This window comes from Rhododendron vialii, chromosome 9a (genome assembly GCF_030253575.1).
Source record: "Rhododendron vialii isolate Sample 1 chromosome 9a, ASM3025357v1".
Classification (NCBI taxonomy): domain Eukaryota; kingdom Viridiplantae; phylum Streptophyta; class Magnoliopsida; order Ericales; family Ericaceae; genus Rhododendron; species Rhododendron vialii.
The window spans coordinates 12,769,202-12,840,298 of record NC_080565.1 but is presented as its reverse complement, the minus strand read 5'-3'; the positions used below and the strand labels follow the sequence as shown (position 1 = coordinate 12,840,298).

The 71,097-nt window shown below is 38.0% G+C and overlaps 4 protein-coding genes, 1 long non-coding RNA gene and 1 pseudogene across 23 annotated transcripts; 5 read left to right on the top strand and 1 right to left on the bottom strand.

The window, feature by feature from the left end:
* The first annotated feature begins 13,829 nt into the window (after nucleotides 1-13,829).
* Nucleotides 13,830-18,130, top strand: LOC131300560 (LRR receptor-like serine/threonine-protein kinase ERL1). 12 transcript variants are annotated; one of them, XR_009190993.1, is made up of 8 exons: nucleotides 13,830-14,980; nucleotides 15,063-15,334; nucleotides 15,627-15,698; nucleotides 15,844-15,914; nucleotides 16,005-16,076; nucleotides 16,334-16,447; nucleotides 17,026-17,094; nucleotides 17,784-18,130. XR_009190993.1 is itself a non-coding variant. In XM_058326464.1 (5 exons), the coding sequence occupies exons 2-5, from the start codon at nucleotides 15,290-15,292 to the stop codon at nucleotides 16,425-16,427; spliced, it is 282 nt and encodes a 93-aa protein (XP_058182447.1). In that variant the 5' UTR covers nucleotides 14,721-14,980; nucleotides 15,063-15,289; the 3' UTR covers nucleotides 16,428-16,972. The 12 variants fall into 12 exon arrangements, 4 of the variants coding, with proteins under 4 accessions (XP_058182447.1, XP_058182445.1, XP_058182446.1 ...); XR_009190994.1 differs by lacking the exon at nucleotides 15,627-15,698 and having other exon boundaries at nucleotides 14,724-14,980; XR_009190990.1 differs by having other exon boundaries at nucleotides 14,731-14,980; nucleotides 15,627-15,914.
* Nucleotides 18,131-18,396: 266 nt separating this feature from the next.
* On the top strand, nucleotides 18,397-28,573 carry LOC131300559 (F-box/FBD/LRR-repeat protein At1g13570-like). Of its 5 annotated transcripts, none has more exons than XR_009190987.1 (4): nucleotides 18,397-18,498; nucleotides 25,897-26,781; nucleotides 28,039-28,420; nucleotides 28,504-28,573. XR_009190987.1 is itself a non-coding variant. In XM_058326459.1 (4 exons), exons 2-4 carry the CDS (start codon nucleotides 26,335-26,337, stop codon nucleotides 28,345-28,347), a joined length of 636 nt encoding a protein of 211 aa, XP_058182442.1. In that variant the 5' UTR covers nucleotides 18,397-18,498; nucleotides 25,897-26,334; the 3' UTR covers nucleotides 28,348-28,567. The 5 variants fall into 5 exon arrangements, 2 of the variants coding, with proteins under 2 accessions (XP_058182442.1, XP_058182441.1); XR_009190988.1 differs by having other exon boundaries at nucleotides 28,495-28,573; XR_009190989.1 differs by lacking the exons at nucleotides 28,039-28,420; nucleotides 28,504-28,573 and adding an exon at nucleotides 27,351-27,449 and having other exon boundaries at nucleotides 25,897-26,428; nucleotides 26,563-26,781.
* Nucleotides 28,574-35,482: 6,909 nt separating this feature from the next.
* Nucleotides 35,483-60,319, bottom strand: LOC131300557 (ABC transporter G family member 7). 3 transcript variants are annotated; one of them, XM_058326455.1, is made up of 12 exons: nucleotides 59,984-60,319; nucleotides 58,966-59,156; nucleotides 58,722-58,872; nucleotides 58,231-58,363; nucleotides 54,419-54,620; nucleotides 44,809-45,085; nucleotides 44,268-44,399; nucleotides 43,446-43,666; nucleotides 38,709-38,921; nucleotides 38,510-38,594; nucleotides 36,005-36,311; nucleotides 35,483-35,932 (listed from the first exon to the last, which is right to left on the bottom strand). In XM_058326455.1, exons 1-12 carry the CDS (start codon nucleotides 60,248-60,250, stop codon nucleotides 35,910-35,912), a joined length of 2,202 nt encoding a protein of 733 aa, XP_058182438.1. In that variant the 5' UTR covers nucleotides 60,251-60,319; the 3' UTR covers nucleotides 35,483-35,909. The 3 variants fall into 3 exon arrangements, with proteins under 3 accessions (XP_058182438.1, XP_058182439.1, XP_058182440.1); XM_058326456.1 differs by having other exon boundaries at nucleotides 36,059-36,311; XM_058326457.1 differs by having other exon boundaries at nucleotides 36,068-36,311.
* Nucleotides 60,320-62,606: 2,287 nt separating this feature from the next.
* LOC131300556 (pentatricopeptide repeat-containing protein At1g71060, mitochondrial) lies at nucleotides 62,607-65,085 on the top strand. Its single transcript, XM_058326454.1, has one exon. The coding sequence runs from the start codon at nucleotides 62,735-62,737 to the stop codon at nucleotides 64,391-64,393; it is 1,659 nt and encodes a 552-aa protein (XP_058182437.1). The 5' UTR covers nucleotides 62,607-62,734; the 3' UTR covers nucleotides 64,394-65,085.
* Nucleotides 65,086-65,856: 771 nt separating this feature from the next.
* Nucleotides 65,857-70,892, top strand: LOC131300555 (uncharacterized). Of its 2 annotated transcripts, XR_009190986.1 has the most exons (4): nucleotides 65,857-66,083; nucleotides 66,169-66,304; nucleotides 67,101-67,311; nucleotides 69,284-70,892. It is a non-coding gene; the product is annotated as an uncharacterized LOC131300555 (long non-coding RNA). The 2 variants fall into 2 exon arrangements; XR_009190985.1 differs by having other exon boundaries at nucleotides 66,169-67,311.
* Nucleotides 70,893-71,077: 185 nt separating this feature from the next.
* LOC131299623 (transmembrane 9 superfamily member 1-like) overlaps nucleotides 71,078-71,097 on the top strand; it is a 5,369-nt pseudogene continuing 5,349 nt past the window's right edge.

The window sequence follows — 71,097 nt, the reverse complement described above, 5'->3', positions numbered from 1 at the left end:
TCGGATCTTTAAAACCCAAGTGGCGACTCTGTATTTTGCGAGCACTCGTCGTCCACACACGCGCTCCCTCGATTCCGAGCCCTCGCGTTTGGAAATCCAAAAATTTCCAAGGGCATGCTGCCCACAAGTGAGTTGGTGTATGTCTCTTTCTGTGTGTATGCATGCGTGTGTGTGTTTGTGTGTTTGCTTGCTTGTGCGTCTCCTCCTTGTCTCTCTATTTCCCATCGTCTATTGCTCGTTCGATTTGTGATGTTAGGGTTTTTTTTTCCTTCAGTTATATTGTTTTCTGATGATGAATACTATTGGTTTGGAATTTTTGGGTGTTGTAGTCATCTAGGTGTTTGATCAAATGTCAAAAATATGTCCAATTTGGTGAAAGCTACGGTCTAAGGGAGAAAAGTGATGCAAAATAAGAAGCAAGAAGATTTTTGATCAGTTTGATGCTAGTATAGACACCCCAATTTGGGTCTCCCAATTGATTTACTTTGCTTTTCGGTTTCTTATTTTCGCGATGATGAATCAGATCAAAAACAGTCTTGAGAATGGAAAAGTTTGAGCTTGGAGTGATTGGAACCCCTTTTGAACCTTGAAACCCTAAGTCAAAATCCTAACCTTAGGTTTGACCAACATGCGTTGAACTGGCTATCACGCGCGTGTGTCAGCTTGCCAAGTATTGGTCAAAGGTCAAAGCTTTGACTGTTGACCAGCGCGCGGGTAGGTAGCACATACGCGCGCTAATGTCACTCCCGCGCGTGTAGGTCAACACCCGTCCTTATCACTGTTTTCCAACTGGATTTTATAATCATCAGGGGGTCTACAGGCCTGTGGAACCCTGTTTTTGTCGTCTAAATAGCGTTTGCAGGTGCATGGGGTGCTCCACCCTCACAACCTCTCCCATCACCTTGTTGGAACCCTTCTCCACCAAGCTTCCTTCAACCAGCCTTGTTGGCTTGTTTTCCACCAAGTTAGCCACCCACTACTCTCTTTCCAATCTCCTAAATATATCCCTTGGGTCTTCCATTACAAGGGTTACCAAAAATCAAGCAAAAAAAGGACACACAAACCGTAATACACTCGATATTTCATTATTCAAGTCATCTTCATACACTCATTTTACAAGCTCTACCTTCTTGTTCAAGCCATTTCCAAAACCACTCAAGCAAAGGTATAAACACCTTCTTCTGCTTACTGTTATGATCCCTGAGGGGGGCTGACAGGGCTAGGACCGGTAATCAATACCAGTTCTGCCCCTAAAGTCAGCAGGGTTACAAGAACTGAGAATTAGTTGTCCCACGCGCTTTGGACTCATATACGCGCGCGCCTGTCTCAGGTTGCACGCGACGGTCCATGTGGGGATGGGATGCTGGTTATTTTTCGTTTGTATTGTATTATGAATCACTATGGTGCATATTAGCCAAGCATGCTTAACTATTTATTTTGGAATGCCCCTGGTTTGCTTCTGAGTATGTTTCAGAGCCCAGGCATGCAAAGTCAATTCCCGAAAGTCCAATCAGAACAAGGGCGCGCTTGTCCATGACTCGCGTGCGTTGGTAAGCTTATTTTCATTGATTGATTCCTGCATGAGCAGCTTGGTCTCTGGTCCCTGTTTAAATACCCCCACTGTTTTGGGGTTCTCTTCTTGTTTTATTCATTCTGCTTGTAATTATTATTTCTTGTCCGTACATATAAACTGTTTGGTTTGCCCCCTAGGGGTGCACTGGTCCTTTTAGAGCCAAAAAGGGGATAAAATACAACCTGTGATGGAGTATCAATACGCGTGCGTTTGTATGGCTTTGGCGCGCGCCTGTCAACGTGCATGCATGTAGATCCATGCATGCAAGTCAGCCTTTGTGCATGTTGAATTCATATAAGGCACGATTCTGATAATTAATCACGGTGTTGGATTTTATCCTATTTTATTTTTCAATATTTCATCCATCCATGCCATTTTGATCACATCCTACAAATTGTTACAATTTTAATCACCCATTAACTGTCCTCCCGCCCTAATTGGCTAAAATTCGATTAATAAAAGAAGAATCACAAACATTTTCGCAAAATGCTTAAGTAGAGACCGATCTCCGGATTGGACGAGAGGGGTGCCTTAAAACCCTTCCCCTCTCGTAACCTGACTCTCGAACCCAGATATGGTTATGACGGACTGATTCCTTCACTTTTTTTCAAATCAAATAGTGTGGCAGGTGTCGAAATACGATTCCTTGGGTGTCGGACTTTCAAACCCGAGTGGCGACTCTATATTCAGAGCGCTTGCCATCCGCGCTCGCGCTCCCTCGATTATGGGCCTTGTTTTGGGAAGGAACGGAATCCTTTCTAAGGGTATGTTGCCCACAGCTATTGTAGCATTAGATGTAGTTAGTTTAAAACTCTCTTGAAAGTGGATTTGTTTTCAAACAGTTTTGTTCGTCGCTGTTTGTTGATTTACATATCTGTTTCGTTGGGATTCTAGAAAAAGGCTTTTTGAAATTTCATGGTTATTTCTGTTGTTTTTCTTACTTTCTAGCTTTGTGAAGACATACCATGTAGCAATGAGAATATTGCTAATGCTTCAAAATCTTTTAGAATTTCATATAAGAATTTAAATTTTTTGTCTTATATCTGATGGAATATGCAATGTTTGATTGGGATTGGAGGATAAGATAGTTTTTTGCATTAGTTCAAGCAAAATGAAAAGCTAGCCACTTCTAATTCATAATGCACCATAGGAAAAAAGGCTTCAACAAAAACAATTTAGTAAATATGATTTCTAATTTTACTTTGCAATCTCATATGTGTTATCCCCATTCCCACAAAAGCTATGCAACACCCATCAGATATGGAATGGCAACTGGCAAGTAATGCAATTATGTTGTGACTGTTGTCTTATTTTGGCAAGCTATACACTTCCTATTCATTATACGCATTCTTTTACCTTGGCTAGTGTACCTCACGAAAAATTGAAAATCACCTTAAATTGAGTAGGCGCAAAACCCCTTGTTCAAGTCTTTATAAATTTGCCTATATTTTATTTAGCAATGTGGATAATATGTTGAAATTGACAATTAATCTAAAATATAGGTTATACTATGGATCTCAACCTTGATGCGCTCGGTAGTCCTAACCCGGGGCCCAGAGATGGATCGATTCTACGTTTACAGCAGCAGCACCGCTCTCAAGAAGTTTGGGAAGCTGATGTAAGTGACATTTGGATAATGTACGTACTTCATAAATTTTAGTGTAAATTTGTCAATCGAACCCATGAGTTACCAATTTATTTTAGCACAAAAGGCTTGTGGATTCAAAAAAAGTCAGTGTTCGTAGTGCCAAGAAAGGTATACGTGCATTGCCATGCCCGTCACCCCCTGTTTTAGAGTTGATATGGCGTGCCCGTTTAGAGTAATGCTACAGGTACTGACGAAACCCGTAGGAAAATCGTACCGACGGCCGCGCAGGGCCGTCTCTGGCCACCGGACGACTAATCCAAGCCGTCCAAAAATTCTAAAAAAGAAAAACCAAAGGGGCCTACGCGGGAATCAATGGCATCAGATGTGTGTAGGGTACTTGATCTAAACACCCTATTTTTCTTGTATATACATATAGAGTGTTTAAATCAAGCACCCTACATATATCGGATGTCGTTGATTCTCGCGAAAGCCCCCTCGATTTTTTTTTATAGAATTTTTTGACGGTTCGGATCGACCGTCCGGTGGCCTGAGATTGCCCGGTGCGGCCGTCGGTATGATTTCAAAAAATAGGAATGAAAATATGTTTCGTACACTACTTCCATTTCCAAATAATGGTAACAGCTCCCACAATTTTGAAATTTTGAGGAAGCATCAAAATGCTTCTTTCACTTCCTTTGAAAATGAAAAATTGGTTGCCAAAACCTTCCACTACAGTACCAGAGAATTAAAACCAGAAGAGACACGGGTTCGAGTCCTTGGGCCCCGTTTGATAACTGGACTATGCCTTAGGATTGGACTACCAACCAATCCCAAGGGCTTCCCAAACCCTTGTTTGATAACCGGATTATTACTCCGTTGGGATGAGCAATGAGCTCCATAGGGGGTATTAGCAATACCCCGTGGGACTTGGTATTCGTAGTTTAATCGCAACCTCTTCTCATTACCAATCCCTTCTCATTACCAATTTCTTCTATTAATCCAATCCCATCATCTAATTTCATCTCAAACAAACATGATATTAATAATCCCATCATATAATCTCATCCAAACAAACATACTTATTATCAATCCCTTCTCATTAACAATCTCTTCTCATTACCAATTCCAATCATAATCTCATCTCTTTACGAATCTCATCCATCTATTACTGTTATCAAACGGGGCCTTAGAGTACTCTTTGTTCTTATCCCTCCCCCCTACAATTTTTTTTCAGATCCAGACAACATTCAAGCGGCCCTTGAAGGTTCTCTCTCTCTCGATACTTTGCAATTCGGCTCTGCTTTGTTTCCCTCCCCGGCTCGCTGGTAATCTCTTTCTCTCTAGTAATCTGCTTTGTTCCCTTCATTGTTAATCGATTTTAATCCTTTGAAGAAGACTCAATTTTGGCTTTGTGACTTGTCACAATCAGTCACATGATTAGCAGGGGGAGCAAATATCTTTGTCCATGGTAGATATCCAAAGTTATTGGCTTTCTTTGGACTGTTGATCAATGTGAATAGATATCCATAAGCTATTGGAATAATTTGGAAGTGTTGCTTCACCTTTTCAAAGGGGAGTTTTACCAGTCAATTGGGTTTGTTCCTGTGGAGGCTTCGGTTATGGCCTCGGTAAACATACTACCGATAACCGAGGTCCCATAGTTGGTACAATCCGTAGTCCTGTACAGGCGAGTCCATGGAATTATACTTATACTCACCGGCTCGGTATCAATCCTCCTATTAGCGCTTCGGTTCGTTACTGAGGCATACATTCCGTTAAAGATCTCTGGAAGGAATGAAGCCTCCCAGGAGGGGACAAGGAGCAGTACGTGGCAGGTAGGATCACCTAGGCCATGTCTGGCCATGTGCTTCGTAACCGCCTTATCCGGTGAGTCATCTGTGATGTCACCCGAGGCGGTTACCCGAGCGTATCCTTCACGCGCTACCTTGGAGGACAAGTAAACCTAGGTCTATAAATACAAAGGGACTCGAACCTAAAGAGGTATGTCATTCATCCCTAACCCTAGACCTAGACTTCTCTCCTTACATCTAACAGGATCGTCGGAGGGTCACTGGGCGATTCCAGCCCTAGTGACTTGTTGCAGGTTCAGGAGCAGGTGAGCGGAGCAACGGAAGAGGAATACCAACTCAGGTCAAAGTCCCTCCTAAATCGAACCTTTACAGTTCCCAAAGAAAAACTTTTTCATCCGAGTTTCCGTGAAAAGTTATTTACCGAGGTGAATCTCCAACGTCCAAATGTTTTGGACGGTTTATATTTTAATGAAACTTTTTCGGTGAAGAGTTAAACTCTTCACTGAAAAAGCTTCATTTAAATCCGGACCGTCTAAAGCCGAAACAGACAGCTGAGATCGCGCGACTCTGTGAACAACCTATTTACCACGGTTCTATGAATATGAATTCCATCTCTTGTTCCCATTCTTTTCAGCTTTTTAATCTTTATAATTCTGATTTGTTGGGTTTCGAAAGTTAATGACAAGTTTCAGCTGCTAAAAAAAAAATTTAGTATACGAATTTTTTTTTTTTGAAACAGGTTGACACAAACATATTTTCCGCTTTCAATTTTTTTTAGAAAAAGTAGTAACTGATTTCACCAAAGTAGATTGATTTTAGCACTCCAACTTTGTCCAATGGCACTCCAACTTTTGTCCTCATTGTGTAAAATTACAAAAGTATCCTTCTTTCTTTAATCTTTCAATGGCCAAATACCTTAACTACCCTCACAATAAATTAATGAAGAAAATCATTCCTTCTTTCTTTAATCTTTCTTGTACCGTTTGGCTTTCATTGGCCTGGCCCTTTCTCGTGATACCAGAATTTCACTACAAAACCATACCCATAATTTCACTTCAAAAAAAACTGTATGATTCCAGTTCAGAAAAAAAAAAAAGAAAAGAAAAAGGAATAAACAACTATACCCAAAATTTAAACAATCTTAAAATCCTACAAATCTTAAAACAACCTTGGCTAAATTAGATGCTTGAATTTTTTTGAAATCCAAGACCATTCCCAGATTAAGTTCAAAAAACACAAGAAGTTCACACAATGTTACTCCAAAAACCCATACAAATATTCATCACCTATACCGGTAGAGATCTAAATCTTCATAAAGTCCAACAAAAACACTGCAGATGACTACCACATGTTACATTTTCTATTTTACCATTTCCATAGTATACAAATAAATCCTAGATTTAGAATCTCAAGCATATTAGGAAAGAAAATTACCAGAATCTTTTGTAGAAAATAAACCCTAGATTTAGTATCTCAGGCATATTAGGAAAGGAAACTACCAGAATCATTTGCAAAGTAGAATGATCTGTAGAACTCCGACATTTCTTCAATTTTGTTTGTGGCTGTGAGATTTATGATGTTATTTAGCTCTGAAAAATCTTCATCCATAAATCCCATAGTTTCTTGAAAGCCACCAATATCTTGATTCTCACCCTCCATTGTTGAAAAATCTTCATCCGTAAATCTCATAGTTGCTTGAAACGACCGAACCTTTCCCTCGCCGGAATGGATGGAAGTGTGTAGACGAAGAAGATGGGTTTCACTTTTTCACCCGAAAAGTCACGCCCAAAAGATAATGTTCTAGGGTTGGGAGTAAATAAATCAAAAAGGGTAATTTGGACATTATGTAAAGAACCCCAAAAGAAAGTACAAGGATAGTTTTGAAATTTTACCTAATAAGGCCAAAAAGAGGAGCGCCGTTGTTGAAAACGGGAGCGCCGAAATCAGTGGCCTTCACGAAATAGAAAACATGAAACAGAAAAGTGAGTATTACCAAATATAGCCCGGCCAATTGTTTAAAAAAGAGATTACTTTGATAAAGAAAAACTCTCCATTTCCACTGGCTACAAGCCAGCCCTCACAGAAAGCCCGCCAAAGAGAAAAAGCGCTCTCTCTCTCTCTCTCTCTCTCTCTCTCTCTACAACTTCGATTCTGTTAACCTCGTGCGGTAACCTATATCGTTTGAAAACAAAGAAGAGATCAGGCATTTTCTGCGGAGTTGAAAAGAAGAAGGGAGCAGCTTCAACTCTACTTGATCCGATTGTCATCGCTCGCTTTGTGGGTTTCAGAGTATGTTCTTAATCCACAATCCTAGTCTAATTTATGAAATAAGTAGGATCGCACTATGACCAGTGAAGGGTTGCATAGTTATATACTCTTCTTGAATTTCATTCCTTCATTCAGCTCAATATTGTCTTTATTATTTTGTTAATTTTATGAGAAATCTAGGGTTTGCTTTTACTAGAGATGTTATTTGGAGTGATTGTTTTGCTCTGTTTGGAGTGGTGTTTTTAGCTTCAACCACAAATATATTTCCTAGTTTGCTCGATATGAAGGCAAACCCGTCACAGATTGATGGGGATTAATCTAAGTTTATTGATAAAGTTGAACAAACTAGAGCATAAACCATGAGAGGTCTAAAACCTCTGAACAAACTCAGGGCCGGCCCTATGCATTTGTAGGGCCCTAGGTGAACTAGGAACACGGGGCCCAATCTTTCTTTTTTTTTTTTTTATAAAATTTAAAACCCAATTGTTAGAATATATATACATATTAGGGATTGTCCGTGCCTAAAGGCACGAAGCAATTCATTTTGAACACAAAAAATAATACTCCCTCCGTCCCTTTTTAAATGTCCTACTTCGTAACTCCAACTTATTAAAAAAACATCATCATTGTACCTTTCACATCAATTTTTTCTTCTTCTTTCCCTACTTACCAATCATCATTACACTTTTTAGTCACTAACTTTTCAAAATAGAATCTACTTTTAGGGACAAAATAGACAATGTACCAACTTTTACCCACTAACTTTACCAAATGGACACTTATTAAGGGACAGCCCAAAATGGAATACTGGACTATAATAAAGGGACGGAGGGAGTATATATATATATATATTTGTTTTTGATCCGTCATCACTATTTTCAATTTTCTAATAAGAAGAGTAACATCTAACCTGTGCGTACGACACTACCAATGATCATTCAAATCACATAAATTTGAGCCAACAAATTCAAACTCAATACCATGTTGCATTCGTAAGATTTAAGTTCAAACATGATATAAAATCTACTAAATAATAGAGTCAAATCCATAAACAAATATAGCTAAAAAAAAGTGCTCTCCATAGGAGGTCGTATTTTGCAAAAGGATCATAGTCCAAAAAGTTTGGTTTTAACTGACTTCATCACTCTTGAACACGTACCTACTTCTTCAAAGAGCAGAATTAAGAACATGAACAACAACACGAAAACATAAGAAAAATAATAACTAAATGAGTAAGGATTCTCTAAAGTAAAAACGGTGATAGAAATAAGTTACCGAATTTTCAAAGGATCTCGTCTATTTGCGTTTAGCATAGATTATGAACCTCTCTCTTTTACCAATAAAGGTATGAAGCAAAACTGATTTCTCCTCTTCTTGGAGAGGCTAATGAAATAGAAGAATTGTGTGTATGCTTATAAAAGGAAAACTTAAGTTTAGCATAGATTATTAAGGAAAAAACTTAAAAGCAATCAATTGAAAAAATTTACTAGTCATAAGGTTTTGAGATTTATATTAGGAAGTATGCTCTCGAACGGACGGATATAATCTTTTGAAAATTCAACCCAACCGTTGCAGAGGACGCTAGGTTTGTATGCCTAGACAAAAACCGCATTGTTTTATAATATAGATAAATGACATTATTTTTCTTGTTGGTTTTATCTAATTCGAGCTTGCAAAGAAATTTAAGTGAAACATATGGTAAAATTTTGAAAAATGAACTGTGCAACAAGTATTGTTGCAGTTCTTCATAGAAAGTATAGTTTATAATTTGTTTTTTGGAAAATAGCAAGTTGCGTAATGTTGGGGTTTTGGTACCATTGGAAAATAAATTTATTTTGGCCGGGGTTCGAACCTTTTAGAGGTAAAATCCTGTGAACAATAGACTTTTTCAACCATTTAACCTTTAAAAAGAAAGAATAAACAAGCCCAAGACTCGAACTCACGACCCTCCCCATATGGGGCCAATTCCGCTCACACCCATTTTGACACCCGATTTTGTTTCGGGTCTCACTATGATGTTCCGAACCATTGATCTTGTTTAAATTAGTAAGCCGCGCAAAAATTCAGCTCATTTTGATATTCGTAAGTGCTTGATCCGAACAATTTTACAGAAACAGTGACAGGAACTGGTGTTTGCAAAACTGTTTGGATCAAGCCCTTTTCGATATCAAAATTAGCTAAATTTTTTGCAGGGCCCCCTATTCTACTCATTTAAACAAGATCAATGGTTCGGAATAGCACAATGAGACCTGGGTGAAATGTCAAAATGGGTGTCCAAAATAGGTGTGAGTGAACCAGCACAATGGGTTTGGCCCGTAAGGGATCCCTTACGGGTCAAATCTTGCGGACCTCCCTTTTTCCGATCGAATTGTGACGATTCGAGCGGCTCAATGTGTTCAGAATGTAATTTTACAAGTTCCTACGAGAAATCGCCAAAAAAATGACCGGGAAGGGCTTGATCTGAGCAATTTTCATAAAGATAAAGACACGTATATATATATATATATGATCCGAGCTGCTCAATGTGATCAGAACGTGATTTTAAGGGTACCTATGAGAAATCAGCAAAAAAAATGATCGGAAAGGGCTTGATCCAAATAGTTTTTTATCGAACGATTCAGTAAAAAACTCCTCGGATCAAGTCATTTCCGATCATTTTTTTTACTGATTTCACGCGGGTACCCTTAAAATCACGTTCCGAACACATTGAGCGGCTCAGATTATCGCAAATCGATTGTGAAATGAAAGGTGTCGATGGTGTGGACTTGAACATTTGTGCGCGCGCACGCGCGCGCGCACACACACACACACACACATATATATATATATATATATATATATATATATATATATATGTCCCCTTCTCCTAAGAACCACCTTAACTTAATAAAATAAGGACCTCCCTTTTCTGATAGAATTTCGATGATCTAAGCCACGCAATGTGTTTAGAACGTGATTTTAAAGGTACTCGCGAGAAATCAGCCAAAAAAAAAGACTGGAAAGGCTTCATCCGAGCAGTTTTTGTTTATATTTTATCGAACGGTTCAAATAAAAACTGCTCGGATGAAGTCCTTCTCGATCATTTTTTTTCCTAATTCCTTGCGGGTACTCTTAAAATCACGTTCTGAACACATTGAGCGGCTCGGATCATTGAAATTCGAACAGAAATTGGGAGAAATGGAGAGGTCCTTATTTTAATTAAAATAAGGACCTCCTCATTTGAAAATGACTGTATATATATATATATATATATATATATATATATATATATATAAACTAATTAGACACCTAAAAAAATACCTCATAGTTTTCGATTAAATTTTGATGATCCGAGCTGCTCAATGTGATCAGAATGTGATTTTAAGGGTACCTGCGAGAAATTAGCCAAAAAAATGACCTGAAAATGTTTGATCTGAGCAGTTTTTAGCTTAGATTTGATGAACGGTTCAATTAAAAATTGCTTAAAATAAGCATTTTTTGGTCATATTTTTTGGTAATTTCTCGTGAGTACTTTAAAATCACATTTTGCACGCACTAAACGGTTCGGATCATAAAAATTTGATTGGAAACTATGAGATTGAGATTTTGGGTATTTTTTAAAGTATTTTTTTGGGTGTCTCTTGAACCGCTCCAGTAACGCCCCGCATTTTTGGGTACGTTAAATAAGACATTTTATCATAAAAACGAAGTAAGTCTGGCTCATTATTACATCATAAACCTTACAAAAGTACTTTTATTCAAATAACGGAGGGAACTAGGGTTCCTATCTACTGTTCCGCTTCTTCATCCATCTTGGCTAGCTCCGAAGGCCTCCAGGTGTACATCTCACGCTGTTCATCTATGAGGTCTGGCACATTATACCGGCGTCACCACTAATATAATATGTCAGGGTCACCAAAAGGTAACACCGTGAGCTACAACGCTCAATAGGAAATCCTTACCCACCAACCTTACAACAGTAAATCATTTACAACAACACTAGCAATCACACATCCACATTCGTTAATCATCTATCGTTGGTGTCCAAGATTTTCGTGTTTTTCCTATGCGACTCATCGTAGACCGTGTCAATATTTTCGCATACAAATCAACCTTTCAAAATCATTTGTTTAACTCACCTAACCTCGGTTCCGCCGCGCCGGGTTCCCGAGTATCCTCACAATGGTTCCACCGCGCCGGGTTCCCATTGGCACACAATTGCATTGGCTCCGTACCGCAGATAACCTAGCCATTCCTCACCATGGTTCCGCCGCTCCGGGTTCCCATGGGAACGCACACAACCTCACAATGGTTCCGCTATTCTGGATTCCTATTGGAACACATACACATTTCACATAATTCCATCAAAACCGGTCATTATGTCATTTCAAAAACATTCCCGTCCTCGGAATACATTTCCTTTCATTAACCACACCCTAGGTGCCACGTTTTTACTTTCTCGGTTCTCGTGTCTTGTTTACATGCAAAGACTCCGCGGTAGGACAAAGTAAGCATGAATCATTCATTGTAATCTAACAAGATCATCCAACTCCAAACTACTTAGCGTGCTTGAAACACCATGAGCGAACATAAATCATGCATTTCCAACATTTCAACAAAAGATAACCTTATCTATTTTAGAAAGAATGATCAAAGTTTACTTCTTAATGACGTTCTATTCTCCAACATATGATTTTATACAATACATAGAGTTGGTGGACTAGGATTCCTACTTTACTTCTTGGCGGTTGGTCGTTTTCGTCGGTTTTGAGATTTGGAGGCGTAACGACTCCGGATTGCTTCGAAAGGAAGAGAGATGATCTTTTCTCTTCCTAGAAACAACTTACTAAGCTACTTTAGAGATCTAGAGGTGGTTTTGGAAGTGGTTTGGTGGTTTCTCTCAAGAACTCTCAAGAAACACAAGAAAAACTAGAACTTTGAAACAAAGAACTCTTGAAATTTCTAGAGAGAAGTGAAAACAAAGTGATAAGGTGTGAGTTCAAGCTTTGGAATGGCTTCTATTTATAGGCCAAGACTCCCCCTCCCCTCTCAATGGTTGGCCCCCTCTCTCTCTCCCATTCCTCATTTTTTTATTCCAACAAAATCAAGCTTCTAGGAAGATCAAAGGCTAAAATGCAAGGTTTGCATGGCTAGGGTTGTCCTTAGATTTGATTCTTGGAAGGTTTTGCGGTAGAAAAGAGGTTTGTACAAGATTCTTGTGTTAAACAATTTGATACTTGTACAAAAGAGGACAATGGTGGTTATACATGGCTAGGAAGAGTAAACAACCAAGGATTTGGTAGTACATTGGAAGATCAAAGATCAAGGTACACATCAAATCCCCCCTCTCTCTCTCCCTCTCTCTCCTCTCTCGGCTCACTCTCTCCTCTCCCTCTCTCTCGGTCTCTCTCTCCTCCCTCCCTCTCTCTCTCTCTCTTGCATGGTACACACACACACACACACACACACACACACACATATATATATATATATACTAGTGCAAGAACACAAAATAAAATAATGGGTACTTTTGGTACTTGAAATCCAAAATGACTTAAAGGTCAAGATTTCCCAATAAATTGACACATGTGTACCTAAGCAATATTTAAGTCTACCAAGTACACATATTATATATATCTAGGTACCATGTGATCTAGGAAGATCATCTTCCCATTAACTAATCCAATTGGTACCAAAAACCCCAATATAATATAATATAAGAGTACTTAGAGAATCCTAGGGCTATTAAGTCTAATAAGTACTTTTATAATAAAATATATGTACTACAACACATGAGAATTAAGAAAAAGACTAGATTATTCAATCCTTTGTACTAGATGAAAGACTAACCCTTTTACCCATTGGGTAATAAATCCCCTAACTTTTATTGTCCAATGGACAATAGTTACTAGGGAACTTTTATAGTAAAATAATCAAAAAGTACTTTAAAGCAATTATAAAAGTCTATTTTTTTAAGTACTTTGCTCAAATCTTTCATTGAATCCTTTTAATATAAAGAATTGGGTTTCTATTATCCAATGGATAATAGTTCCCTTAATCTTTATCGTCCAAAGGATAAAGAATAAAACCAAAATAATAAAAGAAAATAATTAAACAATTTCTAGTCTAGGATTTGAAAAGGTTCAAAAGGTTCAAGATGGGCAAAATGGTCCATCTATGGTTAGGGAAAAGTAACTAGGTGACTTCCTAATTTGGTTTCTCCAACAAGCCGGTTAGAAGCTAACTAGACTTGTTAAGTAGGGCTTAAAAGTCAAGAAACGATCCTTGAGGGGCTAAAGTGTAATTACGACAAATTATGAGAATTTAAAAGGAAATATTAAAAGCAATCTAAGTAATTAAAAGAAAAATTCAAATATTTAACGAAAATTTTTTATTGACTGAAAATCAGGGCTGTTACAGCCCCGATATACACACACATACTTGGGGGCCCTATTTTGGTCCAAAAAACTGGAGGCCCAAGGCCGTTGCCTCTTGGGAATTGTCCGGCCGTGTTACAAACTGAAAGCAAAACATAAAGCAAACAAGCTACAAGATAATTAAGATTGTTCATGTAGTTTCTAGTTCTGCTTGGAGTTGTGAATGAGTTTCTCTATCTCTAATGCGATCATGAATTCAAAAAGTTTTAGTTGTATGCTTGCGCGACACTAATGGCTCAGGGGAACTTTTATTGGCTGTTTCGTAATAGAAGTCAACTCCATCGAGCTCTCTCTCGTCTTTAGTGATCATGTTGTCTAATATTGTGCACGCCTTGATAATGTCTTCGAGGGTTTTACGTTCCCAAAAAACGAGCAGGTCCACAGAGAATGACAAAATGTGTTTGGAGTACTCCAATGGCTCGCTCCACATCTTCCTTGCCGACTCTTGAGCTTTGGCAAAATCAATTTGCTGATTGCCTCACGGAGATGGGTTTTTTTTTTTTTTGTACGATTGTTGCCCGGGTTGGTATATATCATCGGCAACGATGGTAAGATAAAACCCAAAGTATAATCGTTGCCATTGATGGAGTAATTGCATAGAGTACGGCCTTCAGCATGGAGAGCGGTCGAGAACCTTAATGTCATTACGAGATCCTGGCAACCCAAAAAAGCATATGCCATTTCCATATGCATAAGAAGTCATTTCCTCTAATATAATAGTCAGCCCATGGATACGACTATTGCACACACATTTCGCCGTAGTTGGGCAATTTTTCCACTTCCATTGCATGCTATCAATGCTTCTTATCATCCCAAGAAACCAAGCCTTCCACCCAATGCTAGTAATCTAGCAGTAGCAGTATATCATCAACATTTGGCGAGCTTAAGTACTCAAGTGACAAAATTGCAATTACTGCCTTAACAAACCTTTTTTACACACTCAATTGCTGTGCTTTTGCCAATTCTCAAGGAATCATCGAGGAAATTCATTGCTACTCCATAAGTGAGCATCTTCATGGCAGCTGTCACCTCACTACAAGAAATCAGGGCTTTCCCCGCACTCTCTTTCCAGCATTTCCAATAAACCCTGGTAAAGGTCAATTTTTTTTAAAACAAAGACGTGTGGGGTGCTTTTCAATTTCTCCATCGCTTCTTATCTTCCCTTCGGCGGCCAAGGCAGAGAAAACCCTAACCCCAAAGGATATACCGCTGCACCCCACCCCCACACCTCTCTCTCTCTCTCTCTCTCTCTCTCTCTCTCTCTCCTATTTTCTCTTCGATCGACACTCCACTGGTCTCTGGCCTCCTCGATCTCACTCTACTGGTACTTTTTCTTCTTCTCTCTCTCGCTCATTTTGGCTTGAATTTGTATCACGATTGGACTGATTGTATCTCATTTTGGGCAGAGAAACTTCAGGATCGACGTACCATGTGTTCGGCTGTTCTATCTCTACTGGTATTTTCTCTCTCTCTGTCTCTCTCTCCCTCTCTGCGGTCGGCGGATATGCGGTAGTGAAGGAGTTGCGGGTTCATGGATGGCTGTTACGGATCCGTGGTGTGGAAGCGAAGGACGGCCCAACCGGTTGTTGGTGCTCTCACTACCTAAAGGGTTCTGAATCTATCTCTCGTCCATATGAGCACTCTCTGTCTCTGGGGTTCTACGTTCCCCTCGCCACTGGTACGTCTCTGTGTGTGTTTCTCTCACAATGTCTCTTTATTTTCTCCGGTGGAGTTGGGCTTCGGTGGTCAAGGTTGGGTTTCTAGTTAGGGCAATCTATTCAGGGAGGGAGGGAGTCATGGGGAAGGGGGATTCGGGTTAGGGCGCAAAAAGCTTGGTTTGCTTGTTGGAAATGATAAACCCCTTACTTTGTTGATGGAGTTACACAATCTATTGATGATCTTTTTAGTTTCTACAGAAGTTTTCGAAGGTTATTAGTTTCGATGACTCATGTGTTATTGAAATATTGCAGAGATCTTCAGGGAAACAACTTGACTGGTCAAATTTCAGATGAGATAGGCAACTGTGTTTCTCCGATATTACTGTAATACTTCACTTTCTAGTCTTTTCTTCGTTGTAATATTGTGATGTGTTATCTTCTAGTGAAATGTTTAGTAATCCTGAGAAGTTTGTGTTATCTAATCGATGGAGAGTTGCATGGTTTTAAAGGTTGTGTTTGCATTATGAAGGGACTATCCACTAATTTGTTACATGAAGGCATTCCATTCTCAATATCTAAGCTTAAGCAGCTTGAGCTATTGTGAGTTAATGCTTGAAGTGCAGTCTGATTTGATCACAGTGGAAAGTTTTTAGCTCTCTCAATTGAGGGTTTATGTGCACTTTAATGCAGGAATTTGAAGAACAATCAATTGACTGGCCCTATCCCTTCTACATTGACGCAGATTGCTGACTTGAAAACACCGTGAGTTTCCTTTTTAGAACCTGAAACTGCACATAAGTACTGGAACTGTGATTTAGGTTCTGAAATTTGGTGATTAAACATGGAAAACTGAATTTTATTTGCTGAATAACGTGTTCAATTGCTGAAACTTTAGTCTAGAATGTTGAGAACTTTGTGGGATGATTTGATATTGCTGAAACTTTATTGTAAGTTGAATTTTTAATGAAGCTCTGTGGCAAATAATGTTTATTCATGCTTGAATATCATATTTGATTCAGGTTTAGAAGCAATCCAATGTGGGAATGCATCCCCTGGCATTCAAGTTCCACAAGATGCAGATGGACACTGACGAGATTGGATTCCTTCTTATAGGCTAGTGGAAAACGATTCAGGTATATTGTAAGGAAGTCATCTGATGAGTTCTAATTTTTAGCATGTGGGCGTATAAAATTGGGGTCTTTTTTGCTATTACTAATAATGTGCTTCTTGTCACTATGTATGTATTGTTGCCTCTTACACTTTTCTACTTAAGTTAAGGACTTCGCCTCTTGCTGGGTATATATAAGCTGTTTGTGGTAGAATTAGCCGTTTCAGATTTTCGGTGCCCAAACTTTGGTATGCTTTATTCTTTATAAGCAATGAATTGCTATTGTTAAAAATTAGTTCTAGGGTATTCATGCGATATCAAGCCTCAATATTTGATCATTAGTTCTATTCTTTTGGGTCAATGTTAGATTCTTATTTCCATATTCTTGGAACAAAACAAAACTCATTCTTTGGATATGAAAGGTGATATATGTTTTGGACAGTGACCATTAAGGTGGCCAACGTAACTGTGTAGTTCTGATTTTGTTTGTCGAATTGATTAAGGTGCTAAAAAACGTGACCGATCACTTGTCTCTTGTCTTGGTAGTTGCAGTACTCTTAACCATGAATAAATGTTTTTCCTTGGCAAATCTATTGGTTGCAGGTACGTGCAGAATAATAAGTTATTTGGAAAAGTGCCATCAGGTCTTCTGGATAAGAATCTTGTTTTGAAGTAAGTATCATTTCTTTAATTGTAGAATTGGAACTCATGAGATGGGATGTTATGTTAGTGTCTGGATCATGAATTTGCGGAGGATTTACCAATGATGAACAGAGAGATAGGAAACCACTGAAATCAGTTAGCTTCTTCACTTCGTCATCTTTCCTTTACCTTTGGCTTTCCCTCAATAAATCCCTCCAAGAAGGCTTTCAACTTCTTTCTAATGAACGATTTGAAGACTTGTATAAGAACAACTGATTTAGGATGTAGATCTCAGACTATGAATGGAGATTTTTACTGCAGCTCACTAGGAGAAAAGAAACTGATTTAGACCAAAAAGAAAAAAAAAAAACTTGTACAAAAGTATTAAGTGTCTTAAGCAAATCCTTTTTGTTGATAACCTCAGACCAATCAATTGTATATTGATTAATATGCAAATGCTCGAACACTACTTGAAAATGGATACTCAACTTTAGGAGTTGCTTCTGTTGTCCTTATCCAATATTATGCCTTGGATTGCTGTCCTTGATACTGTTGCTGATTTCATCTTGTTTGATGATATCTTTGTTGCTGCAATGTGGCTGCACTATCTTTATTGATGAAAATAATTCTGATTTCCTTGTTAGCTACTGTAATGCTGAACTCTTGTAAGCTTCTAGTGCTGCTTGATGATATTTTCGATTGGATGTTATGTGTTACAGCTGCTCCTTGATGTTCGCGCTTGGAATATTTTGTTGTTGGGAAGCTGCGTAGGTTTCGTCCGTTGCTGTCTCTGGAGTGCTGATAATGTCTTCACCATGTTGCCTTTATTTGGCTTGGATTTTTATCTTGGATGTACCATTTGTCGAGTTTTAATAAATTTTGTCGATTTGTATGTGTATTTGTTATTTATTACTTATATGTTTGTTACGTTGAACGTGAGCAGATGTTAATGAATTATGAACAGGTGAAAATAATAGTAAATGGGTAAAATGGCATAAGTATTTTTTTTTAATAAAAAAGGGACTATTCCCGGCATTTAATAAATGCTGGGATGCCGGTATTTTTTTTTATAAAAAAGAAGACTATTCCCGGCGTCTCGTAAACGCTGGGAATTCCCTCGCCGGCGGCGGTGTCGATTCTTACTGGAAAACTTTTCCCGGGGTTTCATAAACGCTGGAAAAAACGCGGGGATTATTCCCGGCGTTTTATAAACGCCGGGAAGTATTCCTGACCCCGGCAGTCGCGGCGTTCATGGAAAACGTTGGGATAAACGCCGGGAAGACTTTTACCGGCGTTTAAAAAACGCTGGGAAAGCCGTGATTTCTTGTAGTGCCTTTTGAAGACGAGACAAACTGAGTACCTGAAGACCATCACCTTGTTGGATAAAATACAAATCATAAGCTTCCACCGTTGATACAATTCGAAGAAAAAGAGGTCAGTGCATCCAAGACCTCCTCGTGAAGAAATTAGAGGCATAAATAGAAGGATTGTCAAAATATTGATGATATGGTATCCCGTGGCCTTGAACTTGATCACATTTCGATACTATGTGTCCTCGAACAAAATCACGTGTCTAGATCATCTCTAGTTATTGAGTCGGTCATTATGAGTCGTTCTTCTCGAGAACAACTATCGTCAATATTTCCAACTCATCGTTGGAGTAAGTGTCATATAAGATTTTTTGATTAAGCTATTGTCATCATATTTTGTGAATAGAAGAATGAGAAGTTATCACAAAAGAAATTTGAGACTGGTTAAAATGAGGGAAGAAACAATATTTATAACGGAATATAGCAGTTACAATGTTCCTGTTACAATATAGCCGATTAGCCATTGAAAAATATGGCCGTTCAGAAAATCATATAGTTGTCGCTTTCAAATTATAAGTAAGACCGTTGTGGAATGCCACATCATCACCACGTCATTAATATGTTGTCATCATGTTTGCAACACAAAACTTTCATTTCAAAAGCGTTAAGTTTGTTTGGATGGATAGCACAGATAGAGAGTAGGGTTGGAATACATCGATGAAAAATTTAATAGGCAAAGTGGTGATTGTATTTTTTTTTTTTTTGTACTTTTGACTAGGCAAAAGTAGAGTAGGGTTGGAGATGCTCTAAAAGGATTTTTAAAGCTATTTTGCCTAGTCTGCACACAAAAATCAAGCTTCAAAAGTCTCTACAAAAAGACTAGCTTCTTTAACATTTTTTCAATAACTCAACAAATGTGTCGAGCCTCTTCCCCTAGACAACTATGCTGAACAATGTTCATTTTTAGAAAGAGTACACCTCACTTTTTAAAGTGTTCTCTCCTCCCTTTAATTTTAAAATATAACATGTTTACTTGAAAGAAGATAAGGAAAATAGTATTGTTGAATTATAAATACAAATTGACTTAGTCAAAATAGAAAAAAAGTACAATTTCACTATCAAATTTAAGTGTTGTACATGCTCAAACAATCTAAAAAATAATTTTGACATAATCATTCTGGCTCAAGGGCTGTATTTGGTGTAAGGCCTTTCTGAAATCCTACATGTGTATTGTTCACCCGGTTCTGAGTTCCGGTCCTGACATTTTTGTCCCTCTCATGTCGCTATGAGGCAGCTGAGTGAGATTTACGGCAAAACCCAACAAATGCGATAAACGAAGCTGAGGTTTTCTTTATATCTGACCAATATCAACCAAAACCATGGCATCAAGTAGGAAAACATCTCTTCTATATTAATATGAATGTATATATGTATCACTATATGCCTTATATTGTGTTTTAATGTTTGAGGCAAACTCACTTTGTTATGATTAATTTTTTGTACATTCTTGTTTCGTGAAAGCAAATATTATTGAAGACCCTAGAAAAGGCCTTCGATATGCCGATACCAGGAAATTTATGCACCCAAAGTGAAATTGATGGTCAAGCTTGTGTAGCACCAACACAGACACACAACACTGTCACTCCGACACATCGATTTTAAAAAATAGGACAGAACATGTTGGTGGACACATTTTAGGAAATATGTATGCCTATTCTTATATGATTAGAAAATAACAAATATGGCTCTAAATTCTAATTGTAAAGATGTTACACTATATGTACCTTAGATCATATATCTACCAATCACAAAAGTATTTGAACAAAATACATTTCATACAAAGTTCAACCTCTTTAATTAGAGTTTACTATTTCATTTAACACCCCCATCTTGTTGTGTGAGTGTCTTGAGAGTGTCCAAGGAATTTTTTAAAGTGTCCTTGGAGTGTCCAAAATAAAAACGTTGAAAAAAATAGGTAACTTTGGATTTGAGTATTGAACACGCGTCCGAGAGTGTCCCTGAGTGTCTGTGTCTGGCAACTGTCTGACACTGGTATGTGACCTACAACGAAGTGTCAGTGCTATGTAGAACGAAGCCAACGGTGGCTCTACAAATTTGTAGTAGGATGTTCAAAAATTAACTTTACTAGTTGACTTCACTAACAACATGTACACATAATCACGTATATTAGTATGAATAGTGCAATAAAAAAATGACTAACGTACCTAGTGTTTTACAATTGTCCTCTACGAGTTTTCATATTGTGAGCTAAGCATGATTAAATTGGCTTATTAAGCTACTACCTTTTTGGAATTATCCTCTTCTTATCATGGCTCTCTCATTAGGACAATATGACAAGATTTTTTTGTTGTAGACTTGGATCCAAAGGGAGATTGTTCTAGTCAACAAGGCTTCACTTAGAAGATCTTGTGTGTTGTGCTATTAACACAATACATTTAATAGAACATAGTCGAACTTCTTTTAAAACATTTGTTGATAACTGTATAAACGGGAAAATGAGAAATTAAACATAGCAATTGTTATGAATATTAAATTAGTCCATTCAGACCGTACGTAATGGCCATGGAGTTGATTGTCTAAGAGAGAAGGCATAGCACTATACTGATACCTATGGATCATTTTTTTTCTTTTTAAATTGGGAAATTTTTAAAAATGGTCCCTCTAGTTTGCACGAGTTCTCATTTTCGTCCTTCTACTATTAATTGTATCAATTTTAACCCTATAGTTTTCATTCCATCTCAATTTCGTCCATCTCCCTGACGCCGTCCATGAAACAAACGGAATTGAAGGGCAAAATTGTCATTTTATCTCACAGAGGGACCAAATTGAAATTTTATGCAAACGAGAGGGATTATTTTTAAAATTTTACATTTTACTTTCGTTTTTTGCAAATAAAATAAAAAAGACCATAAGTAATGTATTTGACAATTGAATTATTTTTTATTGGGTAATCAAACTATATTGAAAATTTTATATTTCATTACACATTACAAAAATATTAGAAAATGCACAAATCAACCCCTTAGCTAATGTCTTTGTATCATGTTCTTATAATCTTCTTATTTTTTCACCCAATAAAAAAAATGTTTAAAATCCGTGTTTATTTGTTATATGAGTGATCTTATGAGTAAGTCCCAAAATAAATACACTTATACCCATATTTTAATGTATTTGATCTCTTAATATTTAATAGTGTTTCATTACTTAATTAAACACAATTACAAGATTTCTAAATACTACTGAACAACTTTTTCTTTTTAATCATGTGACAAAAAAAACAACAATAGTGAAAATTCAATTGAAAAAAAAAATGCAAGACCAAGACAATTAACATAAGTGTTGTTTTTCGAATTTTCTCATTTTTTTTGTGATGTATATAATAAAAACTTTACAAAATTTCAACATATTTTTTATTATTCAATATAAAATGAGATGAGAAATATATTATATATGATGTATTTTAAATTTATTTACAAAAACAAAGTAAAAAATAAAATTATAGAAATAGTCCCTCTAGTTTACATGAAATCTCAATTTAGTCCCTCTGTGAGGAGAAATGACAATTTTGTCCTCCAATTCCGTTTGTTTCATTAACGCCGTAAGCGAGAGGGACGAAATTGAGACAGAATGCAAATTATAGGACTAAAAGTAACACAATTGATACTAGAGGGACGAAAATGAAAATTCATGCAAATTAGAAGGATCATTTATAAAAATTTCCCTTTTAAATTTTTGTATTTATGTCAATGTGTGGGGGCTTTGTTTGGACTAATGTAATAAGTGTTCAACTATGTATTATTGTTGTTGGGTGTCCATAATGTATCGAGTTGAGTGTTCAAATAAAATCAAAATAAAATTACTACGAGTAAAATTCTAGAAAGCAATTAGGGTGGTTGGCTGATGTAGGAGTAGGACAATAACGGGGGTTTTAGGGTTTTGGTAACTAATGGAAGGATTTGGGTTAGGGCGTAGCTAAATTGGAGAAACGGAATCAAACAGGGCTGTGTTAGGTACTGCGAACAGTAATAGGGGACTAATAGTAAATAAGAAAATAAGAACAAAAGAGAAAAAAAGAAGAAAGCTCTAGGAATCACTCCTAGAGGGTTTATGTGATTGCATCACACAATCCATAAAGAGGCTTCAAAAGCTCTTAAATTTTTCATAATATTCAACTACGTACCTTAAATTAGAAGCATTATTACCTTGCTTATACAGACTTGAAGACTTCCTAAACCAACTATAACTAGAAAAAAGAAAAGTACTAATTCTTTAGTCTTCCAAATCTACTTGTTACTCAAAATGACCCATAATAAATAATCCAATTACATAACTTGACCCATAAAATAACCCACACGGGCGACCTCTACAGTCCATGTACATGAAACTAAAATTACCAACATACCCCTAGCTGAAAAATTGTCTAGCGACATTCTTATTCAATACTCCCTCCGTCCCATTTTTTTGTCCCATGATGCCACTTTTTGGTGTCCCAAAATATTTGACCATTTAAACTTTTTAATGGGTATCATTGGATTCATTTCCTATTTTGCCCTTCCCCTCAAGTCACAATCAAATTGTAAAGTTGTACGACTGAAAAGTTCCATAACATTGAGAAAGCTTTTGCTTTTGAATTCTGAGTAAAAAGCTTGGAGGAATCTTTTGCCACCAAAATTTTGGAAATTGAAGTACTTTTAATTTGTAATCATGATGTTTCTTAAATGGTTGGAATGCCAAAAAAACCCAAACATTATGGGACGGAGAGAGTGCATAAATAAGACTCTACTGCGATTATTGTTTGACTATCCGTGCTTCTTAGGTCCCATCTTGTTACTATGCGAGTTTCCCTATATTGTCGCTTCCTTAAATTTAGTTTTCCTCGAGCCTCTCATATTCTCCATCATTGGCTGCCACCCATCTTTTGGTGCGATGTCGCCAATGACTGAAAGAACCAGAAGTTACCAAGTGAACCTTAGGGTCCTGTTTGATTGATTGGTCAGACTACTAATGACAAGGGCAGATCCAGCATTTACCTTTAGGGTTGCCAAAACTTGAGAGTCAAGTTTTCTAGGTTTGGAGCTCTCTATATCCAAGGGTGGGGTTTTCAAGTTTTGATCCTGAATACTAATGTTTCATAATGTTTGTTAGAAAAGTGATTTTTAGCACTCCACTTTTATTGTTTTACACTCCACAAATTATCTTTTAACCTCTCACATGGGATGTAAAATGCAAATATAGAGGGCTAAAATCATTTCGCTAACTGTGGTATTTAATTTATTTTATGGGTTTTTTTTATGGTGTATTTAGGGAGTGCCAGCATACATAAGCAATACTTACATATACATTATTCACCATACATATAGAGGATTCCTAGCAAAGTTGCATGTGCCATAGCTCCCCCGGCCAATTCCTTGGTTCTGTCCTTGGCTAATGAGGTATATATAATTTGCTATATGGAATCTTAAGCCTCATTTGTTTGTTCTGATTGATCGGATCGAATTCATAGCTCTGATTGATCGGATCGAATTATGAATTCAAGGTGCCCTAATGTCCTATGTTTGGTTAGAAGTTTACTGTCTATATTAACAATCCCATGAGAATGTGGTTTTATTAATCCATACATGAGCCGATTAGATTGCATATCTAGGAGATTATATGACCATTCAGCCATCACTATAATTAGTCAAACAAAATAGAGTGGGCCATAGTATGATAAATGCTGCCAAGGCTATTAAAGGGAGGGATTACAAATGCCACCACCAATTGTTTCATTCAAATGCCAGATATGCCCCCGGGGATTTATAATCCATCCCCATAAAGTCTAGTGAACCCAGTAGGAACTTATAACTACAAAAAACAAAAAAGAAACTTAAGTATTATGATGTAGGAATGACAGTTGATGAATATAGAATCAAAGTCAATCTACATATCGTATTGTAGATTGATCATCGAGAGACCACACTCGTCACTAGATTGGCACTGGCACCATCCTCATGTCTTCTTTGATAACATTGAATCTGGTAAATTCGTTATCCTGATGCTGAAATTGAACAACCAGTTGCCTTCTTGCTGGCATTTGACTAAAAAAAACAAAATGCTTTAAGCTCACTTGCACGATCTTTAATTTGTAGCAATGGCGGTACACTTTCTCCCAACAATATCGGATGGTCTGGGTAAATTGCACGTTTGTGCCAACCGTGCTCTGTCGTAACCTTGAAAATGGAAACACATATTATGTTGGCCCTAGTGAATTTTGGGATAGGATGCATTTTAATTTACTGGCACCAGCAATATAGATAATACCCCTCCTCTCTGTTGGGCTAATACTTGCTTCCTTTGTCATTGCTTCCTGAAAATGTCTAACTTGTCTACGTGCCCTTTCTAGAGCTTGTAGCTCTTGTTCATGGTTATTCAAAGGCAGTTAGGCAAGTTTGCCCCTGTTGTCGATGAGAAAGGCAGATAGACAAGCAAAAGAAGTGGAACTAAATTTTGAAAAAGTGAGGGAAATCAACAAAACTAATAGTGAAATAGGGCTGAGGGACGGGGAAGGGGAACAAACCAGAGTGGTGCTGGTGGTGATAGCTGGAGGGAGATAGAGAAATCAGATTTTGAGCCAGCCATTCCTAGTTTTGTCTGTATTCAGAAGTAATTTTATGGTGTACTTTTCCAAAATTTTTCCTTCACTTCGAAGAGGACTTACATTTTGAATATTCCAACATGGAAAGAAGGACCAACAATGAGGAACATCTGTAGTATTTTTAACTTCCTCTGGCTTTGATTAGATTAGCATGGAGGAAAATAAACATTGAACTCTAGCAAACCTGCACACTTATGCGGACAGAAATAAGCCGGGCAAATGCCTTAGTAAGACAAAAGCCTACTAGTCAAATTCTCTGAATTTCCTCAGTTGTTCCTCAAGTAAAAGTGTTCTACACTTGTAATATAGTTTCCCTAGTAAATAATACTTATAAAAAAAAATCCGACCTTGTTCCACTCCAGATCAACAGGCTTCGAGACTTACACATTTGACCTCTTAGTGAGGCGAGCTGCCCTAGCTCTGGTTAATTGAGTTATCCCAGTTGGTCTTTTGGATGCTTAATTTTAGTTGAAGTCGTGATTCATTAATTATTGGCTCACCCCATATACTATTTAAATTGCAACTGTGTCCAGTCTTCTGTGTAGCTGCAATTAAACAATCTAAACAAATGTTCGGGGAAGGGCAAAATGGTCAATTGCTTTAAAATGTCTTGCTGTGCAACTAAACCACTCCATTTTCAGGTTCTTAGATCACGTTGTTACTGTTGTCATTGGAATTGTTTGTTTCTAACTTTCTATCAGTGAATCAGTTTCCAGCTGGTGTATTGTGATTTACTATTTCTCTCTTACATTTTTTTTGGTTGTCTCTCTCTTTGTAACATTACTAATGTGGGACTGTAAAATAGTGTTGTGTTGGTATTCTTCTTTGTTTTATAAGCCAAGAATGACATTTATGATTGTTCTTCAGATAAAAAGATAAACTATAGCTTGAGATGAATGAGCTTGACGGGATCAAGATTCGGAGGAAAAAGCTTAAGCGGATTTGCAGTCCAATGCAAGATCGAATAAGTAATTTACCTTGGAACACATTAGATTGCATTCTTTGCCACCTCCCAATACGTGATGCTGTGAGGACAAGCCTATTATCAAAAAGTTGGAGATACAAATGGGTTACCCTTTCCAAGCTTGTATTTAATTATCGCAGTGGAAACTTGGAAGACATTCTTGGGAATATGAGGTAGTGAACTTTGTGTATCGGGTCCTCTTGGCTCATTGTGGCCAAATAGACGAGTTCAAGCTTTCAACTTATAACAGTATAAGTTCCTCTGATCTTGATCATTGGATAAGTCATCTTACAAAGAAGGATATCAGAAGGTTAAGTCTCATTTGTGGCGTTGATCTAGAAATGTACGAGTTACCTCCTTGTATATTCTCTTGTCAGCAAATAACTCACTTGTGCATCAACCACTGTTTGCTGAAGCCTCCTCTCGAATTCAAAGGTTTTAACTGTCTTGTGAGCCTTAATCTCGAGAGCTTTTCCATTGATACCATAGAACTTGAAAGGTTGATTCGCAGCTGCCCAGTTCTTGAGAGATTGGTGCTAACTAATATTCTCTCTCTGCCTCTGTTTAAGGTCTATGGTCCAAATCTCAAGTACTTGTGTCTGGAGGGAAACTTTGGTGATATCCACCTTGAGAATTGTTCACTTCTCACTGGCATCTCCTTCCAGATGACCTCAGACGGGTTGGAAAGTCACCAAGAGTTCGAGGAAGGATCGGCTTATAGATTGATCCAAGCTCTTGGTTGCCTTTGCGGTCTTCGTCGTCTAACTTTTTCTTGTGTATTTCTCAAGGTAATATTTTTAAATGTTTTTCTCTTCTAGAGAAGAAAAACTAAAAGAAGTTAAACCAGAACCGCAAGTTCATGAAAGTTTCAACGGTGTTATCAAGGGATTGTTTAGGTTGTAGAAGAAGAGAAGAAAATGTGGGATATTTCACCTTTTTTTCCAACCAGAACCACAAGATTCTAGACTTTCATTTTCCCGAGAAGTTATTAGTATAAACAAAACATGGCATTTTGTTAGCTTCTGTTTCACGGTCAGTTTTTTGATAAGAACTTCTTATAAAACTGTTTTTGAAAGCATATGCATTAAGCACTCATCGTTTTGTATTGTACGTATTATTTAGCGTGATTAATTCTCTGAATATTTAAAATATCTTTTTTCAGTGTCTTCTTAAAAATGCGTTCTTTTTTAAAATCCTTAAAAACAAGTTTCTAAACGCACCAACCAAATGAGTTTTCTAAACAATATTCTGGAAAACCAGTTTGCTAACAGAGGCCAAATGGCAAACAAGCAGAACAAAGCTTGTATTTTACAAGCTACAAGCTTTTTAACATATCCTGTCTTCGTTACTACTCCAGTATCTGGCTCTGAGCAAAGGACTAGAGAAACTTCATGTTTACAAGCATCTTAAGGCTCTTAAACTGTCGATGAATTCATATGACTTGGATGAGGTGGTTGTTGCTGTTTCGTTATTGAGCGGCTCTGAGCAAAGGACTAGAGAAACTTCATGTTTACAAGCATCTTAAGGCTCTTAAACTGTCGATGAATTCATATGACTTGGATGAGGTGGTTGTTGCTGTTTCGTTATTGAGCGGCTCCTCCAGTTTGCAAGAGCTTTACATCTCAGTGAGTTTCGAATTCTATTTACACTTATGAAGTAAGTGTACTAAAACGAACATGTCCTACCTGCCCTAGCTGTACGGAGTGCGTATGAGTACTCATATTTGGCATGGTTATCTGCATATGTACCAGTACTACGTACGAGGAACACATATTCCTATTCATCTTGTTGGTTTCTTTTCAACTCCATAAGCACCCAATATATACTCAAGTCGTATCTATGTTGGAGGAGTTTTTTCTTTTACACAGAGATCAAGTTAGATTTATGGGACTTTTTCTCTATGCTTTGTTGTAAGGACATATCCCAATGGTTCCATTACCCGTACACTTGCTTTATCGATTTAAAATTTTTTGTGTTTTATTGATAAGTTTAGAATTGAGATTAAATTGCTTGAAATTGATCACGGGTGTCGTTATCTTGTTTAGGCTTGCAATGATGTGCACATAACCCACCGACCTATAAATTTTCTGGACAAACTTCAAGCGAATTGCTATTTCAATGCTCTCCGTGTTGTGGAGATAAAACTACACGGGTACAACAGCGAGCAGAATTCTATCCCTTGCTGGAGATTGGAGTTGGAGGTCATCAAGTTCTTGCTTTCTCGTTCTCCAATACTTGAGAAGATGATAATCCAAATGTTTGGACAAGGAATTCAACTGCATAGACTCTTTATGGGAGAGTTGCTGGAATTTGAAAGGGCCTCACCAAGAGTGGTTATCACATTCTTTCCTTGAAATTTACTCCCCTCGCTTCATCTGTCCTTCTCTGCAGTGTCGGTAGCAATGTTGAAGCAGGGACTCAATTTAGGTAAGAAATTTCTCTCACATCTCCTGATGATATTCCAGTAATCTTTAATATCATAAATGTTGATATACTTTCAGTTGGGATAGGGAATGAAGTTCTCGTGACCCATTAATTGAAAGCTTGGATATATCTTACGCCATTGACGTTCAACATTTCTTTTCTTTTTTTTGGGTCAAGCGGAAGGCCTTCGGTCCCATTTGGTAATATGTAACACAAAACATATGTTCTGGTGTATAGACAATTAGACATATTTATATGATGTGCATGAGCTTGCGTTGTCCTTTTCGTAACTACAGGCTTCTCAAAAATTAGGATTATTCTACATCTTAGTGAGCTTCTGACGGTATTTGCATATGCATTTTGTGATTTGTAGTACCATTGTGAATTGACATAGAATCCATTGGTTGCTAGCTTTTCTCCCCAACCCTGCTTACTCCTCTAAACATTCTCCCATTCACTTAACGCTTTGATTCTACGGAGTGTGGTTTATAATTTATCGCTATTTCTTCCTTTCTCTGGAGAATGTCTTCTTTTTCTCACATACTTCAGGTCAAAAATCTACTGGTGTATCTCGTGCACGTATGAGAAAAGGCCCTCATTCCCTTTGTTATTATCATGTGGGAGACGCAATCAAAGAGAATATAAGACACATGATATATTAGGAAAACATTAGCTTGATTACTCGCTTGGTTTTTACAATGGAGAGAGCCCTCCTTTTTATAGGCGCAAGAAGGGATAGCTTGCGTCATCGCTTACATCACTGAACAGTATTATACATAATTGCCTCGTACTGTTACCACATAAATTTTTACTACTGTACCAATTACTCCCTCCGTCCCTTTTTAAGTGTCCTGCTTCGTAACTCCAACTTATTAAAAAGGCATCATCATTACACCTTTCACATCAACTTTTTCCTCTACTTTCCCTACTTATCCATCATCATTACACTTTTACTCACTATCTTTTCAAAATGAAATCTACTTTTAGGGACAAAATAGACAATTCACTAATTTTTACCCTCCTAACTTTACAAAATGGACACTTATTAAGGGACAGCCCAAAATGAAATACTGGACACAAAATAAGGGACGGAGGGAGTATATGATACAACAACACCAACAACAGCAGTACTACTTCTGCCATATTTACTACTACGTACAACCTAAACAACACACACCAATTATATGATACAACAAGCCAATAATTTCACCACCTCCTGAAAATGAAAGAGACAGCTAGCAAGAGCACATGTTTGTTATTCTGGATTATTTGAACCACTGCTTCTAAAATAGTCTTCAGTTCTGTCAGTCAAGTGATACTGGTCCAAAAGATAGCGAATATTTTGACGTCATTCTTCTGGATAAATATCATTGAATTTCCAGTTTGCGGATTCATAATGGAGGAGAGATGAGGGAACTTTTGCAAGTGTCAATCTTTCGAGTGAACACAGTGTTTGAGTGATGACAAGATAATTTCCACTGTTAATTTAGATTCTCTGAGACTCTGGATGTGCAGAGAAGAATATAGTATGATACTCCTTTCGCCAAGTGATAGAACCATCTGGATTAGGAAGACATTTGTTGTTACGACTTGTCCAAAAAGTAAATTGGAGATTTCCGCCTGCACTGTTAAGGATTTGTCTGATCTTCTGTTGCCAGTAGGATATGCTTCCGAAGAGCAAGAGAAATTTCAAAAAGAAATCTTCTGGAGGATGGACCTGATTGAACGCCGCATGTGCCAGATAAATCAATACTGCTGATTTATTAAAGCAGACACTTATAGTATAAACAACTACTAAGTACCATAAAAGGAGGTAGGCCTCTTTTTTGAAATAAAAGACATTGCAGTCATATATTTCAAACTGGGTGAGAAATGGATAGACTGGATGGAAAGATAGACCTTCTATGAGACTTTCATCAAGACCATACTTGAAAATGCAGAGATGTTGAAGGTTTTGACACATTTGGACACACCTGGAAAGAATGGTTAACTCTAAAATGTGACACTGAAGGTGGACAGGAAGATTAATTGGGTGAAAACAGGAAATCATTGGGAAACAATCAGGAACAAATGAATGTGGTTTTGTTTTTAAAAACTGGTTGATTTCTTTTTTGAGTCTTGACAAAAAATCAGGGAGGACATTTGTTTTTCCTTTTATGTGAACAACATCAAAATTCCAATTGGAAAACCAATTTGCCCATCTGAGTAACTATGTCTTTGGAAGGTGCTTTTGTTTGAATTTGAGCATGCTGAAAAAACTCATCATATCAGTCTCAATTAGAAAATGATGACCGATTAGATGAAATTCAAACTTCTCAATGCTCCTTTTAATTGCCAGAATTTTCTTGTAAGTAGAGTGGTAATGAAGTTCTGCTGGAGAAAATGTACCACTTTTGTATCCACAATTCTGCGCTTTTGTTCTGAATTTTCTTCCAAAAGAACTGCTCCCCAATATAGATCAGAGGCATCTGTCTGAATGACTCTCTTCCCATCTGAGGGTATGGTTAATGGAGGAAGAGTTTTGACTATGGCTTTGAGGTCTTTGACAACTTTGGTATAAAGGGCTGACCAAAGAGGAGGGGTTTTCTTTAGTAGAGCTGAGAGATGAGTACGGTATTGGGCAAGGTTGGGAATAAAATCAGCCATATAGTTAACAATTCCAAGAAACTGTTGAACTTGTTTGACTGTAAGATTTTCATCTGAAAAATGGTCAAGTTGAGAGACTATATAAGGTTGGAGGGCATATTAACCTTTAGAGATATGCATCCCTAAAAAATCAATTTCTGGTTGAGCAAGAAGAATTTTTTTCTCTGAGAGCATGATACCATGGATTTGAATTAAGGAATGAAAAGTTTGTAATAAAACAACATGAGACTCAATATCTGGGGAAAAGAGTATGATATCATCAATGTAGACAAATGTTGAGGACAGAATTGGGGAAAATACCCGAATCATGGCCTTTTGAAATAAAGATAAAGCTATTTTCAATCCAAAATGCATGACTAACCACTGAAAGTGGTGATCTGGAATGCAAAAATCAGTTTTGGGACAATCATCTAGATAGATGCCGAGCTGCCAGAAACTTGCTTTTAAATCAAATTTTGAGAAAATTTGAGTTTTAGGCAAGTTTGCAAAATGAACACTTCTCCAAGGAAGAGGCAATTTGTTATCCTGCAGAAAATGATTAAGAGGCTGGTAATTGATAGCCAGGCGAAGTTTTCCTCTTATCTGCTCTGTCCTTTTATTTACATAAAATGCTTCACATGCTCACTGAGAGGTTGTGGGCTCGATCAAACCTTCTGACTGAAGTTGCTGGAGCTCTTGAAGAACAAACTGGTAGTGTTATGGGTTCATTCCATGATGGGTAGTTTTGGTGGGATTGATGTCTTTATTTTTCTTAAAGGGAAGAGAAATGAAGAAATCTGAATTTTTTCAAAGTGGGTTGGAGCATTTGGTGAGGAATTGGGAATGGGATTCAGCACAGGAAGTTTGGATTATGGCTTCTTTGATGAACGAGAAATTTTCTATGGAAAAGATATTTGGTTGGTTGGTCCAGGGTAACAAGTAGTTTTTGTATTTCAAACCTTTTTTGAGCCAGAAGACTTTGCTGAGATTTTGGAGAATATCAAAACCTAATAATAAATCTTTTCCTGGGAAATCAGAACCATAGACTTGGTGTTTTATGGTGTATCCAGGGAAAAATTGGATGGTAATAGGTTTACTAATCAAAGTGATGACAAAAGTTTCTCCATTGGCTACTGTAAAGGGTCTAAAACACGATTGCCAGTAGGACCTGGGGAGGATTGCTGGGTTAAGAATGGAGGCTACTGCACCAGTATCAAAGAAAGCGATAACTGGTATAGGTTTCTCATATTTTCCAAGCAAGATTTTGACATTGGCTAAGGGTTGAGCTATCATGATGTTTGAGAACTCAAATATTTGGATTTCATAGGGAAATGAGACAGAATCATCAGAAGAATCATTTGATTCTGATGAAGAATCATCAAAGGTAAAGGCAAGGATTGCCTCAGCCGTTGCTTCATCATCAATGAAAAATAATAATTCAACATCGGCATCTTCAAGATCATCATCAATGAGAGCCAAAGAGCCCACCATTTTGTCCACCATTTTGTCCCTTGCTGCTTTATTTGGACACTGTTTAGCATAGTGTCCTTTCTTTCTGCATATGTAGCAGCGATCAGACTTTCGCTGCCCTTTGAATTTTTTCTTCTTGAAAAATTTTCATTTTTTCTGGCGTGAGAACTTGCCAGATTTTGAAAACTTTGGAAACTTGCCAGGAGACTGGAACTTCCACTTTTGAAAGTATTTGGACTTCCAATAGGAAGGACGGCAAGTGCACTTCTTATCTTTGCACTTTATAGATATGTCTGGTCGGTCACATGCTTTGCCATGAAGTTTTCCCTGTTCTACAAGTGTTCTGAGGAATTTTTGGTGATTGCACAGTTTTTCCAAGGCAATCAATGAGTGCTGGTAAATACTGCCAAGAAATGTTGCATTCAGCGTCAATCCTTTTGTTTGAAGTGACCTCGTTGTCTCATTTCTCAATGGTTCAGGAAGGAAATTGAAAAAGGCTTGCTTGCTTTATCAAGTTCTTGATTAAAGTATTTGAGACTCATGATATTTAGCTTAAGCATTATTTAAGATGCACTATCAACTTTATATAACAATATCGGGCCTCACGGCATTTAATTTAGTGACCAATATACAGGAAGAAGGGAAATAAGCCTTAAAAAGATGGTACTAAATTTTTTGCTAAATTTCAATAGCTGATGGGGGTTGCAACCAATGGTATGATGGAATAGATTGGACAGGTTGTTGGACAAAAGAAATATGACAAATTTGATGTTGGCTATCGATACTAATGGACAACATTGACAGCGCTAAACGATAGAAATAGTGCAATTAAAAAAAATGTGCAACGTTTAGCGAAGTTGAGAAAACTGACAATTTAATATGCAAACGTAATTCATATCAACAATATTGTTTTGTTATAAACATAATGTTATTTCGGAAAAATTAATGTCTATGGTGCTTCTTTCAACGATGTAAGTGGGGCATTTAAAGGCGATGTCAAATGTAACTACAAGAAATCTGTCTTCTCTCTTTGACTTGATTGTCAATAATCTTCGCAGTGGTAAAGACAATGGAGTATATGAATTGGCAATTAATATCCGACAACGAGTATATGTCTTAAGTTTAGCATGATTGTGTGTATAATATCTGCTAAGAATTTATTGACGATTGTTTTGAAGTAACTAGATTGATTAGGATTCATATTTACATTGAAGAAAAATTAGTCGATTAGCATAGCTTTGATCATAGATGACTTCCCAGTATATGAAAGAAAGTTGAGGTTCCACGTTTGTTAATGGGTTAGTTGAAATGTTGTGAGAACAATTACCTCCTCTTGTATATATGTATTCCGTTAAGTAGAAATAGAGAATTATTTGCCAACCACAAAGCTAATAGCGATGGTGGAAAGACTTTTCAAAACCTCATTCACAAAGCGTAAATGCGAATCGGTCATAGAGGACAATTATAACGACCCTAATACATATTATATCCCTCAATACCGTGCTTTTCATTAATTTATTTCTATCTTCTGTTCCTCACAATTGTTTTGCTGGTGTTGATGGTCACTTAATCTGAGTTGATGGTGATGTTTGTTGAATCGTCAAGCTGAAGTTTTCAATATGGGTGTTGAATCTTGTTTATTGTTGAGTCTTGTTTATTATTGTTACGTTTCCGTTTGTATCAGTTGTTTGATGGTCGTCTGTCGAGTGATTTTGTGTATGTCTGTACTTTCTTATTCATTATCAATGAAGTTTCCATTTGCTCGAAAAAATTATTGATTGGGAATTGTTTAAATTGGTAATTCATTATATAGGGAAATGCTTCAATACACGCGGTTACTGGTTAATTGCATTGTTTATGCAAATCTTGATATTTTATCTATGGGGCCGGTTCCCCCTACACAAAATTTGACACAAGTTTTGACAAAATACTATTCGGAGTTCCACTCAAATGATCGAAGCCGTTCAATTCATTTAAAATATGCTTTTAAGAGTTCTTATAAAAAATCAATTCAATTCAATCCGATATCGATAAGGATTTGATCAGTTCATTTTATTTTATCTTGTAAAATTTGACAAGAATCAATTGAATGAACCAATTAAGCATTTACCGATATCCGAATGAGCTGATTTTTTATGAAAACCCCTAAAAATACGTTTTAAACAAATTGAACGGCTCTAATCATTTGCATTGGACTCCAAAATGGGTCCTACAAAAAACTTGTGTCAAATTTTGTGTGAGGGGAACCGGCCCCTCTATCTATTGTCTGGCTTTTGTGTAAAAATGTTTTTCATATCTATATTAGGTAAACAAAGAATCTCATCACATAGGGATCACAAAGGAATAAGATCCACTTAAGGAATCAAACAAGAAAGTCTTGTCCAAAAAGTTTCAAAAGTCCAGCTTTGATGATATGTTAAAACATCCAACTCAACCACTGGCAATGAGTGAAAAAACCGTCCAAACTCATACTAGTTTTGAAGGTTATATATTAACCAATGTGGGACAAGCTCAAACACATACAACAGAAGCTTTTTGCTCCAAGTTGCACCTAAGTTATGCAAGCTCCGAGAGGTTCTATTTACTTCTTACAAAATGAGTACTACTACAGAACAAAGTCACTCAAGCTCGAACTTGTATTGATCAGCTTGTTCAAAGCTTGGTTAACATTGGTTTGTTGCGGAAACAAATGAAGTTCGACCATTTTTAAAACTCATTTAAGCTCTCAACCGAGTTTGAACAAGTTACCACTCGGCTCTACAAGCTTATAATGTTTAAAAAATTCAAATAATTGAAATATGCCCGATCAAAGTTCCTTGGATTGACTCTCCATATAAACAAGCCCAGTTGAGTATAGTTTTGAAACTCTTTTAAGCTTTCAAAACAAGCATGAACAATCTACTATTCGGCTCTTTTACTCTCATTTATAAGCCTTAACAATGGGTGTAACCGAGAAACCAATAACAAAGATACTGAAAATCCTTCCTGTATTATTATATTTACTGGAGAAACATCACTTTATGGTGCCTTGGCCAAACATCCATAGCAAGTAGCCCTCGGAAAGGAAACCTACTAGTTTCACAGATACAATCACCATACAAATTTCTCCCTACATATTCTGATCGCCAAATTGACTCAGAAAAGCAAAGGGGCCTGTTTTATTACATATCCATCTCTTCGAGGACAAGTTCTTCAATGGCCTGTGACCACCACGTCATGTTTTGTCCAACAAATACTATTCCAAGACCCTGGACAACACCTCTCGCGACCAACATTGACAAGTGAAAAAGTTGTCTTCAGTAAGATGGGAAAGGGTACCTGATGTTCCATATTGTTTGTGTTGGCCGACCATAAATGAGGACCAAAAGTGACGTGGTGGTCTAGGACCCAAGAATGATTACGACTCCTCCAGATTAGCACCTGTATGAGATAAATCAATAAAAGGTGGCATATCTTATGCCATCAGCATCAACGCCCAAGTTACTCACAAACCTTCTAGGATAAATGGTTTAATTTGGTCAAGGGAAGGAGATTCAAGCTGCTGACCAGGTTTACCTTGGCCTTCTAGCACAGGAGGCTCAATTTGCTTGAACGGTTCCACCAAACCACCATTATCAAGAGGCTCAAGCTGCAGTTGTTGTCTGATTTGATCAAGAGGAGCCGGCACCAATGGCTGGTACTTGGGCTTATTTTTCTCTAGGAGAAGATAAGTGGTGCAGTACCAAAACAAAAGGATTCTACTTTGAGCCATCACTGTATCTCCGATGCCAGTTCCTCCAAAAGAAAGCCGCTCGAGCACCTGTAAAGAGAATAAAGAAAACAGGTCAAAATAGAAATACCCACAGATTCAAAGATTCCCATTGAAACACAAAGGTTCACCAGATGGCACTCCCAAATCAGATATTAAACAGAGGTTGGCTACGCATTGTTTTAAGTTGTGGCATGGTGATCTAATATGCTATGGATGCAGGGTTGAGGGCTAGGAACCAATGTGACTTTAAAAACATAAGCTCATGGGGCCAGTGGTGATCTAAAACGTTCATCATATGAGAAGTTTATTGACAAAGTATAACTAATAACAATTTAATTAGGGGTTAATTACCGAGACACCCCTCGAAGTATACCTCTTTGTCTCGCTCACCGCCTCTAAGATTTATTGTCTTGTAAACCCCTTCCGTTAGGGGTCCGTCTAGAACTGTTAAAACTTTCACCTAGATTCTTTCAAAAGTGGTAAAATGTTCCAATATTGCCCTTACTTTATCTTTGCCCCAAACTGCAACCACCACCAACCACCATTTCCAGCGACCACCACCTAAGGCACCCTTCTCACTCACTGCAACTCCCGAATCCTCCACCTCCACCGCCCTCGACTTTGATTTCTCCGACATCTTCAGCCTTGCCGTCTCCTCCACCGCCTCGATGACTCAAGTAACCACCGCCTCCTCAACAGCACCTTTTCCATCTGATCCACCTTCGATAACCCAACCGACACCATCGCACACTCTCAGAATTTAACAGTTAATAATGTCTTGCGATCTGAATTTAACTACAAAAAATCTGACAACAAACTAAAACCCAGAAAAGAAAAGAAATGTCACCTCCGTCGTCAGCATTGCAGTCATTTGGCCCGTTTTCGTTGCTGCTACCATTGTTAACTGATTTGGGTTTTGGTGTTTGGATTTGAAAGGAAAGCACAGAGAAGTTGCCTTGGAGGATTCCTTTTCGGGTTCCGGTTGATCTGTGCTTGGTACTGGCTTTGAATTTTCGTCGTCATTGGTCAGCGGGGGCTGGACTGGGTTGGTGGAACCGTGGAAGTGGAGGAGGAAGGGCGGTCAGTGTCTTTGACGGGCACGATCTCGTGGCTGCCAGAGGTGGAGGGGATGTGACGGCAAGGAGGCAATTTCGGTTGACATTTTTGGGGTTTGTTTTTTATAGGAGAGAGAGAGAGAGAGAGAGAGAGAGAGAGAGAGAGAGAGAGAGAGAGGTGGCTTGATGGTGGTCACCGGCGTTGGGTTTCAAAAAATGGCGTGATTGTGGTCGTGAATGGAGTTTAGGATTTGGGGAAAAAAATTTGGAGAGAGAGAAGTGTGTAACGAGCTGGTGTGTGGGTGGAATATATACGTAAGGGCAAAATGCTCTTTTGCCTTCTTTCCGTCCAATAGAGTTAGGTCGTCCGAATGAAAACTTTAATGAAGGGGTCTAACCGTAGGCAAAATTCTTAAAAGGGGTGAGAGAGACAGAGGTATCCTTCGAGGGGTGTCCAGGTCATTAACCCTTTAATTAGGCTGATTATTTTAGTTTTTGGGGGGTTTAAACGTAAAGAAAACTACACAAAACACTAAGACTAAAAAGAGGCATCTGCAACATCTACTGCCAGAAATGCAGCCACTTGTGCTAGTGGGATCACCAATGTTCTAAAAATCGCTAGGCGTTAATCGGGTGGAAATGGGGTGCCTAGCGCCTAGGCGCCGACTAGTCGGCCGCCAAGCGCCTAGGTGGGGACTAATTGGCTGTCTAATCTAGGCGTCGGACCACTGCCTAGCGCCTAGGCAGGGACTAATCGGCCTAGGTAGCCGCCTTTTAGAACACTGGGGATCACCAACAAAACCATGATCTGTTGCCAGATTCACAAGTTTACCAGAAAATATACAAAGCCCATCCCTCATTTTAATGTAAGAGAAAGGTAAACTATAGGACCTGTGTACAAAATACATCAGCAATATACATCTTATGTAGATGTTAGAATCAGAAGTATAATGTTGAAATGAGCATATTAAAATTACAATTCGTGTGCTGCCATAATTCTTTTCCGTATAGAACCATGGGCAGCAAGCCTCCAGCTTAATGTTCTACCCCAAGCACCTTATCCTAATCTAGGTAAGAGTCAATCTTTACATTTTCCAGTACACAACAGTCAGAGGGCTGTAAGAACATCCTCTTTTGTGATATCTAATTTTTTATATTGCTTGTTGTAAAGGATTAATGTTCTCCACTCACCTGTTCTCCTGATTGTATATCGAACGAATTCTGATGATCAAAGTGAAGGCCACTAAATTCATTAATGCAAAGCCCTTGAAATGCCCTGAAAGTACCACAAATGGTCCAATTACAAATTGTTGAGAGAAGAGCAAACAAAAAAACTCTTCCATTCAGCTTGCATAGAGTACATCAGGCATGGAAGTAAGAATGTACTTACCATCTTATGAGAGAAACACGCGGAATCCAGCGGAAGATAATTGGAGTGTTCTCTGCATTGACATAGTAGCCTCCAAATACAATGAAAACTGTCATAAGAGATGGCCCTAAGGCCATTGCTGCTTCAGTTGTGGAAACCATGGCTCCTACAGTTAGACCCATTGCAGATGCAGCAAATGACTCCGCTGTTACAATCCCGCAAAACTTTCCAAATCTAAAAATCAATATGTAGTGTCAGTACCTTCAAGTTTAAGGTTTCTAATTACCTTGTACAAGTTCCTTATGGTATCCCATGCCCAATATCTTGAAGGTGAAAACGCCTAATTCCCATCTAAGTTTACTATTATTGACATACCCTAATGAGTTGACATTATAATTAACTCCAAAGAATAGTAACTAAGCTTAAACCCTGGATTGCTTTTCAGAACAAATATTGTATCATCAACTTGACAAGCCTTACCAGGGTTGCAACTATAAAGAAGAGGCTGTAACACATGTTAATAGGCTAAATTGCTTTGTCTACGTATCCAACAAAACCAAATGACTATGAGTAGAGAGGCTGCTCAGGCTCACATACTAGCGTTGATGGTTCTAATTAACTAATGTGGGACAAGCTCTAATACTCCCCCCGCACATGCAACCCTGACCCACAGGTGGCGAGCTAAACAAAGGATCCATAAATAGGGATCACAACGAAACAAGGTGTGCACACAAACAAACAAGTGTTAAATTAAGAGAGTCTTGTCTAAAATCCTCCAAAAGCCTAGCTCCAATACCATGTTAAAGCATTCAATTCAAAATCATTTGGCTTTGAGTGGAGAAGCCGCTCAAGCTCATATACTAGTTTTGGAGGTTATAATTCACCAATGTGGGACAAGCTCTAACATGCTTCAATAAAAAAATAATGGAATTAGCTATACCTAGTTTAATATACATTGTTTCATACATAGAACTCATCCTGTTCCTTCCCCATGGCACACTTGTGGAATGCCACAAAAGCTATTGCTGATATGAGGACACCACATGGACTGAGGTCAAGGCAAGACGAGGACACTTAATAAGGAGAGAGAGAGAGAGAGAGAGAGAGTCTAGCAAATGCTACCAACACTTCACCAATGCCACCACACTCACCCAAACATAGTTTTTAGTTCTTCATATGGTGAAAAATGAGCACTTTTGTATGTTGCGAACAACAGTGTGCATGCCAAATAGCAAAAAATATTTTCGGGCCCATCTTCAGGGCAGCAACCAAACAAAGAACAATGACGAATTTTATTCAGAAATATTTTTAACATATTTACCTTCAGCACAAAAGGCGTGTAAATGAATACTATTACTAAGATTTATAGTCCTTTAAAACCTTGTAAATGAGGTGCTACAATTAAGAAAATCCTAGCCCTAATTATTTTCTTTCTCACATCATGCAAGATTTCTACTTTTCTAAAACAGAGGTACATGATATTTGGGCCTTTGTTTTTGAAGTTTTTCTCAGAAATCTGCGGTATGATTTTATAGCCCTAACGTCTTCTTTAATGCACATTTTGTAGCCTTATATTGAATTGCTTAAAATTTGAGGAAGAAATCTCAAAAGAGAATAAATCAGTAATGTTTTGCTGATGCAGCCGAAAATAGCCCAATAGTAAACAAGCGGACTACACTACTTTACTGTAATCACTTCAAATCTTGATTGGATGGATATAGTGCTTACAAAATTACTAACCGTTTTACATGTTATCAACACATTTCTGTGTCAGTTTTAGGTTTCTTTTTGTACCAAAAAATATGCTGCAGATCTTTTAAACTTCTAATTTTACACTTGTTTAAAGGACCAACATTTCAATTCCCCTTATAAAATTAATAGTATACTTCACTTTTATATGACTGCATACTTGGTACTTCCATATCAAAGAAGAGAACAATTATACATGGTTTTTTCTATTTTCTCATTTTGTAGAATAAATGAGACTACATTATCACCACTTAATGGACCATCCATCGTTGCTTTTATTTTCTACTAGCGCTGGGCATGTGCAGGACTCAATACCAGTCATCATATTTGTTAAAATAAATAATAATGATCAGAGTCATGGATTATGTTAATATGTATCACCTTTGCACATCAAAATGGTCAATCTTGTCAACTACCATAGTTAGTCGCCACTATCACATTTTGAAATGTTTTTCACCATCTATCATTATTTGGTTGGACTATTTATGTTGATTCCCACTTTCAATCTTCTTCTATTACGGGCTTCTACCATATTTGTCATACTCCTGAATATTAATCAGTCTGTAAAATATTTTGGTTGGCACAAATTGTCCTGCATAAATGTCGATTGCTTCCATCATTGGCTTTTCAATTTTCTGTATTTTTCTAACATTATAAGTCAAGTAATTTTATAATGGTCACTGATAATCTTTTGTGGTGTCTATTATTGTCATTTAAAAATTTGTGTTACAATCTTACGTGCAAGGGTGGGGCCCATGCCCGGACTTGTTAAATATCGTGGGTCCCACTTTTGTAATGTAGTTTTGGGTGGGCCGACATGTCCCTGCTTGTTAAATGTCATTTAAATGTCATGGGTCCAACTTCTGTAGTATAAAGGTTAGTATTGTATTGTTGCAGGTTCCACAAAATAATAAGGGCAAAAGAATAATGGTAAAAAAAAGATACAGGGCTTATATATATAGCCGGTTCCCCTCACATAAAAGTTAACACAATTTTTGACACAAAACTAATCGGAGTTTCATGCAAATGATCAGAGCCATTAAATTCGTTTAAAATAAGTTTTAAAGAGTTCCCATTAAAAACCAACTCATTCTGATATCGGTAAGCGCTTGACCAGTCATTCAATTTTATCATGTAAAATTTGACAGGAACCAACTGAATGAACCGATTAAGCCCTTACCAATTTCCGAATGAGTTAATTTTTTACGGAAACCCTTGAAAATATGTTTTAAACAAATTGAACTATATAAGTGATTTTAAGGGTGCCCCAAATCTCAATCTCATAGTTTCCGATCAAATTTTTATGATCCGAACCGTTCAATGTGTGCAGAATGTGATTTTAAGGGTGCCCGCGAGAAATTAGCAAAAAAAATGACCAGGAAAGGCTTCATTTGAGCAGTTTATATTTGAACCGTTCAATAAAAAACTTTTCGAAACTTTTCGGATCAAGCCCTTCCCGGTCATTTTTTTTTGTTGATTTCTCATGAGTACCCTTAAAATCACGTTCTGATCACATTGAGCGGCTCGGATCATCAAAATTTGATCGGAAACATATATATATATACACACACACACAAGGGGCATCCAAAAAAACACCCCAAATCTCAATCTCATAGTTCCCGATCAAATTTTTATGATCTGAACCGTTCAATGTGTAGAATGTGATTTTAAGGGTGCCCGCAAGAAATTAGCAAAAAAAAGACCGGGAAGTGATATATATATACGGGGCGGTTCCGGGGACACCCAAAAAAACACCTAAAAAAACACCTCATAGTTCCCGATCAAATTTTGATGATCCGAGCCGCTCAATGTGATCAGAACGTGATTTTAAGGGTACTCGCGAGAAATCAGCAAAAAAAATGACCGGTAAGGGCTTGATCCGAACAGTTTCGAACAGTTTTTTTTGAACGGTTCAAATAAAAACTGCTCAAATTAAACCTTTCCCGGTCATTTTTTTTGCTATTTTGTCGCAAGCACCCTTAAAATCACATTCTGCACACATTGAACGGTTCGGATCATAAAAATTTGATCGGGAACTATGAGATTGAGATTTGGGGTGTTTTTTTAGGTGTCCCTTGAACCATCCCGATATATATATATATATATATATATATATATATATATATATATATATATATAGACACACACACACACACACACTCCCTCCATCCATCCCAAATTCTTTGTCCTGTCCGCAAAACGGAGGGTTAAAATTAATGCAATTTTTTCAAAAAAAAATTCGAACTTTTTTCACAAATTAAAAATACTCATTGATATCTAGTAAGTTGTTGAAAAACTTATAATTTTTTCTTGCAAAAATTGTATTATTTTTAACACTTCATTTTACGGACCGGACAAAGAATTTGGGATGGAGGGAGTATGTATATATATATATATATATATATATATATATATATATATATATATATATTAGTCTGGTTCCCTTAAGGGATCCCGCACGGGCTTACCGTGCGGGACTCCCATTTTCCGATCGAATTGGGACGATCCGAGCCGCTCAAAGTGATCAGAACGTGATTTTAAGGGTACCCGCGAGAAATCAGCAAAAAAAATGATTGGGAAGGGCTTGATCCGAGTAGTTTTTTATTGAACGGTTCAGTAAAAAACTGCTCGGATCAAGCCCTTCCCGATCATTTTTTTTGCCGATTCCTCGCGGGTACCCTTAAAATCACGTTCTGAACATATTGAGCGGCTCGGATCGTCGCAATTCGATCGGGAAAGGGGAGGTCCGCACGGTAGACTGGCAAGGGATCCCTCACTGGATCCGTGGTGTATATATATATACATATACATATACATATATATATAGACACACACACACACACATATATAACACAACAGAATCTTCTACAGTTCGTCTGTCATGCTCTATGGGCCACATAGTGTCCCAATGCGCTCAGCAAAAGAAGACTGAACACATGAAATAGCATTCCACAGCACATTTAAGATCAGAAAAACAAACTGGTCCAGGTAATCATTATGAAAACTCACCTAGAAAAATTCGGATGAAGACGAGCCATGGGGTACAAAATGGTTCCAAACAACAGTGGGAATGCTGCTCCAATGGGGATCTCAGCCAGCAACTTTGAAAGCAGATATGGACCTAATCCATAAGACCCTTTTGCCCGCTCTCTATCAACAATTGCACGTTCCTTGGGAAACACACCGCCAGTTTTTGTTAGGGCAGCCATTGCAGTATTTATAGCAGCAACCTAAGGGAATAAAACCCAAACAATACACAGATAAGGGATCAAATAATCAAATACATCTATTTAAACAAATCCACTATTCATACGTTGTTCTAATAGTTCTAGTTTTGGATCTAAAGGCTTCTGGGTAAAACTTTTCCTCATTTTGGTAAGAAAACAAATGAAATAAATTTACAGCAAGCAATATCAACCATTTTTGCTGGATTTTTTTATTTAAACAAGTAATTGGCAGCACAAACAAGTACGAAAACTGCAGGAAAGGAAGGACCGCAACACGAGAAATGAACAACTGTCATTAGGACATAATTTCGAAGTACACACTAGAATGACTTCAATCCACTATATCACATGGAGTCATGGCATATATACAGCTGAAGATTCACTGCTCAAATCTAGGCTTGATAGCTAGAGATACAGACCTGAGTGATGTTCTTATCTCGAATTATCATTTATCAACATCTCATTGACTGTACTTTTGTGACTACCTTTTGAAAGTCAGCAATGTGCTCAATGTTCCCGTAAACAAAAGATCAATAAGAACAAAAATATCTTCATTCAATTCCCTAGCACTAATAAATTACAGAAGGCCAATGACATTGCATACCTGAAGCAATCCCATTCTGTCTTGTATCGAAGTCTGGGATCTTCCCATCCTCCAGAAAACAGATCCAAAAATAATTGCTGATGCAATTGACATCCTTGCCCGAACTTTGTTTGTAGGCCCATCACGAGAAGCCTAGTCATTCATTCATCATTGGCAATCAGATTGGTGAAGAAAGTGAATTGTAACTAAATAAATCTCACTATTCGATTTCAAAACTGTCTGTGGATTTCCAACTAAATAACTATGCCAAAGTATCACTCTACCATCTGCATCTTTATGATTATTCCACAGTTGGAAAGCAAGGATTCATCCTAAGAAACAGGAAGAAAAACATCTGATGCTGTAAAAAGTCATTATAAACCAGAGAGAGGGAAGGATGGGGAGAAGCAGTTCAGCATGTAAGCCAAAAGTAGAAATACTAAAAAAGAAGTAATGCAATGTATGGATTATCGCCACTATATAAAATCAGCCACAAAACCCTGGTTTACACATACATTTTATTCAGAACTTAATTGATAGATTGACACAATCCGAGAAATACCTGCATCCATGCACGTTTAAGGAGCAGCCAGAACTGCCTACACCAACCACCTTTCTTTCTTACAGTAGTTTTTGTCCTAAAGTTCATGCTGTTTTTAGAAGTTTCCCTTCTCACAAGAGGCGTTGCATAGAGAACAGCTGATGTTTGTTGGGAGAATGACTCAACAAGACCATCTATCCTTTTCTGTGACGAGTAAACACTTTGAGAAGAACTATAGTCAATGGATATCAGATCAGCCAAAAATTCAGCAGGATTAACATGATCTGGGCAACGATACCTGTTAACCAACAGTTGTCCGGTGAATAATTGCTACATTTGTATATGCACATGGACTGCACTAGAAGAATATGCTATGTTGCAGAGTTCAGGAAAATGAGAATGAAGACAATTCAGAATAGCTAGTCTATCATATTCTAAGCTGATTACCAGCAGCAAGAAAAGGAAATGTTTCCTCTTCTATTTTTTTTTTTTTTTTCCTTCGCAAGGTAACTATTTAAAGCATCGAACTCAAAACCAATTGGCAATGAGTGGAGAAGGCGCCCATGCTCATCCACTATTTTTGGAGGAGATAATTAACTAATGTAGAACAAACTTGATGAGCACCCAATATTGTAGATATTTGGTGCGACTAGTCCCATTTTATGTTGTTTTAACTTGCATTTATTTAGCTTTTATTTGATACTGCACGTAAGGTGTGTTTTTAGTGCTTTCAGGTAAAACGTGCAAATAAGGCGCATTTCAACGCCATGGATGGCTCAAGTGCTTCCAAGTACCCGAAGACCCTGTCGGCCCCTTAAAAATCTGTCTAAGTATGGAAAAATGTCTTTCTGGAAAAGTATCAATTTTCGAGATTAAAAATGGCAGTAATTGATTCTTGAATTTTTGTAAGAGTAACTACAAAGTTACAAGGTTTTATTTGAAGAGCAAGGTCATGTTTTGAGCCATTTTCGCTTGAGGAAAATGCGCAGTTTTCCATTTTACACTAAAAGTGGGGGGTTGACATTTTGATTTAAATGGAATCTTGAAATTCTGGTAATGCCATTGTTTCCAAATGGGGGGTACTTTCTTATTTTCATTAAATAAATTAAAGTAAAGGAAAGGTAAAAGAAAGGTTTAAAATGTAGCCTTTACTTAAGTTAGAGAATGAAAATAAGATGCTAAGGAGCTGTGAATTTAGAGAATGAAAATAAGATACTGAGGAGTTGTGAAGTTGCTGGGAGCTGTTTGCTGAAGCTGAAGCCAACCTGAAATCTACAGTTTTGAAGAATGTTATCGATAACATCCTCAATGGTATCGATACCATTTGCTTCATTTTGGTCCACAAGTTGTCCAGACCTGAGGGAATCGATAACATTTTGTTGGAGTTATCGATACCAATTTTCTCCGGGGGATCATTTCAAGGATGTTATCAATACCTTAGCCTATGGTATCGATAACTTTTGTCTCCTGCAGATATTTTTACTGCTTTTTGGACTTTCCATTTATGGAATACTTGCCACTTTTGGCAAGTTCAGGGATATTTTGTGGAGAGAAAAGGCTGAGTTGTATAAATACTCTTCTCTCTCTCACTTGTAAGAAAAAAAAGGTAGTTAGCTTAGGTTTTAAGTTCCATTGTTGTCTTGCTCCAAGCTTTCTTAGTTAATTTCCTTAAGAACTCAAGTAAGTCTTTCTCGTTTATTGTTTTGTCGTGTATTAATGTTGTAGCTACGGACCAGATCTTTCTTAATCTCAAGTTTATTTTCGTTTTTGCCGGTTAAATCTTTTGCTCTATTTTCTTACCATGTCTAGTCTTTTAGCTATGTGTGAGTAGTCAATAAGGCTTGGCCATGGGTGAATAACCCCTTGTGACTTTGGTTAATCTTGCCTTTCTCAACTTAAGACTTGAGGTTTGGTTTGGAAATGTGAGTGGTTCGCCTTTTATGTAACAAAACTTGCCGATGTTAACCTCCGGTGATCATATGCTTGCACATATGGTTCCGTGAGCTATGTCTCGCCTCGTGTTTGCCAAAAGAACCAAAGAACTTGCTCGCTTTCCAAACCATGCTTCTAGTTCTTGACCTTGATATTTAGTTTGAATGCAAGTCTTGGCATTGTTAATCTCCGGTGATCATGTGCTCGCTCACATGGTTCCGAGAGCGATGTCACGCCTTGTGTTTAGCTTGTTATTCAAACTCTATATCAAGTCTAACTATTTTCATAGCTAAATCTTCCGGTTGATAGCCTATGCCGTGCGATTCAACCGTGTTTTCGTTGAGAATTGTTAGATGGCTTAAGTTACGGGCGTTAGTAACTCCATTGCCTTGCCGCCTTTAATTCTTAGTTAAAACTCATTTTCTAGTCTTTTTCATAAGGGCAATTCTCACCTTTCGAAGGAAAACTAAAAGTTGGCCGTCTAAACGCCGGAAACCCTTACATCTACAATCCGAACAAGCTATATTCGAGCTCCCTGTGGATCGACTCGGACTTTCTCGCTATACTATGCAAATCTTTAGTTGTAGTCCGGTTAATAAAAAAATTGAATTTGACGGCCGTTTGGTAAACTTCAACGACTACCGAATGGGCGCGACCAAAACTCCAACAGTAACTTATCTATGTATAATAGTATATGAGGAAACAACTAAAATTGACTTTGATCGATCCTTGATTGTGTGCTTGTGTTCTTTAGGATCAAAGGGCGCTGATATGTATCACACATTGTCAGTATCAACCCTAGCAAAAAAGCAATACACAGCAAGTCAGCAACAGTCTAAGCATTGGGTTCGAGTTTAATACCGTTTCCGGTTTATCTTCATTCGGAAAAATGTTGGCGATGCTCAGAAATGTTGCCATATTAGCAAAAATTCCACCAAAGATGGTTGTGAGCTAAACCGAGGGGCTATGGGAGCCCTGAAGGTGATCCGAGGTAACCAATGAGATGCTGAAAGCTTAGGGCGCCGGAGGTGAAGGAGGAGAGAGCCCAAGATAGCTATTAGAGAGAGAGTGCGTGGCAGTCGCAAGGGGAGAACCAAGAGATACATATTAAGCGTTCGGGAATGGGTAGGTGAAAGATGAACCAAACCTATGATTGGCCAAGTGTCCATATGTCCCTGAAGGTTGTCTGGTTGAAGGACACGTGGCAACCTTGCAATGGTCCCTAGGTTGAGGGACAACACTGTTACACGGTCTTGGGAAGAACTCAACCCCAAAAACTAGCTATTGAATTGAGAGTGCCCTCACACTTATATTCTTCGTATTACTTTGGTACCCAAGCAATGTGGGACTTCGCTTCATACGCTCCCTTACGCCCAGCGTGCTCACTGGGCAGCACCTGCTGCATGCAGACCAGGGACATGCACCCTAGCCATCCTTGGCATACCCGGCTCTAATACCATGTTACACGGTTTTGGGTAGAACTCAACCCCAAAAGTTAGCTATTGAAGTAAAGGTGCCCTCACGCTTATATTCTTCATATTACTTTAATACCCAAGCAATGTGGGACTTCGCTTCACAAACACCAAGGGCCTAATGGGTCAGACCTATGATAGGTCAAAGGTTGGAAGGCCCTCAGTGGTTAGACAGAAGGTAGGTAGCAGCCATGCGAGGTCTAGGCCTTAGGCCCGAGAGTCTCCTCACCAGAGATCAGTGATATATGGGGCTTCGTATCATGCAACCTCGAGGACCGCATGAGAGTCAAGGGGTAGGTAAGGATAGTGACGTCTTAGTGGGTAGGTATGAATCATATGATACGCATCTCAAGGAAGTTTGACCTTCGGCCAGCAAATCTGCTACTCTCTAAGACTAGTATGGAGGGGAAAGATTATTCTATGTCCTTAGGGCACCCAAGCCCCTTCTCCACCACACATTGTTGTGGGACCCAAGAGAAGGAGTGGGGACCCACCACAATATACGGTGGAGAAGGGGTCCTGGCCACCACGTGGCAAAACGCAAGGGGCATTGAATAATTACTTCTTGGGCCTTCAGACGATCCCTTGAAGCTCCGGCCTTCATTCCACAGTCTTCCTTCAGTCCCGAACAACTTGAGCCTTGCCCTTAGCCACACAATTCGTGGGTTTGGAGTAACAAGCCAGCACTCAAATCGTGAATTGACGAACTTGTTAGAATATTATTAGTCCCACATTGGTTAATGTAGTCTTATGTTATGATTTCCCATTATATAAATAAGAGTTGATTGTGTTAGGGTTAGTTAACACCCTATACATTTTTCCTTCTTTTTCTCACAACATGGGTATCAGAGCGTAATTCTCACCCACCATAGATCCTAACCCTAACAGTGTCAGCCACCACTGTAGTAGTGTATCAGTCGTGAACAGTATCTCACAGCTGTGAACAATACTCGCTGGAAACCCTAGCCCCCAAAAACACACTTCTACGACTGAGATCACATCACCTCCCATAGCCCAGCCACCAATGACCCTCGCCCAGCCATCAGTGACCCTCGCCGGCCATCCAGCCACCGGCGACCTTCGCCTAACTTTGGTGACCCTCGCCTGACTCCGGTGACCCTCGCCTGAACTTCTACGACCCAAATCGACCACCATATGACCCCGAGAACCCTAAATCAACCCTCCATAACCCTTGAAATCCCTCAAAACCCCACACCCAGTACTCCGTAACCCCTGTCGGCACCTTAAACCTCCCGAAAACCAAGAACCAGTAGCTTTTGTTCGTCAAAATCCTCACATCAGCCCTCGTCAACATGAACTCAACCCAAATCTTGCTCGAAATCCCCTGAGGAGTGTTCAAAATCCTCAAATCAGCACTTGGTTATGTTCGAAACAAGTTTGAACTTTGTTCGTTACCTGGGTTCGTCATTCTCTGTACCTTGGATCATCCGTTGATCTTCCTAATTGTTTACTGCCCCTCCTCTTGGTTGGTAAGACCTGTTGATGTCCATTTTGTCTAGTGGTTGGTTGCTCTATGTTGTTGTCGTTGGATTGAACATTTGGGCAGTTGAGATTTGCTGTTGTTGATGCTGTTGGATGCTGTTTATTTCGGCAACATCTTGTCTTGAGGGTTGATAATATTTATTGCTTGGTGATCTATTTCGTTGCTTATTAGTTGTTCGGTGGTTCGTAGTTGGTTGGTGAGTCTGTGGTGAACAAATTTGATTAATGGGTGGGTTGATTTGCGGTTGGTTATTTATTGGTCTATAGAATATTGGTTAGTTGATTTGTTGGTTGCCTCTCCTGACACGGTGATATGTATGCAATGAAATCTGTTTCTGATGTTTTTGTTCTTCATTCAGCCGTGGTCGCAGCCATGATTTAGGCATAGTGGTCGTGTTTTTTGCCATGTTTTTGGTGGTTGTGATTCAGGTCATGGTGGTAATGGATTTCATCCGGGGGGTCGCATGTTAGGGGGAGGTGGCCATAGTCGAGGTCGTGATTCTAGACTGTGTACTCATTGTGGGGGAACTAATCATACGATGGAGCATTGCTATGACCTACATGGTTTTCCTCAAGCTCATCGGGTTACTTCTTCCGAGGATGTTGGAGGAGTACCAACGCCTTGTGTCACTTCAGACAAGTTCCTCCATTGCTACGCTATCTCAGGTTCTTCTAGTGCTTGTATTGCACCTTCTCGTTCTTCTATTCCTTGGGTTATTGATTCTGGTGCATTTGATCTCATATGACTGGTACTTCTACTATTCTTTCTGGCCATCAGTCTATTGATAAACCATCTAGTGTTACCTTAGCCGATGAATCTACCACTGATATTACTAGTTTGGGTTCGATTTCTGTTACTTCTTCTTTGACTTTGGATTCCGTATTGTATGTTCCTCGTTTTTCATTAAATCTTATGTATGTTAGTAAACTTACAAAATCTTTAAATTGTTTTGTCTCATTTCTTCCTCATAGTTGTGTGTTTTAGGATCCCAAGACAGGGCGAAAAATTGGCGGTGGTACTGAGCATGGTGGTCTATATTACTTTACCGACAATGTTCACCCTAGTTCTGTTGCCCTTCAATTTTCGGTGTCATCCTATCAACATCATTGTCGTCTTGGTCATCCATCCTTTCAGAACCTTAAACGGCTGGTACCTTCATGGAGCCGTGTTGATGTTTTTCCCTGTGAAGTTTGTGAGTTTAGTAAACATCATAGTGTGACTTTTTATCCTAGGGTTGAGAGTCGTGTGTCCCATCCTTTTCACTTAGTTCATTCTGATATTTGGAGTCCAATGCATGTTCCTAATGTTTTTGGCTTTCAGTATTATGTTATCTTTGTCATGTTATCTTTGTCGATGATTATTCTCGTGTCACGTATCTTTATCTCATGAAAGAGCGGTCTAAGTTGTCTTCTAATTTTAAGCCATCTTATATGGAAATCAAAACTCAATTTGATACTTGCATTCGTATATTTCGTTCTAATAATGCAAGTGAATATTTTCATAATTCTCTTTCTAAGTTTTTTGATGACTATGGTATAATTCACCAAACTTCTTGCACTCAAGAGACTCCACATCAAAATAGAGTTGCCGAACGCAAGATTAGGCATTTATCAGAGGTGATGAGTGCACTGTTTCAAATGTAAGTTCCTAAGCCTTACTAGAGTTATGTTGTTCTTACAGCATGCTATTTGATCAATCGTATGCCATCTAGAGTCCTAAGTGGTCGAATACCCCATACGGGTTTATTTCCTGGTCATCCTCTCCGGTCCTTACCCCTGCGATACTTTTTGGGTATAGAGGCGGCGCAGTCCAAAGATGGTATTAACTTATCTCAGCGAAAGTATGCGTTGGATATTCAAAAGGAGACTAGTTTATTGGGAACTAAGCTTGTTGATACCTCTATGGATCCCAATGTCAAGCTTTGTGTTGACCAGGGGGAGTTATTCTCTAATCCTGATCAGTATCGTCGCTTGGTTGGCAAGTTAAACTATCTTACCATTACTCGTCCTGATATCCCATTTGCAGTTATGAATCAGTTTATGTCCGCACCTCGTCTTCCACATTGGGAAGCTGTTATTAGAATTGTGAAGTATCTTAAGACTCATCCAAGACGTGGTTTGTTTTACCAAGCTAGTGGACATTTACGTATTGAGGCTTTCACTGATTCCAATTGGGCAGGAGGACCATCTGACAGGAGATCCACTACAGAATATTGTGTCTTTCTTTGGGGAAATCTTGTAAATTGGAAGAGTAAGAAGTAGATAGTTGTTGCATACACTAGTTGCATGGTCTAATGCAGAGGCCAAATATCGAGCCATGGCTCACACAACATGTGAACTTGTATGGGTGCGCTCTTTTCTTGAGGAGATAGGATTCAGTGTGCCATCACCAATGAATTTGTACTGTGATAATCAAGCAGCGATTCACATTGCATCTAATCCAATGTTTCATGAGAGAACCATACACATTGAAGTTGATTGTCATCTTGTGCGGGAAAAGTTAGCCAATGGTGTGATTGCTACTCCTTTCGTGACTACAAGCGCGCAATTGGCAGATATGTTTACTAAGTCATTGTTCAAACCATTGTTAGAGTTGTTATGTAACAAGCTGGGACTTTGTGATATTTATTCTCCAACTTGAGGGAAAGTGTTAGAATATTATTAGTCTCACATTGGTTAATGTAGTCTTATGTTATGATTTCCCATTATATAAATAAGAGTTGATTGTGTTAGGGTTAGTTAACACCCTATACACTTTTCCTACTTTTTCTCACAATAGAACTCATCCCCAATTTGCACAAATTTCGCAGACTCATTTTTTGCATGCACAAATCAGCACTTCAAACCCACAGATTTAAAGTGCACTTTCACAACCAAGATACAAGTAGCTAGTTTGTAGCCAATAAAGCCACTACAAATTGTACACAAGTCTGAGGTTAACTTTTGCTTGGTGGTTATTGTCTTTCTTTGCTAGGTTCCTGCTGGTTATGAACTTATTGTCAGTACTGCAAAGCCTACACTACTCACATGGCAAAAAGAGTCTGCAACTCTAGGGACTGAAAGTGTACTTCGAAAGGAAGGAAATTTTGTACTCAGTCCCTCGTATTTACACATCACTAATACAAAGGAATAAAAAACAATATTAGGATTTATGCATATTAAAAAAAATACTATGAATGGAGTATAAAATTAACGCATGTAATAAAGACACTCTGAGACGCTCTCACTTATAGCTCTTCGAAATATTGATGCTTTCGCGCTCCCGCTTTTGCACCCGCTCGCACACTGAGTGACTTAGGCCCTCTTCAGCCCAAGTGCGAATTCGCCGACCTCACAAGTGGATTGTCCTTGGAAAGTGACTACCTTCCCTCCTGAGGTCACCTTATTTTCTTCACTCCTAAGGTCACCTTGTTTTCTTCGGTCCTTGATCTGATTTTTTGGGGAAAACTTTGGGATTGCTTTGGATCGCTAATTTTACATTATTGGAACAGAAGTGTATCATGTTTCAGGAATGTGCACGCCAAAACATGATTAGCAAGGGTATTAACGTTCCCTAGTGACACATGCTTAAATATTCTAAAGATCATTCTCTCATTGCAATTTCCTGACCTTTATTTGAGATATGTGTTTAGAGATTTTCTTGTGGGGTGGTTAATTTCATTACTATTCTGTAGAGTAGGAGGAACGGAAGAAGACTTGTTTTGCCAAGCATCTAGACTTTGTTTGGTAGGTAGTTTAGTTTAGTTTTGGTAGTGGGTGGAGAGAGAAATAGGGTAATGATTGGAGAGAGGGGTAATGATTGGGGGAGAGATAGAGAGAGAAATGAAATTAATAATTGGAGATATAGGGTAATGATTGGAGAAAGATATAGGGCAATGATTGGAGAAAGATATTGGGTAATGATTGAAAACAAAACTAAAACTAAAACCAAACTAGCAACCAAACACAGTGTAAATTGTTTACCTCTCTAGGATAATATGTCCAAAAAAGCTTTCATAAAGAGGTAGATATTTCAACAAAATGCCTATAATGCCATAATAGTAAACCTACCAATATTTAACAAAAAAAAAAAAGGAACAAGAAAACGACAGTGCGAAGACACATAAGTAAGATTGTGTTGGTTTCCTCATCGCCTATGTGGAGTTGCCGAAAGCATCTCCAGAAAAACAAGAGGAAAAAAAAAAAAGACATGCCTCCTTTTGTGAAGAGCATGAACTCATTGATGGTTCAGCATTTTGAGAGCAACTAATTTGCAGCCAGTAGACAAGGATAATGCCCGGGAAAAGATTTCGTTGCTATATATTTTGTGTACAAGCCTATAAGGTTCAGTCTGTAGCTAATAAATCACAGTTGATAGTTCAGAGCAGCATGATCAATCCATCTGTGTAAAAGCAAAGAAATCAACTTAAGAGTATCTTAAAACCGCAATAATTGGTTTTATTTTAAATCTAGCTCCATGCTACAGAAACTGGACAACGACCCGAAAGCAAAACCCTTCAACCCATCTAAACGTTATTGAAACTAATACATTATGGCCAAAGCACGATATGACGCCCCTTGACAGCTTGAGCTGACTTTGACAAGCCGGCAAGGGTGACCTCTGCATACTGAATACTTGCTTCTATGGTACCTCCAGTAATCCAAGAAGGAAACATGAAGTGATTTTTAAGATAAGCTTAGATGCAAACCCAAAGGAAATAAAAAACAGAGGTTCAGATACCAACCCAAATTTTGAGAAGTATGCTAGTGGTTCCTCACGTGCAGGACCAGCATAAACAAGCGCTCCTTCTGCCAGCAACACAATGTCGTCGAATTTTCCATACACTGAACCTCTTGGCTGGTGTATGGAACATATCACAGTATGTCCATCCTGTGCAAGTTGTCGTAGTGTTTCCATCACCTTCTCTGCCTGGAAGGCATCAAGACCTAAGAGCAGAAGCACTTTTTGTAAAAGATGAGAAAATTTTGGGTTCTTCAATTACTGTTTATAATGTCTAGGTCATCTGAATTTAGAAATTCTGGGAAGAAACGAATGGACAAAACACAATTCTTTCTGGTCTCTCTCCATATTTGCTGTAGTTTGGTTAAGTGCATGCGGAAATGGGTAAGCCACCAAGGAGGACACAAAATGAAATGAAAGCACTGCTCCTCCAAAATTTAAGCAAACGCATAGTGTTTCAGTATATGGTAAGAGTGCAAATATCAGATTCTGAAGATTGTTCCATAGTTCCTAGATCTGAACCTTTCAAATGTCAGTATTCTATTCCATCTAATACAAAAAACTAAATGTGATTATGAATAAGTGCATCTCGCGAGGCACAGTAAGTATTTAGTCTATCACTGCAGCTCTTTGGTGAAGTTTCACATTAGTTTCTATGCAGATGCTAGGACATTTGAAGGTTTTTTTTTTTGCTTTATGATATCTAGGTTGTCGATTTACTTTTTATGAGGGTTACTCCATTCCATTGTTGTCTTTGCCATTTGTTTCATCTCTTTGCAAATGGTGAAGCCAGGTGTGGATTTTTTTTGTTTAGGAAGTGTTATGCCTAACCTTGTGGGTGCAGGGATCTTGTTTAGTTGCTTTGGGTTGTTTATGCTTTCCAGCTGAATAGCAGGTGCACTTTGGTAAGTGTCCAAGTAATATAGGAACACTGGTCGTATTATTGTACGGGCAATGCCCTTTGTAAGTCTATACTTTTCTTTTTCTACTTAAAAGCAACCTAACAAAAACTATCATTAAGGAATTCGAAAATTTTGCAACAGTAACTTAGGGAATGGCATCTGTTCCTCCAGCAGGAGACAAAGATGGAATGCTCTACCGCTTGTAAAAGTTCACTTCTATAGAAACAAGGTTCAATGAAGTTTCTAGAGATTTTTCTGCAATATTGCTGGAGACCAACTAAGCAAAATGACAGGGGAGCAGACGAGAAAAATCTCAAATATTAACAATACGACTAATAGAAAACAGAAGTGCTAGAGAAAAGTATTTTTCACACGTATACACCTTCTCCACCCTTACTCTTTCAAAACCCAGTTTTTAATCTCACATCCCTCGTCTTGAAGAAATCGCCAACAGTTAATATGTGCACAATCGCATATTCATATATTTACTTCACACAGACATGAAGTTTGCCAAACACCATAATACAATTGAGAAAATATTTGTCTATCTTGTATGTGTCTCATGACAGTGGGAAACAGAAAGGGGGACACAAAGAAAGTGGTTAACCACGTAGCCTTCCAAGGGATGCCGACCTGTCATTCAACAGTCACTACAGATATGTCAATTAGGGAAGACCATACAGAGTTCTTGTACTCTGCTGACTGCATTGATCATGCAGACTTGGATAAATGGCACACTTGAACAAATGGCTAGTTATGTTGGAGGAGAGGATGTAAAATGACATGGAATGTTGTGGTTAGAAAAACAATACAAGTTTTCTGTTCTAAAAATCAGTCTGGGCGGCTGACTAGTTGGTGCCTAGGCGCTAGGTGGGGTCCAACGCCTAGATAAAAATCGGCCTAAGTGCCGATTTTTATCATTGATCATGCAGACTTGGATAAATGGCACACTTGAACAAATGGCTAGTTATGTTGGAGGAGAGGATGTAAATTGACATGGAATGTTGTGGTTAGAAAAACAATACAAGTTTTCTGTTCTAAAAATCAGTCTGGGCGGCTGACTAGTCGGTGCCTAGGCGCTAGGCGGGGTCCAACGCCTAGATAAAAATCGGCCTAAGCGCCGACTAGTCGGCCACCTAGGGAGCTAGTCCATAGTTTTAAATATCGGCCGATACGGTTCGTATCGGCCGGTTCGTACCGGTATTTTGGACTCCCGGTTCGGATATAGGCCGGTATAACGGTGAGACTGAAATTCACAGGCGAACCGGCCGATTCCCGATACGTATCGGTATGTAACCGATTTTTGGACCGGTTCAGCCGATACGGCCGGTACGTATCGGTTCGGCAAAAAAAAAAAAATAGAAAAAACCAAAATAGTCATGGTGATGATAAATTTAATGAGGAATATGTAAATCCTCCGGTACCTCCACGTCATTCATTCTGGCATTGAAGTTGTATTAGCAAAATTATGTATGACTTAAAAGCTATGAGCTTGAAACTAGTTGTGGCTAGCGATTATGTAATGTAAAACCTCTATGGTGTGTTTATTTTAATGTCTTCATCTTGTTTTTGTTATTTATGTCAATTATATCGAAACTTATAATGTTGCATTTTTCTCATATTTGTAAAATCTTATTGACTTGCGGGTTTTGATAAATTATCGGATATTTCACATGAAGAGAATGGGCTATTACATGTCTTAAATTAATTCAAATGTGATAATTTAAGCCAATGTTTGGGGCAAAAGTATATTTTTCAAGTTTTATACATGTTGCTGATGATTTTTAAAAATTCACGACCGCGACACCCGATTCCCGCGACGTATCACCGATATGTCCCGATATCGATATACCGTGACCGATACCGCGACGGCGACTGATACCGCGATTTAAAACTATGAGCTAGTCGACTGACTAATCGGCCTCTAGGTGCTAGGCCACCCTCCTCTACCCGACTAGCGCCCAGCGACTTTTAGAACACTGCGAGTTTATTGAACCTAATTGAATATATAGCCTTTAAAAATTATATAGCAAAATCTTATTCCCTAGTAAAGCGTGGGATGGTGAGAAGGAATCATGTAACAAGCCCCAGTAGAATGGGAAATAAGGGTTAGTTTGATTAGGTATGCTTATACATGTTCGAAGAGCGTAGCATATAAAACTCATGACTTAGAGCTGTAGTCATTATGACGGAAGAAAATTTCTAAAAGTCTATTTAGTCCAGCTTACTTCGACTGACAGTAAACTCAAACAGGTGACTGAACGCTACATCACAGACTCACTTGCAACATTGGATGAATGACTCCTATCATCCTTTCAGTGAGTAGACTCCTTTAAATTGGACTGAAGAAGTTGGGTTGAGCGAAAGAAGAAAAAACAAGTAAATTGAGCTGTCCAAGGTCAGTATGTTTGAGCTAGGCTAGTCTAGGTTTTTTCTCCAAGCTTGTTCTTGTTCTTGAGAAAAGCTTAATATATAGACTTTAGCTTAAATTCGCCAACCTTTTGCAAATGCAACTCAATTCTTTTCCCTACCTTGTTCGCTTTAACATCTTGCCCACATATCATAAACTATTTCCCGTTGTACACCTCTTTAGTACTTTTAAGCTAATTACCACTTAATGTGAAGCTCAGCACAAAGAAACTAAAATAAGACTGAAATTCTATACCAAACTAATGCATTGCATATCTGTCTATGACATCCCCCATGCACAAAATATATGACCATGGCAGGAAGAGGGCTACCTCCTTTCTGTCGCAATTGCCACTGAACCAAAAATTCACAGCAAGTACAATTTTTTCACCATCAAGATTGCATTAACATACCAGATAAATTATTTTTATCAGCTGGACTAACTGAGAAATACTACGAAAGAAACAATACACAATGCCAATTCTGAAAAAGAAAGCAAACCTACCGGTTGTTGGTTCATCAGCAAATATGACTGATGGGCTAGCCATAAGCTCGCATGCTAGAGATAAACGCTTCTTTTCACCGCCACTGATTCCACGGACTTTTGCATCCCCAACACGGGAATCGGCACAGCTAACCTTTTGAAGAAAAAGCCAATGGCAGCAACCCCAAGAAAATATAACTCATAACGCTCAAAAGTTTGGAAAATAAAACAGTAGGAGAAAAAGAGACAATAATAATAGATGCAGCAAAAGCAACTTAATCGCATGCTTCGTCAATATTATGAAAGGCTAACATAAGCAAAAACCCCAGTTATCGATCAAAAATCATTTGACCATGAAGCTAAAAAAGGTTCAGCTTGGAAATGAGAGTTATCCTAAACTTCAAGAGAAACTCAAAACATACTTCAGTGAAGATCGGGATTGCATGAAAGTTTTCATGAAGGAATAGATGTAAGAAAATAGTAGAAAGAAAATGGTGTCAAGCAAGCATTACCAAGCCTAGTTTGAACAAGAGGTTGTTCACATATTCATCCCTCTCTTCGACAGAAGATATCTCCTGAAGTTGGAGTTCAGCAGCAAGAGACAATGTCTCTCGAACTGTCAACTGTGAGAAGAAAAGATCCTCTTGTCTCACATAGGCAAGTCTGCAAATGATCATGACTAAAAAGTAAACACGAAACATGTTGGAAAAACAGTTAAGAGTAAAACTTTGCGTGTTCTATCTAAGCTAAACATACTTATAACTTCTGGTTGCAATGGGCCGTCCATTGACCTCCAAAAGGCCTGACAAATGTAAACGGGTCGAAGCCACTATTTGTCCTGCCAAAACATTGAGCAATGTTGTCTTTCCTGATCCTGATGGCCCCATTATAGCAAGCAATCTTCTGGGTTTCGCCTCTCCACTCACACCTTTTAGCAAAAATCTCACCTAGGTTCACAATGTGAATGTTGATGAGCTTCATCAAATCAAATCAAATCATTATTCATGCAAGATTAACAGATTAAAAGAATTCTTGACAACATTTGCAGAATTATACGCACACATAGGTAAAACAAAGTATAAGAAACACCTACATTTGTAGAATTGCAAGCGTGAAATTATGAAATTGGAAACATATTCATCACAGAAATGCCAACTTGCCAAGTAAAATGATCATCCTCTGTTTGGCTGATGAAAAATGTGGGGGGGGGGGGGGGGGGTCACATAATCCTTCGGATGGACCCCTGCTCACAATCTCAATCATCGCTCTCGCACTCACAATCCTCGCTCCCACTCGCGCACAAACATTATCTGACTAAGGTCCAAGCATTGTTATCTATGTGTATCAGAGAAATGAACAATAACCTCATCCGAACAGCTCAATTAAGCTCCGTTATTAAGGATTCAGACACACTAAAATCCAACATTGACCTCTTCAAGCATCACCTCGGCAACCAAACAGGTTTTCGAAAACCCTATATACTTAGAGCCTTAATCACATAATCCTTCCGTAGGAGTAGGAGCAGGACCCTCCACTCCCACTCTCAATTATCGTCCGTACTCTGTGCTCGGGGTTCAATCTTCACTCCCACGAATTGTAGTAGTTTGGAATGTTTTTGAAAGCCGCGGTAACCAGCGCGAGCGCTTGCACTCCCGCGCGGGCAAGGGCATATTGTGACTAAAGCTTCCGTAGCATGATAGCAAAACAAAATGCCACGGCGTACTATCCGATAAAAGAAAAAATGAAAAAATGAAGAGAGAAAAAAAAAACTCACTGCTTGGGAGGATTTATCGGAGAGGGAGCAAGTGATGTTACTCCACTTTATGGTCACCGGAGAAACTTTTCCCGGTGACTTGTCTTCGCCGTCTTCAAATTCTCCTTCGCCTCCACCGTCACTTTCGTCCTCTGGCGAGAGCGCCGGGCCGGGGCCTGAGAACAGGCGGAACAAGAGAGCCGCCGCGACGGCAGCCAGAATCTGGCCCACCCCGCCTTTGCCTCCAAGTATCGCCATCGGGCCTCTGCCGCCACTTAACACCACCATTATCTTCTACTACTTAACAGTCCTCGTGTCGACGCAGAGGTCTGCTGATAATATGTTTAAGCCCTTATTTTTTAAGAACGGGTTTTAAGCCCTTTTTTTTTTTTTAAGAACGGGTTTTAAGCCTTTATTTTTTAAGAAGGTAATTTCAAGCTTAAAAATTATAAATTTATTGAAATCTATAAATATGCATTATGGATCTTGTTTGAAAGATCTTTTATACGATGCAAAAAAAAATTAAAAAATTAATTTTCATTTATATTATTTTTAAATTTAAAAATGTGAAATAAACTGGTTATTTTTTAAAAAGATTTCTGAAACGTGACGTAAGACTTTTGTGTGTCGGACCCGTCGGTGGAGACTTACATGATGTTAAAAACAAATTAAGGCTCCGTTTGGAAGCTATGGAAAGGAAAGGAAAAGAAAAGATAAAGGAAAATGAGAGAAAAAAATTGGTGGAAAATTTATTATTTACAGAACTTAAAATTGTTATTTTCTTCTCTCTCTTTTTTCAGGGAAAGAAAGAAAAATTAAAAAAATTTCCTTCTATTGTTTAGTTGGAAGGGAAAGAGAGAGAGAAAAAATAAAGATTTTAAATTTAGTGAATAGTAAATTTCCCTCCCATTTGATTTTCTTTTTCTTAGGTTCCAAACAAAGCCTAAGGCTCCATTTATTTCAATATAAAATATTTTATAATGTAAAATATTTTTTTAGAAAATGAACTTTAAACTTTTATTTTTCAGTGTTTAGTTGGCACATAAAAAATATTTTCCAAAACAATAACGAATTGTAGGTTCTGAAATATTTTAATCAGTAAGCTCTCTCTCTTTCCTCCACCTCTCTCATTTAGGATCTAATATGATTTAGGAGAAGAAGAGAATGGAATACACAATTTTTAAAAATGCCAAACCATCGGGAGTGAAAATACAAAATTGACTTACGGCCAAAATTAGAGGAAAATATTTTCACCCCTCTGGTGTAAAATGTTTTACCTTGAAAATATTTTTCCCACCTTTTTCTAGCCAAACAACAAAAAATAGGTAAAATATTTTACCCAAAAATATTTTACGTCCAAACAAATGGAGCCTAAATACACATTATGTTTGAAGCCCTTCTCATCCTAAGAGCATTCACAATAGCATAACAAAAAAGTTTATAAAGTTAGCAATATTGGCTTCAAAAATGGCTCACAATTGAATAATTAAACTTAACAATGCCTTAACCAATAATCAAATTTGAGCCTTTCAATAACCAAAGTTAGAGCATCCACAATGGACTAACCAAATTTCAATAACCAAAAGTTGCATGTGAATGACTCAAGTTAGCAACCTTAAGCTCCACAATGGCCTAATTAAAATAATTTGGCAAAAATTAAAATCCAACGGCCAGTTCTTTTCTTTTAATTGAATACATTAAATGGCATTCTAGTAAAATATATGAAAGTTGAGAGTATTTGTTAAAATTCATAAAGTGACCAACATTATTAAATGCACAGTCACTTGCTAAAGTGAAAAGTAACTTTCAACAACAAAAAGCATACAGAGTAATTTTGTAGGGTATCCACAATGGCATAATTAAAAATGAATAATCAAAAGTTGTCACATCAGTTTTTGATTATCTATTTAAGAAATTGTTAAGTTTAGTAATGTAGAGTTTTTTTTTTTTGAACAGGTGTAGAGGTTCCTAATGACATAATTAAAATTAAATAATCAAAAATTGACACATCACATTTTTAAACTATAAAAAATAAAAAAACTGTGAACATAGAAAATAGTTTAGAAACTACTAATAAAAACTATTTATTAGAAATAGAAAATAATTTTTGAAATGTTTTCTAAAAAAATTGTTTTTAAAAAAACATTTTTAGGGTAACGACAACTTTTGAAAAAAAAAATTTATAGAGGAAAAAGTTTTTGAAAAAAAAGAGTTTTAAAAACAAAACAGTTTTTCAAAAAAAAGAATGGTATGTTTTTGAATTAAAAAAGTTAAAAAACAAATTTTGGAGAAAAAAATAAAACAATTTTTTTTAAAAAAAAAAGAGAGGTACAGGAAAGAATGAGAAACCCTTCAACCAGTTTTTTTGTTCTACCATTTTTTGTCCCAAACCAAACAAGAGAAACCCTTCAACCAAAAGAAGTTTCATTCCTTTCCTTTCATCTTTCATAGCTTCCAAAGAAACCTTTTATAGTGAAGTTTGGTTGTTCATTTCCCTCCTTCCCCCTCTTTCAGAGTTCGAGTTTCAGGGGCGGAGCTTTGGAGATTAATACTATGAGTAGCTGACTTTTTTGTGCTAATTTTAACACTCACGCTAACACGGCTGATGTATACAATGTGGAGAAAAAAAAAACAGAAACCCTTTAAATTCATTCATTCACCTCTCTTCCCGCTGGGACAATACAATCGGCCATAAACAGCAAACATCCAAGCCCCTGTACATATCCATCTCCATCTATATAAAGATCCAGCTGAAATCACGCTGTCGCCCAAATGGTTCTCCCCCGATTCCTCTATCGTTTACCAAGACCAATTGCTAAACCATATCCTTTGATTCCCAAAACTTATACCCTCTCTCCTAATTCCTCTCTCCCTCCTTGTCAAGATCAAAACTCGACTCCCAGTCCAACAAACCATGTCGAAAATCCAGTTGGGTTCCCTCCCGCTGCGCTTCTTCTTCTTCGGTTTCACAACACTCCAGGCTTCCACAGACCAATCCATGACAATTCAGCAAATACCCAAGTCTCTAGCAACACCACTGACCAAAACACAGATCTTACATCAGCCCGAATTTCCGAAAACAGTGAAAAACTTTGCAAAATACTACTATCAAACCACCACACTTTAGCAAGTCCTGACCCTGCTTTAAACTCTGCCAAAGTTGAGGTGTGCCCCACACTTTCTATTTCAGTACTGAAAAAACTGAGCAACGCTGGAATCCTCGCCCTCTCCTTCTTCCGGTGGGCCGAGAAGCAAAAAGGGTTCAAACATACCACAGAGAGTTACAATGCTTTGATTGAGGCTTTGGGAAAGATCAAGCAATTCAAGATGGTTTGGAATTTGGTGAGCGAAATGAAACAGAGGAATCTGTTGACGAAAGAGACATTTGGGCTGATTTCGCGTAGGTACGCAAGGGCTAGGAAGGTGAAAGAAGCCATTGAGGCATTTGAGACGATGGAGAAATTCGGGTTGAAGCTAGAATTGTCGGATTTTAACCGGCTGATTGATACGTTGAGTAAGTCGAGAAATGTGGAAAGAGCACACCAGGTGTTTGATAAATGGAAAAACAGAAAGTTTCAGCCCGATATCAAGTCGTACACGATTTTGTTGGAAGGGTGGGGGCAGGAACAGAATTTGATTCGTTTGGATGAGGTTTATAGGGAGATGAGGGACGATGGGTTTGAGCCGGATGTTGTGACTTATGGAATTATGATCAATGCTTTTTGTAAAGCTAAGAAGTTCGATGAAGCGATTCGGATGTTTCATGAGATGGAAACAAAGAATGTAAATCTAACTCCACATATATACTGTACTTTGATCAATGGATTGGGAGCTGACAAAAGGCTCAGTGAAGCTGTCAAGTTTTTTGAACTATCCAAGGCCAGTGGTTTTGTTCCGGAGGCACCCACTTATAATGCACTTGTGGGTTGTTACTGCTGGTCACAGAGGATGTATGATGCGCATAAGGTGGTAGATGAGATGAGAAAATGTGGGGTCGGTCCGAATTCACGAACATATGACATAATCCTTCATCACTTGGTAAAGAATGGGAGGACTAAACAAGCATACTCGATTTTCGAAAAAATGAGCGATGACTGTGAGCCAAGTGTGAGTACTTATGAAATCATTGTTAGGATGTTTCGTGATGAGGGGCGTTTGGCTATGGCAGTGAGGGTTTGGGATCGGATGAAACAGAAAGGAGTTCTCCCGGGTATGCATATGTATTCGACCTTGATTAACAGTTTGTGCCATGAGAATAGGCTGGATGATGCGTGCAAGTATTTTCAGGAGATGCTTGATATGGGCATTCGGCCTCCTGCCCCGATGTTCAGTAATCTGAAACAAGCTCTTCTTGCCGATGGGAGGAATGATGCTGTTCAGATTCTGGGTCAGAAGCTCGAGAAACTGAGGAAAACACCCCTAGTTGGTTGATGAGTTTGAGAGATCTTACGGCTTGGAATTCTTGTGGCTGTTTAGATCACATTGCGAATCGTGGTAAAGGAAACCAAAAGTGTTGGGGACTGAATATGGAACTATTTACGCCGGAAAGCAGCCGTGCAGTAGAGGAAGCATTGCGGCATTTGGATGCTCTGAATAGAAATTAGCATTTGCTTAGTTTGGATTCAGAGATCGTTTATGGAGAAACTTGAGTTTGAGAATATGTCTGCATGCACAATGAGAAAAAAGAGGGAGGCTGCTGCTTATAAATTATAATGACAATGCATGGATTTTAATAGATTTTGGGGTTTGGCCATTTCTCCATTCATGATCTTCAGAACCAAATATCTGTGATTGAGGCAACCTTGGCAAAGATTTTGGCTTGTTCAATGACTTGAAAAGACTTATTTCTCTTCTTTTTATTTTTATGTTTTTAGATACTACTATGATAGCCGACTCCAAGTGATTGGGACGTAAGGCTCGGTTTGGTTTGGTTTGGTTTTAGATACTACTATGAGATAAGAAATATATACATCTGCATGAGAAGGGGTATGGCGTTTCAACTACCTGTTTGCATGTGTGACAGAGGTTCCTGAAGTTTGGGAAAGATGCACAATACTTTCAGTGTATCTGAAATGATTCTAGTGCCCTATTTTGGGTCACTTTTAAATACCTTTGAATCTTCACTTCTGAAATGTCTGTTTTTATTCCTTTTCAACTAACCCGATAGCGGTGGTGTTATCTCTATGCAATGATTTGCTTCAGGCACTCCATTGAAACCTAGGTTACAACTTACAAGGGTCCTTCAACGCAACACTGAGATATGGGTCCGATCCTTCTAGTTTGAATTAGATACTTCCTAGTTTCTCTCTCTCTCTCTCTCTCTCTCTCTCTCTCTCTCTCTCTCTCTTCCCTTTTTACTAGTAAAATTTTGTAGCAAAATCATTGTCCGTTTGATCTATCATAATACTACACAATAACTTTCACTTTTTTCAATTCGGGGACATGTATTTATCGTACTCATTTTTAAAAAATTTCGGTAATTTCATATTGAGTTTTTACAATAAAATCTTTGTCCTTCGTATATCCGGTGCATGCTTATCAAAAGCAACTATTACGTCCATTATATATATAATGTGTCCCCTACTAGTTTCTAAATCTCGGATATCTTCTACCAAATTGTCTTAATATTTAGAGTTTGTGTCAAACCGCTTGTTAAAAGAAGAAGATGCATAAGAGTCCTATTAGACCATATTGTTAAAAACATAAATAATGCAAGGGTTTTCGGCCTAAAAAGATAATTTGCTAGTGTCAAAGCATCTATATAATATAGGAGAGCTGTTTTTGAATCTGTATATTTTGGACCCTTAGATCGGTACATATTTTTTCTATGGTAATAGGGCTGTCTCCCTCACACTCACGCGTTAATCGAGCGTTGCTCTCTCTCTCTCCCACATCCCACAACTCATCCCACCTCTCTCTCTCTCTCTCTCTAGGTTCAACCATGGAAACTACTCCTATTCTAGATAACCTCTGATCACCAGCACCATCGTACACCACTGCAAAACACCATCATCGCCAACAACAGCCACAAGTCCTTCCTCCCTCGACGTTGCCACCTCAATGGCTACGGCCATTCGATTTCTCTACCTTTTAATGATTTCATGTTTGATTCCTCAATTAAGTTTTTTCTTTTTAGTTTTCTTTCCCAATATCTCTTCTTCTTAATAATTTCCTGTTAATGATTTCAAGTTTGATTCCTCAATTAGGTTTTTTCTTTTTTGTTTTTTTTACCCGATATCTCTACTTCTTAATAATTTCCTGTTTGATTCCTACTCACTGTAATTTTTTGGGTGTTTTTGTAGTAATCAAAGGAGGTTTGATTCACTTCTAAGTTACCCCACTGTAAGTTTTGATTTGATAAGTTCAACATTTTCTTATGGTGATTGCGTTGTTCTATTTTGAGTTGTGTTGGTTTCATTAGAGATTATGGTAACTGATAAAGTAATTTTGGTTTGATTCTTTAAATGAAATTTCTCATTGTTGTAGGTTTTCTTACGCATCTCTCTCTCTCTCTTGCAAATTAGATGTTTGAATGGGTATCTATAATTTCGTTCATGTTTCAATTTCAAGAGGTACTTGAGAACTTGAATGGTCGGTGATAAATTTTGAATGGTTTCTATATGTAATTGCTGAAGAAAGTTTAGAAACGATTGGTGTTTCATCATTCATGTTCTTTGGTTTCTAGAGTTACTATGATTGGGATAAATTTTTTTGTTGCAAATCGGGTACCATGTGGTATCCGTGCAGCACATTTGAGCGGTCCAAACAATGCAACCGACGGCTCAGATTGAAACACTCTTTTCCTTTTCTCTAAATCCGTTCAGTACCTTACAATTCGATCCGTTGGTTGCATGTTTGGACAGCTCGGATGTGCTGCACGGGTAACTCCTATTAGGTGTTTGTTGAAAATTCAATGTAACGGATGTCCAGGCAAATATAGAGTTTTGCTACCTCTTAGCTTATTTAAAGTCATTGATTTAAAAATTCCAAGTTAGTGGATCCCTTGAAACTGAAACTGTAGAAACCAATGATTAATTTTTTTTTTTAAAAACCTTTATTATTTTATTGTGTGACTGTGCTATCTTAATGCGTATACTGAAAATGTGAATAATGTTATATGGGGGCCATTGTGTGATAGGATGGAAGTTCTAGGACTTGATGAAATTCAAGAGAGACCCAACCCAATAACATCATATTCAAGAGAGACCCAACCCAATAACATCATATTCTAGCAATGAAGAACTTGGGAAGTCGTGTAATCAAGCTCAGAGGGAGTTTTCTCGGTGGCTTTCAACCAAAACAACTTAGGGCTTGGCTTGGATCTTAGGGTTTTGTTCAAAACTCTTGAGGTAGAGATCTTTCCTCTCTCTTTATATGTTTATGTGTTGATTGGGTGTGATTTTTGATGTTGATCGGGTTTTTTTTTTTTTTTTGTGTGTTGAAATCTATAAATCTAAAATTTTCCCTACTCAAAATGGTCCGGGTACCACTGCTCTAGGTGAAAGGGGATATCGGTACCACTACTCATTGTTAGTTACTACTCATTGTTAGTTACGGATGCATCAAGTACTATTTTAATGATCTTGGAAATGCGTACGAGGTTATAATTAGCTTTGTTTGAAAGAAAAACCATTAAGTTAATATTAAGTGAGATCCGGACCTTAGAATATTACGGTTGAACTCTTTAACATATATTTGATATGTGACGACATGTTAGGGTAATTAGATGATGGGTTTTAATTGATGAGAGGGGAGCTTATGTAGTGGAAACGATGGTTGGTTTGTGAAATTGAGACATGATGTCTAACTATTTTTATTTATTTATTTTACCTGGACTAGGAATTTGATACGAACCTAAGGCTACAATTTGGATAGATGGTACCTTTTATACTTTAACATATAGAATTAGACTCTTGGACACTTCTTGATACGTGATGATAAAATAAAAAGATTAGAAAAAAGCTCAACAGCGATTAAGAAAAATGAATTGTGATATGGATATTTCTCTTAGACTTAGATTGTTTGATTTAATTCCATGAGATTGAGTTTGTAGGAGCATCTAGGACAAAGGTGTTGTGAGGTATGGATTATGGTTAATTTTAGTACTTGAATAGATTTGGATTACGAAATTATTATCATGAAACGGGAACTTGCGTAGTGCGTATGTTTGTTGAAAAGTTGACTACTTGATATGTGGAGATGCGATGAGTAATTTAAATGACAAGTTTATTGTAGAATGAGAAGAAGAGAGGGACAAGGACCAAAATATGATGCGTTGACATTTAATAATAACTGGGGACGCATGGGGTCCCAAATGCCTAGAATGAATGGGTCCACCAATCGTTGCGATGACCGAAAGGGGACGCATGGGGTCCCAAATGTCCAGAATGAACGGGTCCACCAATCGGTGTGATGACCAGAAGGGGACGCACAGGGTCCCAAATGCCCAAAATGAATAGGTCCACCAATCGGTGTGATGACCGGAAGGGGATGCACGGGGTCCTAAATGCCCGGAATGAACGTGACATAATTGAGAATGAAATTTATGACACTATGTAGAGGAATGAGAACTTGAGGACATAAGACAAATACGAATAAGGATCAAAGAAGGATATCGTGGAATTGTGAATGTGTCGGGTAATCTTATGAGTATGAAATCTGCTTAGTTACTAATGTTCCTTGCATTTGAGATATATTGCCTCCTCTTTTTTTGGCGTCCCAATTATTATAAGCGGTTATTCATGATGAAACTGAAGGGTGTGCGTATATGCAAGTGAAGATGGGTGCACCATGACTTAAGGGTATTGAAATGAAAGGGTGATACAAAGGGATACGATTGAGGACACGATAACCATAGGGTTGAAAATTAAAAGATTGATTGGATAGAAGTATGAGTTTCTTTGTTGTTGTGGTGTCGGGTCACTATTTTTCTTGATATTCCTCCCCTACATGTGTAGTGTGTATAATTTGTTGAGTTGACTAGTGGTACGATAAAAGAAAGAGAACTTGCTTTATTAAAGAATTCGGATTAATTTTAAGTCACGGGCATGGGATGGTAATAACAATAATTGATATTGGTAATGGTAATGGTAATGGTAAACCGAGTTTGTGGAATAAAGGTGTGTGCTTGTGGGTAAAATGTTGGTGTGTGTGTATGTAAAAGTGAAGAAAGAGTTATAAGTATTACCTATTTTAGTCAAGCATGATTGTTCTTATAAAAGATTTTTTTTTTTTTTGTTTGGCACATGTCATCCCATTCACATATAGAGTTGGTAGAGATTTTTCTACTGGGCTAGTGTAGCCCAACCCTTCCATTTTCAGGTATCAATCAAGTTGTATAGTGTAGAGTGTCGGGGTGCATTGTCGGATGTCATTGAAGCTTTATGTTAAAAGAGTATGTTTACAATCTTGTCTAATTATGTTTTGAAATGAAATTGTAACTTAAAATGTCATATCTTTTGTTTTAGACAAATGTAGCGCTACTTAATATTTTTTTCCCTCTCCTGACTATCATGTAATTTATGAAATGTAAACATGTGGATATCTGTCTGTAAGGAGGTTTGTCTATGAGGTGATGTTGGCGTGATGTACATGAGTATGATAGCACGGATAAGGCGATGTTTTTTTTATATATGGAAAAGTTATTATTTTTATGTTTAAAAATCGAGGGTGTGACAGAAACATTGCTTATAAGTTATGAAATTGGTGCTTATGTGAACTGATTTGTTGCTGAATAGATATTAGACATTCTAAGTTCGGAGTTCGGTGTTTGAGGATTTGTGATTGAATGACCACTATGCTTTTTCTCTCACTCAAGTTCAAGTATCCCTACTTAGAGTATCTGTACTGAGGTTTGTTAAAGTGTAATGGGCATGTGGAATTGTGCCTAGGGAGGTCTGCCTTTCCATTGGCGTAATGTTGATTGAACTTTTTTATTGAAAGCAAAAGGATTATGAATTAGTTGGGATATAAGTCAAATCTCGATATTGGGAAGAACAAAGTTAAGTTACACAAGAATTAACATACTGCACATGCCCTATAAAGAGTTCAGCTATTACTACACAACACGTGCTTCTTTGCTAATAACTAACGAGTCTTGGTCTAACGAGTTCTGCGAACAAAAATAATCGTAGTATCCAGAAATCCAGAACTTTAGGCATTTTGTGGTAATTATTGGGTCAGTTGGCTTTGATTGAAAGGAGTCCACGATAAGATCGTAGTATTGGTGAATTGGCTTTGATCGAAAGGAATTTATGATAAAATTGTAGTGCAGATTTTTGAATGAAATCAATTGGCTAGATTGTGTATTGAACAATTGGGCCGTTTGGTCGATTGCATTGTTGAATTGGCTCTGTTTAAACGAATTTATAGTACAATCATTGTATTGGTTCCCATGATATAAATCATGGCAAGTGATAGCTTATAGTGGAAAATTTCTTCACATTAGCCTAATTTACAGTACATGGATGTGTGTCCTTCCGATATGTTTTCCGCCGTTACTTTAATTGCGTGCTAAGTGTTCAATAAAATGTGATTTTTTCTGCCATCACTTCAATTGCCTGCTAAGTGTTCGATAAAATGTGCTAGCTATAATAGCCTTGTGCTTTCATTCATGTTTTCTCAGAATCGGCCCCTCACTTTAAGCCTATTTCCACCAACATCCTACAAACTCGAGGTACGCAAAAACTATGTCCTTACTCCTTAAAATAAGTTTTTCTCCGTTTGTGAAGATGTACTTCAATTGCCTGCTAAGTGTTCAATAAAATGTGCCAACTACAATAGTCTTATACTTTAATTCATGTGTTGAGCTGTGGTGGTATATGTATTGTTCTTCAATCTTTGTCAACTACATAATACCTAAACAGACTAAAGCATTATTACGAGATACTAAAAACCACTTACGTGGGGGAAGAAGAAAACACGGCACACAAAAACATGATGAAATGGCCACTCAATGAAAATTTTGAGTTAAATTAGAAAGGTGGAAAAAGCTAAGTTGCAGCTAGGGCTGTCCACCAAACCGACCCACCCGACCCGACCCAAAAATACATGCAACGGAAGGATCTGATTACTCTTTCGGGTCGGGTTCGGGCCTGTATAGTCAGATTTCGTGATATGTCGGTCGGGTGTCGGGT

Excerpts from the sequence above, each read along its gene's own strand:
- LOC131300560 (XM_058326462.1), top strand. The coding sequence starts at position 15,742 with ATGTGTTATCTTCTAGTGAAATGTTTAGTAATCCTGAGAAGTTTGTGT. Across the intron at positions 15,915-16,004 it reads CTTAAGCAGCTTGAGCTATT|GAATTTGAAGAACAATCAAT; the intron begins GTGAGTTAATGC and ends ACTTTAATGCAG. Across the intron at positions 16,077-16,333 it reads ATTGCTGACTTGAAAACACC|GTTTAGAAGCAATCCAATGT; the intron begins GTGAGTTTCCTT and ends TATTTGATTCAG.
- LOC131300559 (XM_058326458.1), top strand. The coding sequence starts at position 26,335 with ATGTACGAGTTACCTCCTTGTATATTCTCTTGTCAGCAAATAACTCAC. Across the intron at positions 26,782-28,038 it reads TTTCTTGTGTATTTCTCAAG|GCTTGCAATGATGTGCACAT; the intron begins GTAATATTTTTA and ends TATCTTGTTTAG.
- LOC131300557 (XM_058326455.1), bottom strand. The coding sequence starts at position 60,250 with ATGGTGGTGTTAAGTGGCGGCAGAGGCCCGATGGCGATACTTGGAGGC. Across the intron at positions 59,157-59,983 it reads CCGATAAATCCTCCCAAGCA|GTGAGATTTTTGCTAAAAGG; the intron begins GTGAGTTTTTTT and ends TTGTGAACCTAG. Across the intron at positions 35,933-36,004 it reads TAAACCATTTATCCTAGAAG|GTGCTAATCTGGAGGAGTCG; the intron begins GTTTGTGAGTAA and ends TATCTCATACAG.
- LOC131300556 (XM_058326454.1), top strand. The coding sequence starts at position 62,735 with ATGGTTCTCCCCCGATTCCTCTATCGTTTACCAAGACCAATTGCTAAA.